General features: G+C 34.1%; 2 protein-coding genes across 2 annotated transcripts in view; both read right to left on the reverse strand.

Annotated features, from left to right (window-relative positions):
* Positions 1–18,824: 18,824 nt before the first annotated feature.
* Ugt50B3 (UDP-glycosyltransferase family 50 member B3) lies at positions 18,825–52,669 on the reverse strand. The gene is made up of 13 exons (XM_070651642.1): positions 52,121–52,669; positions 31,642–31,768; positions 31,466–31,533; positions 30,083–30,204; positions 29,744–29,805; positions 29,596–29,683; positions 29,318–29,526; positions 22,373–22,567; positions 21,675–21,978; positions 21,366–21,428; positions 21,200–21,293; positions 19,282–19,404; positions 18,825–19,219 (listed from the first exon to the last, which is right to left on the reverse strand). The coding sequence occupies exons 2-13, from the start codon at positions 31,732–31,734 to the stop codon at positions 19,090–19,092; spliced, it is 1,551 nt and encodes a 516-aa protein (XP_070507743.1). The 5' UTR covers positions 31,735–31,768; positions 52,121–52,669; the 3' UTR covers positions 18,825–19,089.
* Positions 52,670–65,972: 13,303 nt separating this feature from the next.
* Positions 65,973–67,983, reverse strand: part of LOC139099191 (sensory neuron membrane protein 1-like) — an 11,060-nt gene continuing 9,049 nt past the window's right edge. The window contains 3 exon segments of the mRNA XM_070651588.1: positions 65,973–66,213; positions 67,010–67,061; positions 67,187–67,313. Coding sequence (XP_070507689.1) covers positions 65,973–66,213; positions 67,010–67,061; positions 67,187–67,313 — 420 coding nt within the window.

Below are 67,983 nucleotides of genomic sequence, written 5' to 3' on the forward strand. Positions count from 1 at the left end.
ACCAAAACGCAATCGCTATTCCCCTCCGCACCTCTTCTAAGAAGGCTACCTAATAAATGCTTTTTAAGACCCTTTCTCCACCATTGCACCCAAAATTTGTACTCCATGTTCCCATCTCTCTTCCTCTAAGCGTTCCCTTCTGCCACTAAGCGTTCTCTTCTACCATTAAGCGTAACCCTTTCACTCTAACCGGTCTCCTCTCCTTCTAAGCATTCCCATCACCCTTTAAGATATCCTATCTCCCCCTAAGCGTTCCCCTCTCTCCTCAAGCGTTCCTCTCTTCGTAAACGTTACCCTCTTTCTCTAGCCGTTACCCTATTCCTCAAAGCGTGTTCTTCTCCCCCTAAGCGATCCTCTCTCCTCCTAAGCATTCCCCTCACTTACTAATTGTTCACCTTTCCGTCTATGCGTTCTCCTTTCTCACTATGCGTTCCTATTCCGCCTAAGGTGCTCCCCTCTCCCCTTATACGTTCCACTTTCCCTCTAAGCATCACTTAACTTCCGAACGTCCCTTTTCCCCATATGCGTTCCTTTTTCGCCCTTAGCATTCTTCTCACCTCTTAAGCGTTGATCTTTTCCCCCAGGCGTTCCCCTTTCTTCTTAATCATCCCTCTCTCTCTCTGAACGTTCCCTTATCCTCCTACTTGGTCCCTTCTTCATCTAAGCGTTACCCTCACCCCCCTAAGCATTTTTCTCACCTCCTAAGCGTTCTCCTCTCCGTCTAAGAGTTCCCCTCTACCCTCAGGCATTCCCCTTCCTTTTAACATTCCACTTTCCCCATAATTATTCCCCTCACCCCTTAAGCATTTTCTTTTCCTCTTAACCATCACACAACTTCCGAACGACCCCTTATGCCTTATGAATTTTTATGAATGTACCACAATGGACTACTTGTTGTGAAACTTTTAATTCAACTTAAAAATTAATTTTTACTATAAACTTCTCAACTTTAAGTAATGTTTATTATGAAGATATGATTCAAGTTCAAGTTCAAGTCCTTAAGAAGATTCCTGCAAGTTTTTCAATTTATTACGCATTTATGAACTGGAATGTTGATATCCATTACAGAATGTATCCTTTTAAATAAGAATGTTAGGATATGCCAATGGCATATCATTTTATGAATGATATATCCATGCGATGTATGATCGATAGCCGCCCCATAAATAGAACTACGCAATTTCTGTTGGGCATGAAAGGTCTCACAGCATCCAATTTTTTTATAATTTGAAATGTGAATTCTAGAAAGCCATACGCAGTTGCTATAATAAAAGTTCTAAATATAATTTTCTTGAAACAAAAGCAACATCGACAGCACATCGTGAGCTGAGAGAAGCTGCTGTTGCTCTTTACGTGCTTAAGAATTTTCGATTTAATTTTCTTGCAATCTTGTATAGACCGCAAGAAAGTCTTAGAACATTGAATAAAAGAGGTAGGGGAAGGGGAAGGTTGACACCGATAGCACCCCCCCCCCCCCTCCCCTACCTCCTTGATGCCAACCCTGATCTTCAATTTAAGGACGTTTACTGGTCTATACTGTGAAATGTTAATGTCATGCAATACCCGAGCGATACTTTTGCCATTAAATGTTAATGTTAAGCTCTATTAAACACTTTGTTTTGTTTATTGCTACATCCGCGGTTAAGCTAAATTAAGCTTAATATTCAATTATAATAAATTATATCAGGTCAACGCTTGAATTTGCCTTAAGTGTTGTTCTTTTTTTACATTAAGAATTTTAAATTTTTTCGAGATTCTCACGTACAACAAAGGAGTCGTTCATTAATTATGTAACATTCTTAGGGAAAGGCATTAGAGAAAGGCTTAGAGATTTTGGTACGGAGGGGAGTCAAAAAGCAGGTTTTTTAGTTTGCACCAGTGGTGGGTAACCTATGTGGATGTGCACTCACACCAATCTGTGTTGAGGTTGAGTAGGATTTACCAAAACAGCTCTATTTGGACATTGCTGGTTTTATCAAGGACGTAGGCATTCTGTAAAGAATTTGGGATAGTACAACAGATCATCGGTCTCAGTGTCGTTGCTATAAGCAAACCCAACATTATATTCTTTTCTATTCTGTACCAATCTGCTGTCAAAAATTTGGAAATCATCATGAACAAAATCCCGAGCGACACAAATGAAAAAAGCTCAGCCACGGAGCTTTTAAGACCTCAACAAACTTCTTTTATTATAGTATTGCAGCTGGAGGAGAGACACAAGCTTGCTATACTGTCATTAGTTGGAATTCACAAAGAAAAAGCCGTCCTGGTGCTTCAAGGGCAACATGGCGTAGGACGGTAATGAAGGACTGTCAGTAGATGAAAAGTCGGGTATGTCGCATGCGATTTCGGTTAAAGCTTACCACCATTGTGTGCCTCGAAAAACATAAGGTTGCCCACCACTGCTTTACACAACAAAAAAAGTCCTTAACTTTCATCCACTTAAAGACGCAAAACAGCATTTAATTTTTGTCATAGCTACACATTTTGTTTTTGGAATCCTTAATATATTGTATCAAATTATCATGCAAGAGCTCTACATTTTTCTAAATGACATGCACGTGTATTCACAATCCTTAATTATTTGGATATTAATATTTTACAATGCACATGGGTAATTATTACATGACGCACTCAATTTAATAAACAGAAAAGCAGGAACAATTTTTAGAAAATGTTTTTTTTTGGGTACGGAACGTAAAAATTTACGTAAGTTTTCATGAAAATTGACGACTTTTCCTTCTAACTGCTCCTCACTAAACTCTGTTTTAAAGTACTTTAAATTGAATCAAAAACTCATTTTTATGTGCTGAACAAATAAAAAAATTCTCAATATAATTTTCAGGCTTATATCACGTTTTTCATAAGTTGTGATGCATGCAGATGATACCTCAACTTTTTTTATCATTTCCAATATTAAGGAACAAAAAATGATTTTCTAATTCAATTTTTTAATTTTCTCATCTGCTTGTTTTTAAGTGTGTTAATAAAACCTAAAGTATGTCGAAAGACTTGACTTCCTACATGGAAGACAAAAATCAGTGTTGATATAGCAATGAATTTATGTGTTTTATTCCGTTGCGATTTCTTTATTGTCACATGTCACTTATTATGCTACGCAAAAACATGAATTTTCAAACTTCTCCTACTCTTCCTCCTTGATTCATCCACAATGTTTTCCATTGCTTAAGCTTTGTATAGAAGAGGCCAGATCCCTCCTGAGATAAGTGATCAACTCATAGTCACTAATCTACAAATCAACAAGGGCATCCTAAGCGACACAAATGATGACAGCACCGCCATTAAAATTTTAAGGCTCCACTCTTTTGTTAATGCCAGAGCTTGAAGTCGATTAAGATTCTGTATGGAAAATTCGACTCAAGTCGATTCGACTCTACATTCAAGTCCACTTCAAGCTCTGCTTAATACCAAATGAAAGTTACTTCGATATGGATGCCAAATGTCACAAAGCTGTCATACATGTGTCATAAGGCAGTCATACACACGTCACATATTAGCCACACATATGCCACATATCAGACACACTTATGTCACAAGAAATCGGGTTCCATTTTGTCTTAGTAAAAGAACTTTAAGAAAAGAGCCTAAAAGCTTCAGGACAGAACCTTCTTCGATTGTGTCGCTCGGGGATATAGCAGCCAAGCATGACTCATCCTGTGGCATTTAGATCTGTTGTATGCAACTTATGTGCTGCGACACGCTACTGTGACGCCAAAATATTTTGGAAATGCCATGAACTATATGCCATGTGCGGTTTTGGTCGAGGCTTATCACCATGAAGTACCACGAAAAATAAAAAATTGCCCGCCACTGATTCAGATGTTCACTTTCAAATTAAATTTCCATGAAAATTGTCACATAACATCCAGCTTTCATAATTTCCACTCTAAAAAGTTACTTAAGTCTTTAAAATTCCAAACTGGCAGAAGTTCTCGAAGGATAGAATAGTTCTAGACGATCTCTCCGCGTGACAATGGACCCACGTGCATTTCAGTAAAGGAAGTAAGCAACTTCCAACTCTGTAAAAAAGACTTTTTCTGTCGCATTTCCCACATGAAAATCATTTGAGCGTTAAAATCAAGACATCCTTAATATTCATGAATTTACGTCAAACTTGAACATCATTTTCGCTTTTTTTCCGTTTTGCTCATCTTTATTTATGTTTGGAATTACAAGCACAAAATATTCAAATTTAAAGGTGTAGGAAATTGTTTCTTTCCTTTTTTGACTGCAAAACGGTACCTGACCCCATTGACAATTTTTGGATGATTTATTTGGACGTTAATCAGGCTCTAAATTTATCCACAAGGCATTTTTCCAGTAACTTTTTCTCTTCCTTCACTGCACGTTGCAGAATTACTTTTAAAGCAATAAACATTCATTAAATAATAACAGAAATTAACTCTACAGGAACTTTATACTTTTTTTATTTTACAGCCATGAATTTTTTTCCTTCCTTTTTTCATTTCATCCACACTTCCATTTAAATACTTTCTTTATTCTTATTTTAAATTGTAAATTTATTCGCACTGAATTTTTCATCTTCAATCCGCTTACATCCTCTTAAAGCTCATTCAGGGGTGTTAGGGTGGATTTTGAGATTCTTTTTCCATGGAACGCGACTTTGAGAATTTTTCAAAGGAAATCCTAGCAAATGAAAGAGGATTTTATAATAGGGAGGAAGGATGAGGTGGTTGATGCCATAAATCCCCACCTCTGGATACATCTCTGAGCACAATTTAACAGAAGCTTATGTGCTAAATTAATAATTCATTTTTTATTTCTGTCATTTTGAAATGTGACAAATTTTTGAGTTGATATGTAAATCAATTCAGTCAGATTGTTGCGATTTAAAGGATTGTTGTGTAGATATGAAGCTTTTTATGGTTTGAAACAGAGGTGGGCAACTTATGAGAAGCTATGAGAAATTTTTGGAATTTGTATGAATATGCAGTCTATCATAACAGGCGAATATTTAGGCTTTTAGGTACTTTTGTGGTTTTTTTGTGCCATTAAAGTATGCTCTTTGCCTGGGCTATCGACACAAATTATTAAAGGCTGTCATCAAAATTGACACTTAGATGCTATGTGGCCACCGTTCAGCGGCCATAAAAAACATATACTGATCGGGATACCGTGTTCCAATCAGGATGCCGTTTGCCGATCAAAATACCGCGTGCAGTTTTGTTCGAGACTTATAACCCAAGTGTCCGGCACAGTATGGCCAGATTTTCTAGTGATTTATAAACAATTAATTAATTAACTCTAGTTATCATGGCATGGGCACCCCAAAACATCCCAGCATTTTGGATTTTTAGGACCTTTCGGGAGTCACAATAGCTATAGAGGGGAAGGGCTGTTTTTTAATTTTGGAATTCACTGAAATTCTTCCAAATGAGACCGAAACCCGAGCAACACAAATGAAGAAGGGTCCGTCATGGAACTCTATATACCCCGTATTCGAGTGACACAAAAACACTAATTCACTGTCTAAATTTAACAGCCATATGGCTATTAATTAAAAAGATTTAACAGAGCCTGTAAAGTTCCTTGCCACAGCCTTCTTCATTTTTGTCGCACTAAAAACCATGTGCATCTATATGCACAATACCAATTTCCACAACTGTCAAGCTACAAAATGAAGATCTTCACTTAACTGATTAGATACTTGACATTCCTCCAAATATAAAGCCGCTCTAATGAAAAATAACAGAATGACGAGACATACTGTCGACTATTCTCCGCCTGTTCAAATTGAGATACGGCTTCGAATGATAAATAAAACCTTAGCTACGCCACTAAAAATAGCATCTTTTAGAGTTCAAGTGCAAGTCGACACGAATTTCATTTTGTTCAACATAATTTAAGCTGACAACTAGCTCTTGTTTCGGTTTTAAACTTTATAATACGACACGTGATATTCAACTTGCTATTTTTTGAATAAACTTTAATCTTGGATTTACTCTGGTTTGTTTTGGATGCAGTGGTACTTTAATGCAGTGGTGGGCAAGCTTTTAATTTTTGTGGAATAGTTTGGTTGTCAGCCTAGAACGAAACGGTAAACTGCACACGGTTCATAGAATTTCCATAATTTTTGGATGACACACTGGTGTGTCGTAACACACAGGTTGCGTACGTGTGACACAACTTGGAGGTGAACGAAACCGACATACGGTTCATGACATTTCTACAATTTTTATATGTCACACTGGTGTGCCATCACACACAGGTTGCCCACCACTGCTTTAAAGAGATTAATGTAATTTTTTGTAAGATTTGAAAATGTAATTTTTCAAATTAAAGATCAAAGAATATCTTGGTAGATCTGATATGTAATTTTTGAAAATAACAGAACTGGAAGTTAATTCAGAATTATGTAAGGAATAGTCAACAACTCGACTTCGTTTGAGATGAGTTGTTCCAGGTGTGTAACCAGAAAATTTTACAAGGGGGGTTTCTGATTCTCAGAGGGAGGCCTGTGTCCCCAATAACCTCTCTAGTTACGACCTTGGTCTGGACATGTATACAGACTGGGCCACAAGATGCACCAGTATATAGGATGACAACAGGGGCAAAGCCTAGGCCACCCCATGTCCTAATGCGCCCTCTATCGCTGGCTACGCCCCTGGGTTGCAGTATAGGACTTTGTGGATTGTAAGAGATCTCGAGGATGACCGAAGAATTCCTGGATTGGATTTATAGAAAAGGATGTTAAATTCCTGAAAATTATAAACAGGCAGAAGTTCTCGAAGGTATAGAGCCGGCTTGAAACGTTTTCTAAACGCGACAGTCAGCCCCAGTTCGCCCTAGCGCTAGGCTTGGCTATTCAAGGAAGTTCAGTAGTACGTCACGTTTCTATATTAAGGAACTTACGTTGAAGTAAGTAAGTAAGTTATTCAACTCGACTCCTAACTCTGCAAAATCACAAAATTGTAGGGTAAAATTCCCATTGAATCATCAGAAAATCTTTCAGGATGTTCAAATATCAAGAGTAAACATGACACAAAAATTACATTAAATTTCCTTAGTAATTTAAAAATATTCTCCCTAGTGACTATAATAATAGCAAAAAAAATAATATGCTGGGCGGATTTTACTGCTCGCGGGATTTTATCTTGAAAAAATGAATTCAATTAAATTAGAAAAAAAAAAGCTTTATTTTGTGAAAAAGTTAAGGTCATACTGTATAGATTTCATTGGAAATGAAAATTATTTCTGATGAATTTATTTGAGGCAAATCTCAAGCATGTAGAATCTCTACATGCTTTTGTTGATATTTGTAAATTGGATTTAAAGCCTTTAAATCCCTAAATCAATAATTCTTGATTCTTTGTTTTCTTTTGCTTTTTATGCGAATCCACGCAGTACATTGAGCTAAAATCTCTTTAATTTTCAATGTCGATTATTCCCTAGTGACACAAATTAGGAAGGCTTCGTCCTGGAGCTTTTAAGGATTCGATATGAACGGATTTAAAGTTCATTGGTAGCTATGGTTAGTTCTTGGAGCATTTAAAGGTTGAATTATAGCGAAATTTATGCTTTTTTTGATTTCGTCGAGATTTTTGTGTCGTTCAGGATTTGTGCTGCTCGGGTTTTTGTCTAGATTTGTTTAGCTTTAGATTCTAATTCCAAAGCTGTTTATTCTAAGATTATGTAAATTACTTTGATTTAAATTTTGGTGCACTTGAACTGATTGGTATCAAACAAATTTTAGGCTCTAATTTCGATAGCCCGAACAGCACAGCACAACGTGTTCAAAAGGACCAAAACCATCCCGATCGGCACACATTATTCATGACAGCCAAATCACTGCTGTATGGCATTTAAGTGACAATTTTCATGTTTGCAGCCATAAAAATTGTCACTTGGAAGATATGTGACCACAACCTTACAGTCATAAAAAGTTTGTGACGATCGGGTATGATGCCATATTAACAAAAATATCGGAACTTGCTCTGACGACACCGTGATGAACAATTTTAAAGGCGAAAAACAAGGTTTGCATTGTGCCGCTCGGACAGGATAATATGCAGATTCTGATAATATGTAGATATGTATCGATGGCTAGCTCTTAACCCACAATTTATTCTTTTGGAATTCCTCGAGCGATATAAATGAAGAAATCTCCTCCGTGAAGCTTTTAAGACTGCTTTAAATACCAAATTGAAGCCGAATTCGTTTAGCGTTCATATGACTGCCAAAAATAAGCAGCTTCCATTTGGAATAAAACAAGTTTAGCGGAGGCTTAAAAGCTACGGGGTGGATTCATTTTTATTTGTGTCGCTCGTGAATGAATTGTCTAGATAAGATAAGCACGCTCATATTAGTGAGTATGCTACTTGTCTATTCAAGTTTGAGTAAAATTTTGTGTCTTGTGACAAGAAAGTGATTCCTTCCTAATTTAATTTATCTCATAAATCCACAAATATTTTTTGTTAATTTTTTCTACACAACTCTCAATTAAAATGCGCTTTAAACGTTCACTACCGATGACTTTCTTACTTGACTTACAAAGGTCTCAAAAAAAATTTCATTCACTGCTTAAACCATTTTTTAGCTTAATCAACATCAGAACATCATTTCACGGTAATTTTCACTATTTTCTTAACAGCAATAAAAAGAAATGCTTAACTCTGCACACGTGTTCACGAATGACTGAGCACATAAGCACTACACTTACAAATATTTTCACAGCTACTCAAATATGAAGATAATATATCCTTAGTATTATAGTGAACTATACTGATAGTAAAAGATTAAACACAAAAGTAAGCACAAAGCTTAAAATTCAAACACAGCAAAAAAAAATCATTTTTTTTCATACTTTTTTTGGATTAATTGCCACAAAATAGAAGTTCTTCTTTTTTTTATAATAATTGCCACAAAGTATCTCTCTCTTTATCCCATGATTAATATCCTCTTATGGAACAAAATAACGATTTGATCAATTCACGGTCCGAGCAATAACTGAGAAAAGTTCGACGAGTTCTGCTGCTTTTATTCATTTTTCTCATAAAATATCATGTTGTGTCGACGAGTTCAAAATCGTCGAAATTGGCGAGAGAGAAATAAAGCTCTCGTTGCCAATAACAACAGATGTTGAGCAGCTCTCTGCACGTGATAACATTTATTTTTTTTTGTGTTTATTTTTCTTTTTTAGTTGAAAAAATTCGGAAGAAATATGAAGAATGAAAAAATACTTCCTGTTGCTTTTGTACTCCTTTCACTGAACAAGATGTATTTGTGGTGTGGGAACTCAGATTTGGTGGAATTTTATTTTTTCTTGTATCTGAGCAATTATTTTTCCTCTTCTTACAGCTTCTTACCGCATATTTTTAAAACTCGAGCGTCACAAATGAAGGAGGCTCTGACACGGAGTTTTAATTACTTGCGTACAAACTGTAGTCATGTTCTTATATGGAGGTTAGGTTACAACAAACGGTTTTACATCTGAATCTGTTGATGTAGCTGTAACAGGAAAAAAACATGCTTTGAAAATACAGAAATACCTCTACGGTGCTTAAAAGCCTTGTCTGTTGAGGTCTGTTACCTAGTTTGTACTTCACACGTTAAGCTGACATTCTTTCATTACTATTTTTCATCAAGGAGCTTTTGAAGCTCCTGATAGTCGTTTTCCTTGCGGATTCCAACAAAGGGCTGTGCTCTTTGTTTTTGTACTTATTTACTTAATTTGCCGTACAAATCAATTTTATTCCTATTGTTGACTTCCGCTTGCTAATTTTCAATACCAAATACAATACTATATTTGTCAACAGCTTCCTTCCGTAAACCAATGGCACACAATTGGCACACATTGAAATGTTGACATCATGACGATGAGGCGTATACTTAAAAATAACTAAATTTGCCAGGTGACTGTCACTTGGTACCAATTATAATTCCACCTTGTCGTCATAACGGCAACACAGACTGTGGAAATCTGAGAGTCGAAATCCTTCGACAAAAAGCGTCAAAGGGAGTCAAAATTTCAAATTAATTTTGACCGTTATAAAAATCGATGTAAAAATTTTATTACCGCATTTTTATATTCAAAAATAAACGGTCATTCTACGGCAACATTTCAAAATTTGATCGGGACATGGTGTTAATAAAAGTGTTTTAGTAGAGCCTTTAATGTTTCGTCGCTTTCTTAATTTGTGCTGCTCGGGAATAACTTTCATAATTCTACATGATTGATGTCGTCATATCTTCAAAAAAAAGATGAATTCAGTAAATAAAGAATATATAAATAGTTTTCCATTTGATTATCAATTAAATTGAGGAATATTTACTTTATGTTTGGGTATTTTTAGCCATGATGTCCATTCATTGAGTGAATTGAAAAGAGATGAATTTAGAAAATTAAATTTCCTTTTGTGTGCTTTATGGAAAAGATTTTTTTTTTTGGAACAAAAATAAGGATCTAATATTGGAGTTTGTTCAATTATTACGTACCAATTTTCCATACAAAAATTTTTCTTTTGTTTAAGCTATTACAAAATCTTAGACATAATGTCTAGTGTGGCTTTCTCAAAAACGACTGTTAATTTTTTTCAAAAAAAATATTTTTGTTGCTAAAATTCAATTTTTTTTAGACCGTTACTTATACTTTTCTTCGTAACGTAAATTTTGATTTTAAAATAAGTGGAGTTCGAAATGTTCGATTTCTTCGACAATCAAAAGTCGAAGAATTCGAAATTGAGACGCCCACACTCTGATAATGCCAAACATCAATTTCTTGTGCCTTACACCATCCCCCAACTCTAAGCCTGGGGATTTGAGCCGTAATAAAACCTCAACCTCGGCGCTCCCTAATAACTTTTCGTAACAAACTGAGGATTCTGGCGAAATTGCCAGAATTTTTTAATTTCCCGCAGTAATTGGTAGATTGGGGGGTTGGTTTTGAAATGGTTTGTCAGAGTGTGGCCGTCTCAAATTCGAATTCTTCGACATTTGACTGTCGAAGAAATTCAAACTATTCGAACTCTAATTATTTTAAAATGAAAATTTACGTTACGAAGAAAAGTATAAGTAACGGTCAAAAAAAATTTGAATTTTATCGACAAAAATATTTTTTTTGAAAAAATCTAACAGTCGTTTTTGAGAAATCCACACTCTGTGTTTTGTATGGATAGGATGGCCAGAAGATTATCGCAAAATATCGGGACATTTTGAGGCTTTGCCGAGACAAAGGGGCACAGCAGCGTCCCGGCAAAAATACAGCAGATGGCCGTCCTACTTATGTATGCATCGAAAAATATTTGTGGGATTTTGAGTATTCTTTATCCTAGCAAATTAAAGAATTTATTCCAAAAAGGGAAGGGGGTTGACCTTGAGTTGACCCACAAATCAACCACCTTCCTTCCCCTGAACATTCCCATAGTAATTATTGAACGAGCCCTTCTTCATAAAATTATTTTGTGAAATTTCTAATTTGATTCAAATTTGCTTATTCCAAAAAAAAAGTAAAGAAAATTTATTCATTTATTACGTTACGCAGAAATACGACTTATTAGAAGACTCTCGTTTCCATGCACAGAAAATTCTTTTTATCTATTTTCTTTATTCCCACGTTTTTTTACTTCAATATTAAGCTAACAATCAAAAAATTTCCCTAAAATGGAGGCGTAGCCAGACGTAGAATCAAGAGATCGAAGGAAGGTTAACTCAAACTCCTCAACCGGATATGCTGCTTCACTGATGAATCGTTCACTTAATACACAATCGAAAAAGTTCTAAGAAATTGATCAAGTTCGTGTAACGTAACGTAATAAATGAAGGTTTACTGATTCACAATACATTAAATTGAATGCCGAACTTAATCAGGAATACTTCCACCCTCATGTATATTTAGAATAATTTTCTGAGAATCTGTAGCACACGTGTGTTCTTAAAGGATAAATAAGAATACCAAATTCATCATATCTTGAGAGCCTGAAGCTTGAATTAGACTATTTTATGCAGCATCAGAATGGTCAACATATGGATTGCAAGTTCTATTTTAAAGCTTTTTTTAAATTTTTCAAGACAAATAAAAAGCGATATTTAATAATAAAATATGAATGAGAAAATTTATAAATCGTTCCTTCTTGAATTGAATTTATAAAGAGGGATTTAGAGAAAAAAAATGGAAAGTTCTCTTTTGTTTCATGTAAAATATCTATTTTTAAGCTAGTATCCCGAGCAATACAAATGATGAAAGCTTCGCTACGGAATTTTAAAGACTCCGATAAACCTCTTTTACTAAATTTGGCAGCCATATAAACGCCAAAAGAAGGTGACTTCCATTTAGTATAGGGTACTCCGAGAGATACAAAGCCAAATTTGACGTATGTTGTGAGCAAGCTGAGATCTTGTTTCAAGAGAATATGAAGCTGAAAGCAGGTTTAAGAGCATGTTTAACTAAAATATTTAAGTAGAATAAGCTCTTGAAAGCATGCTCTTTGTCTGTTAGGGTTTCCACATTTTAATTGAAAGTTTAACAGGGAGTCGAAGTGTCTCGGTGGCGGAATGCCATAGTACTTCGGTTCCTAATCATCGCCAAAACCCTGCGACCGTGGGTTCGATATTCGGCAGTATAAATATTCCACTTGTTGTTTTTTGAATCATATTTAATGAAAACACGGCTCAAAGTAGTTGAAACTTAACTTTAGTACTTAATAATTGAAGTCTTGAATGTATAGCCGATAAAATAACACTATTCCCAACAATTTGTTTCGGACGAGGATCAAATTCACGTTTTACAAATTTCCAGTAGTGTGATTTTACCACTAAGCTATCCTGGTTGTTTTCAGTCCTTGGCAGAATGCCACCTTTACCTATTTTCTGATTTTGAAAGTTTCTAGAAAATATATATTTAGATCTTGTAAATTTAGATCTTTGTCGTTGATGCGTGGCTTTACTTGGAAACTCTAATATCTATTTTTGGCGGCTAAAAGCTGTAATACCATCAAAGAAATGTGCTGATCCTACCATTATGAACTACAGATTTAAAAGCTCTAAATGTTCACAAAACCAAATATTCAATTTATCTGATCGGCACACGTTATTAATGGCAGCTACATGTCGGTAGCATTAGGCAAAATCGTATTCGAATATATTCGAATATTTGCCCAACCCTACATGTCAGTTACATGATATCGAGCACGAGTAGACCAAAATACATTAGAATTGGTCATCAACTGAACAATAACTTACCATCAACGAGCTATAACGTATTTTTGTCCACTTGAGAAAATGGCAATTACCATGAAAATTGACACTTGGACGTCAAATGGGAGCCACTTGACTGCCATGAATAATATGTATTAATCGGGCTATCTTTTGGGTTTGTAGCAACACAAGATATATCTCTAGGTTATACAGAACGCAAATATATAAGAAACTTACAAGTTCTCTGTCTATTTCTTATAAATTTTTTAAGAAATTTTTTTTATGTAATAAATCGGATTTAAAGCTCCGATTCATGATTCCTTCTTCTTTCTTTAGATTCTCAGATTTTAAAACAATAGCTTTATATTCATTTTTCATTGAATAATTTTATAAATTATATAAAAAATATTCAAAGGAATTTCAGAAGAGAATTGAATGATATAAAGGCTCTCATATATTATTCAGCATATCTAAGAGATACTCAATTTAATTTGATTCGAAGCTTCTTTAATATAGATAATATAAAAGTCTAATGTTAATTTACATAAGTGCGTGTAAGCATGTGGGCACTGTAAAGCTTGTGTAGACCTAAATTTGCATATTTTTAATTCAATAGCCTTTATTGAATCTTCTTTAGGTACATATCATGATCATGAAAAAGATTCAACAAGTTTGTTTAACTTTGGAACTTGAAACTTTTTTAAATTAAGGTCGAAGTCTACTTGAGCTTGCTTTGGCCCATTAAAAAATGATTAGAATTTTGCATAGCAATTTTTCTGCTTGTGCTTGTGAAGTATAACATTGTAAAAATATTTGAAATGATTCTTAGTGAACTGTGATGAATTCAATTTGGATTCGATCAAGAATTTGTACTGTATTTGCCTATCTCAGGCAAACTTTTGCAACTCTGGTTTCGACTTTTGTTTTAATTTGAAAAAATATTTTTAAAATTTTTGAATTTTTAAAATCCGTTACAAAAATTAGAAAATTGCCAAAAAATTTGCTCATATTAAGATTTGACAAGTATTCTATCAACTAAGCCAGTGTTGTCTAAACTTTTTTGCCCCAATGCACACCTTGGTGAGAATCCTCGACTAAAACCACATAAGGAATATAGGGCCGTTCACTTATTACGTTCGCTTTTTAGGAGGGAGGAGGGAGGTCTGAAATTTTATGACAGACTATGATTCGTGGCAAAATTCGGCGGCACACTAGCGCCACACCAGTGTGCCACGACACACAGTACAATTAACAACACTGTAATAGACTTTTACTAGACATTAATTTTTCCACAAATGTGGTTTTAATTGAAAAATTGTTGCTGTATGTATGAATCACATAAAATATTTCAAATGCTTCTGTTTCTTGAATATATTTTTAATTTCAAAGTAAATTTACCAAAGAGTTTTCTTGGAATTTTTGAGCAATATTACCCGAGCAACATAAGATCCGAGCAGAAATCGAAGTTCATTTAGAATCCATATGCCCAATCAATAAAATACGTTAGAATTAGTCATTGCAGCTCGGACAGCAAACAATCTTTAAGTTGCATAAGGAAGCTTTCATCTACTTCAGTGGTGAGCAACATGTGTGACGCGACACACTAGTGTATTCCCAAAAAATTCCATGAAACGTATGACGTATGCAGTTTCAATTGAGGCTTACAAAGGTGTCCCACAAAAAATTAAAGGTTGTCCACCACTGCATTATCCAGTCTTTAACATATTTTTGTCCACTAGAGATTGTACACAGAATCCCTCATCAAATTTGTGTCACTCGGCACAGCAACATCAGCAAACATTTTTGAATCAATGTGGGATTCTAACAAGTTTATTGACTACAAAGTCTACGTATGTAGACATAAGTATTCACATCGTTACATATGAGAGTCCAAAATATATTCCAAGCTTTATTACACTGTAATTCCAAGTTAAGAAATCTTGCAGATAAATCGACTATTTCATTGTGACAAATTAAAGATGAGGAAATTCTAATTTTCAATTTTGTGTTGCTCAATGATTATTTGAAACAAAATAGCAATGCCTTAATAATACATCACTTTGATATATGAACATCAATGACAATATGAAGTCATATGTTAAAATCAGGCCATATTTCAAATCAATGATGACATAATGAATGAATAGAAAAAAATGTTGAAAAGTGCTTGTTCCTAAAGCGCATTTTTAACTCTTACTTACTCACTTCGTTGGTCGTACAGATCAACTGTGATCCATGACCTCCCTCAGATGTTTCCTAATGCTGGTTTTATCGCCGGCTTCCGCCTGCCAATTGTCAATACCAAATGCAATACTGTCTCTCTCGACAGCTTCTTTCCAGGAGTTCTTCGGTCTACCACGAGCTCTCTTGCCATCCACAAAGTCTGATTTAAAGACCTTATTTAGAATAAATTGATTAATATTTTGAAAAAGCATGATTATGTTCAGACTGTGAAAATGTCGAAATTGTACGTTATTTTTATTTTCAAAAAAATAAATGACCGTTTATTTTTGAATTTAGAAGGATTTCGACACTCAGATTTCCACAGTCTGATATAATCAGACGGAGAATTAAGAATTAGATAAATTCACAAAGAAAATAAAACTTGAAACGGCTATTCAAAATTCAAATTTCATAGTTCAAATCTTTCATTCGTAGCTAACTTCAGGTATGTTTACAAATGAAATATGAAGGAAATTGAAATCATTAACTTTCGAATTTAGGAATGATTACAAGATTAAAAGCTTGTAAAGCTCCACAATGAGAGTTCAACGGCGACTGACAGGTCAAACTGAATTATCGAGCTGCCTTTTTTCAAAAATGCACTAAAAAGTCGATCTTTTTGATCTAGGAAACTTTGAAATAAGAAGTTTTTAATGAAAAACTGTGTGTTTGTGTATCCCGAACGACACAATTGAAGAAGGCTTTGCCACAGAGCTTATGCGGTTCCGCCAAAAATCCCTATTAACACCAAATGAAAGCCGCCTTTGATAAGCGTCCATACGGCTGCCCAAAATCGACGGCTTACATTTGATGCCCGATCGACATACGTTTTTTATGGCAGTTAGTTGGCATCTTAGTGCAAGTTTTTTTTTGGCAGTTAAAATCAAAAATGCCACTTGGAACCCTTATGGCAGTCAGTATATTGCTATGAAGAATTTGTGCTGATCGGGTGATGTTATTAAAAAATTTGGCAGAACCTTAAAAGCTCCATAACAGAGCCTTCTTCATCTGTGTCACTCGGGCATGCATTTTTTAGTCATGATAGTCATTTTATTGCGTTTTGAATTTTCATATCAATATTTTTCCTGATTGTTATGCTGTCAATCGAATATTGAGAACAATGAAAGTATTAATTCATCATAACCTTTTTCTACATATATGAAAAAGTATCTCAAAAAAAAACATTTTCAGGTTTCTATCGACAACCTTTGTTGATGACAAAAAATAAAATAACATCCATGCGACAATATCATATACTTCTTCCCACATCTTTTCATATTCAATTACTCATGTTGAGCGATTAAAGGCGCATTTGCTGGATGACAGCATATCAATCAATTTTGTTGTGCTTTAATTACCTAGAATGCTTGAATTTCTAACTCTACTAATTAGCAAATTCTAGTAATTTTCATATTTCTTGGGAGGAACCTTGAATCGAGATGAAATCAAAAGTATTCGAGATTCGGAGAAAGACAAATGATGGGCGGAAAGTCAAATGCTACGCAAAATAACAGAATGTTGTTGTGGTTTCTATTATTCTTCAATTTTGTACATAATTCAGCACACGTTTCCGTTATTATATTACGTTAGGAATGACATCTTGGATCCCGTTGGATCTATCCCCATTGTTACAAATTTTCTGGGAAAAAAGTTACCTGTTAAATATACAAAGAAGCCGATAGATTCTCAATTTTCTTCAATTGCATGGGCCAAGATATATTGATGCGATGCATGAAACACAATTTGTGTGTCGCGAGCACACAACTGCGTTGATGTAACTAGAAACAACGAAAAAGTTCTCAAATCCCAGAAGTCAAAGTCTACTCTGAATTTGGATGAAAAAATCGATCCTATCCTGATCGGCATATATTGAAATGTTACATCCACGATGATGTGGTGGCAGCATACTTAGAAGCAAGTGGTAATCACTTGGCAAATTTGGCGCCAATCGAGTATGCTTTTGCAACGTTGGAGCCGACATCGAACTTAGCGAAATCCAACTAGATCTTCGCAGAATCAAACCGGGGTCGTTAACATATTATGGCGACATTCTGCTACTCGACCAACGCTTTTAGTTGACTACCTAAAACATTTCATAAACCACTCCTGAAATATGAAGCTTATAAATATGCTTTCTCGCTATCGGGATCGGGATCGGGATATCCCGGGAAATCCCGAAAATTTCAATCCCGATCCCGATCCCGATCCCGAAAATTTATCGGGACCGGGATTTCGAGAAAGCATACTTATAAACAAATGACATAATTCTCGAACAACAGATAAATGAGAAATCCCTATTGAGTTTTAGTTAACTCCAAACTCCGATTGGATTGCAAGTGGGTGTCAAATTTATCCTTGTATAGCCCAAGATAGACAATCAATTAAAGCAAGCCATAAAAATTCTGTTTTGAGCCAAAAGACAATGATGAATTCAATCGAATTGTAGTAATCAATGTCGTACTGACGCTTAATAACAATAAAGATATGACGACAAAGTTGTATAAGAGTTCATCACGACGTATTGGCGATGGTCAAATAATCATATGACAATTTTCGGATCTATCGTATAATAATAATAATCATCATATGAAGGTCAAAGATGTTTTTATGGATGCTTTTGCAACGTCATCGTCATGATGTATCACTCTAATAAGTTAGGTATTCTTTGTAGATCTGAAAATTCTAATAATGGTACATAATTTTTATGTATCCTGAAAATGCAAGACAGAAGCAATTTTAGCATTCACGGCTTAAGGGCTCAAGCCAGAGTTGTGAAACGGCCTGATTTAATCGGTCGGCCAAAAACGACGGCCGATAAAAAACAATGGCCGATAAAATCGATGAACGACTGGTCGATTCTCTCGGCCGCCGACATTAGCCTTCACAACTCTGGTTCAAGCAATACAATAAAGTGTATGAGAAAGCTGACCAGGTATCGTTCACTTATTACATAACATCACTCTCCCCTAAAAGTATTAAGTAACAAGTGAACACCCGTCTAAATTCTCAATTCAATTACTTTTTGGCATTTCCTGTCATGTTGATAAGTCGACAAGACAACGGACTTTATTCGGCATCATGCCAGTATCATGCTGGCATTTTTCCCACATGTAGCGACTAGGTAGGACTAATACAAAGAATGTTTTAGATCAGTGTTGAGCAACCTATGTTGCGCGACATATTAGTGTGGTGTCAACATTTTTTGAATATGTCATGAACCGCATGTCGTGTCAGGTTTCGGTTGAGGCTTACTACAAAGGTGTGCCGCGAAAAATAAAAGGTTGTCCATCACTGTTATAGATGAAAAGCTCCAGTTCAACTGCGACCTTGATCAATGATAGCACATCTCTTGTTCCACACAACATCATTAAAACATTACATTTTTTCCACTTAAAATTTTAAATTTTTATTGATATTTGTTAATTGACATGAAAGCTTTCTGTCCAAGGAATTTATGTAGGAATTCCAATTCTCATTTATATAAAAAAAAAAATAATAATAAATAAATATTTCATGATTGGAAATGTCATGTTGAGAGAGTCCACAATGTCTTCTTTCTTATCATCATTGTCATCACTGACAGCTTTCAAATTCACATGAAATTAGCCCCATCCCCCAGATTGCTTGTTTATGCGACCGAAAAGAAAACAAAAATGTGTACAAAAAAAAAGAGAGAGGATATGGAGAAGGAATCTATTGCATCTTTAGTTTTGTGGGTTGTATTTTGGTTGTTTTCATTATGTATCTACGGACCAATAATGTAATCAATACAATCAGTCCGATGAAGAAGCATATAACATCAAATGAATAGAATTGCATAAATCTGAAATAAACAATAGAATGAGGAATAAGAAAAATATTTGATACAATATGCCATAACTTTACCCCATATCTCTCCCTGGTGTCTGAAGATGATATGCTCCATTGTGACGTAGAACATATTCTGTCCAATATATTGCTGTTTCAAGTGGTGAAGTTTTTTGATCACGTAGTAATGATTTTCTGTATCTGTGAATATAATACAAAATTATTAAATTATTAGGAATGGCCGAAAAAATGCCCCGAGTGACACAAATATTTGAAGTAACGCCAATAAGCTTCTAAGGATTGGCAAAAGTTCTTTTATTAACACCACATGCTGCGATGTGTCATCTCCATGTGACATAAATGTGACGATGTGCTATCTCAATGTGTCATCTCCATGTGACATTAATGTGGCGATGTGCCATCTCCATGTGACATTAATGAGACCATGTGGCATCTTCATGGGGAATTCATGTGGCAATGTGTCATCTCCATGTGACATTAATGTGGCGATGTGCTATCTCAATGTGTCATCTCCATGTGACATTAATGTGGCGATGTGCCACCTCCATGTGACATTCATGAGACCATGTGACATCTCCATGTGGCAACTATGTGACGATGTGTCTTCTCCATGTCACAAACATGAGGCATTTTCTTGTGGCAGTCATGTGACCATCTGTTATCTCCTTGTGGCATTCACGTGGCGATGTGGTATCTTCATGTGGCAACAATGTGGCTATGTGGTATCTCCATGTGCCAATCAAATGACGGCCTTATGGCTAAATGAATGTATTATCGCATTCACATGATTTCAATATGTCATTAATAAAAGAGCTTTTGGCAGCCTTAAAAGTTCTCTTCCGAAGCCTTCTTCATTTGTGTCGCTCGGAATGTTCAATTGATGAAGGACGCATGTGGTCTTGAAATTCATCATTCATTTATTTAATCGTAATCGATAATTTGGAGGTTATTTTAATCAAAAATTCATCACTATGGTAAGAATAGATCCTCAAGAATAGACCATGATAAATTTCGTGTGGGAAAAATTTATTAAATAAGAATTTTTTTCCGGAAAACCCACAGCAAATCGAAGAATTTTCTAACAACAAATTGAAAATAAAGTCCCCCGGGGCACATTTGGCTCTACGCCTTTTCTCAAATAACATAGTGAATTTCAACCATACAGCACATGATAAAATACTGTCAACACAGCAGTCAAGCGAAAAGTTCAATTTGTAGTGACTGTGGATTGTTGAATTGGGACTGTTTTTTGCACGCATGATCTTGAGGATTCTATCTATCGTTTGGGATACAGATAAGGCCTGTGATGGGCAATGTGTGTGATAAGGGGCACTATGATGTTAAGTCATTACTGAAATTGCACACGATATGCCGTTCATGGAATTTCAAAAACTTTCGGCAAGGATTTTATCCTTTAGGACAACATGTGTGCTGCGGTCTACTCTGGTGTTAAGCTACTATCGAAACCGTACGCGACATGCGGCTCATGACAGTAAAAAAACCTTTGGCAAGGATGCTATCCTTTAGGTCACCGTTTGGAACAGTGGTGGACAACCTGTGTGCTGTGGTACACGCTGGTGTTAAGTCACTCTCGAAACCGTTCGGGACATACGGTTCATGGCAGTTCAAAAACTTTCAACAAGCATTCTATTCATTGAGCAACCATTTAGGCCAGTGGTGGACAAACTATATGCCGCGACACACTTTGGTGTTATTTCACTATCAAAGCCGCACAAGATATGCCGTTGATGGCATTTTCAAATTGGCACATTACTGGACCACGTCACACAGTTTGGACAACACTGCATAAGAACACGAAATTATGATCTGTGCCGGTTGGGATTTAAAATTGAAATTAGGGGGATGCATTTGAAGATTTTGACCGCAAGGTACACCTCTTCTACTCTTGTATACATCCCTGAATTCAATTCCCATTTTGTCACCACGAATACCAAATAAACGCTGCAATACTTACAATGCTTCCTTCCTATAGCTAGGATCATGTATCACAGTATGAATTGCTTTTAACAGTTTTTCTGTTGTGAGAGTTTCCAAATACAATTTGTATGCTGTATATTTTGTAAAATAGAATTAAAATACAATAAAGATCAATTTCCATCAAATGTATGAATTGAGCTTACCGTAGCCATCAATTTTGGCTTTTTCCGAATTGGCATCATGATCACAAAAGACAGGCGCAACAACTAGTCATTAAATTAATCAATTTATTAAGGTATTGTTGTTATTTTAATCAGAGTGTGGCCGTCTCAAATTCGACATTAGATTTTCGAAAAATTCGAACAATTCGAACTCAACTTATTTTAAAATAAAACTTTACGTTAGAAATATAACGGTCAAAAAAAATTTGAATTTTAAATCATATTTTTTTGAAAAAAAAAAATTAACGGTCGTTTTTGAGAAAGTCACACTCTGATTTTAATAAGCTTTACCTCCAGGTGCTCCATGGAAGACCATTTCGTACATTGACAGCAATCCACCATGCGTAATGAATGCTTTAAGCTTTTTATGTCCTAAAATATCCTGTTGTGGATACCATCTCGATATTCTGACATTTGATGGTAGATCATTATGTATTGTTGTGGATTCATATTTCCATAAAATTCGATACGGTAGCTTTGAGAATGTGTGAACTAACAATTTTTGTAAATTATCTGGTGCTGTTTTTACTGATGTACCCATAGATACGTATATAAATCCTGCGTCATTTCCACCACTTATAAAATCTTCCAAATCCTATTAGCATATAAAGAGAAATTTTTCATCAATTTTATTGGATTCAACGGTCAATTGCGTATCTGTTGCATGTGACATGTGACAATTTCCAAGGAAATGCAGCATGTCAATTAAAGGTACAATCCTTACAGCAATCCATGACTTTAAATGACTTTATAAATTATCAAGCAATAGCAGAGTGTGGCTGTCTCAAAAACGAACGTTAATTTTTTTGTAAAAAAATTTTTTGTCGTTAAAATTCAAATATTTTTTGACCGTTACTCTAAATTTTCTTCGTAACGTAAATTTTTATTTTAAAATAAGTTGAGTTCGCAATGTTCGAATATTTCGACAATCTAATGTCGAAAAACTCGAATTGGAGACGGCCACACTCTGAGTAATACAAAATACTCACTTTTGGCAATGGCTGTGCTGGTCGACAATGAATGCATGCAACTTCTGCAACATTAGGCATGAATGCACGCGGATATGATACGGTAAAATGTGAATTTTGTAGTATAAAGCTGACATTCTTTGATATATCATACGGGTGTGGAATTTCATCATCAAGATTCTTACGTAAGCCTGCATGCAGCACGTTGATTACAATCTACAAAAAAAAGAGAGTCATTTGATATTAATACAATTGTGTTACTGTCTATCTATGCGTATGTAAACATTCCTAAACATTAATTTATTTTTAAAGTATGTTTATTGATATACATGCAAGCATGTCGTGCGGACGGACGGAATGTCATGCTGTGACAGTATAAAATTGAGACATTAAATTGTCTTTGGAATCGACTAATTATATTTGAATTAAGCTATTAGCTGTGGATTGATATTTTTAACTGCCTGTGTTATTAGCAATGTTGTGATTTGGACTGACTTTTATTGCCATTATTAGACCAATTGATTTTTTTGGAAAGTCTCAAAATTTAGCCTTGAATGGAATTTAATTTCTGCTATTTTGGATAATGATTAGTGGATCAATAAACAGTTTAAGTAGTTGCAAAACATGTCATAATGTTTAGATGTTGTCCGTGATCATGAGTGTCTGAAATGGCTTGAGGATCAAGACTTTCGAGCGACATAAATGACATCAAGAGGTTGAGTAGAGCCATAAAAGCTCCTTGTTGGAGCCTTCTTCATTCCTGTCACTCTAGTGTGTCTAAGTGAGATGAATAAATCTTAAAAAGCAGGGTACGGGCAGGAACTGCAGTTCTACATTTCCTGCTGTTTTAGATTCGCAGACCTAAAGTTTTCAGTAGTAGCTTGCCGTTCATCTAAGGTTGCAGGACTACGTTTATTGTCTGCAGCCTGTAATCTGCAGTTTTGGAAAAAAATCTATTGAAAAGTCAATTTGAAGATCCAGCCTGACTAAGCATCAGGACATGAATGTTTCTATAGACTCTAGATACAATTTGATACGTTGTAACCTCGAGCGACACAGATGAAGAATGCTTCAGCATGAAGCTTTTAAAGTTTCTTTAAGTTTAACAGCCTTATGGATGCCAAACGGAAGCAACTTCCATTTTCTACTAAGAAAAGAGAATATGCAGAGTCTTTAAAGCTCCATTCCGAATCCTTCTTCATTTGTGCTACTCGGGTATCCCTTCCTTATTGTACTACAATAATCCATCTTTATGTCCTTGATAAAACCAATTCTTCAGATGCTCAAATTGTTCTCCTCACCTTCTCAATATCAACAAAGTCGTTTCAAATGTGTTTGAATTGCTCTACACACAATGACTTACATTTGGAAATGATATCGAAAGATTGTTGTTTTTTCGTACCAGGTATGTGTTACATAGATATTGCGTGTTATAATCTTATTATTTTTATTGTCTGAAGGAAATGTTTTATTTTTGTTTTGTTTGTAAACAAACATGTAGTATTTTTGAACTTTAAATTTTTGAATTTTGAACTTCCGTTAAATTTTGAAAAGTTGAATTTCCGTTATAACTTTTATAGGATTTTCTAATATTTTTTTAGTAACTTTTGGAATTTATACCTTCATGTCTTTGTAACTAGCTTCTCTAGTTTAAAGAGCAAGTTATTTGTGTTACTGACTCGTAAAGCACACGCCGCAGAAATGTTCCAAAATCAGGACCCAAAAGAACTTGACTCTGACCTGAAGCCGAATATCAACGTATCTGGTTTTGGTCTAGAGTCAAGTCAGCCATCCCTGTGTCATGTGGCTTTTGAATGTTCCTGTTTCTGAGTAGATGCTTCACTGATTATAAGGAATCTAATCCCCTTGACCTACTATTGATCAATTACTAGAAATATTCAATCAACATTTCTCAAAATCACTTCCCAAAGCCCAATATTTTCCTAAAAACACTCTTATCCTTCAATGAGTACAACAACAAATTATGATAACAACTTACTTACCACATTTCTATTACTGTCATGATCAATTCTCACTCGAGTCATAACAGAAAAATATTGAAATATCTACCATCGGTGCCCATTATTTCTATTAAACAAATAAAATGTCCCCCCTCATCTCATTCAAGAATGTCAAGTGCTCAAAACAGCATGTCTAGTAAAGGGAACTTTTCATGCTCAAGATTACCGAGTAGCACTATTGGGAGTTTGAGGCAGGGGTGGGTAAGCTGTGTGGCACGGCATTTTGAGAAAGAAATGTCTGGAACCGTATGCCGTGTACGGTTTTGGTCGAGACTTGACACCAAGGTGTGACGTGACACCAAGGTGTGACGTGACATCAAGGTGAGACGTGACACCAAGGTGTGACGTGACACCAAGACACAACACTGGACAACAGTGTTGCGTTGCGTAGCGTTGCGTTGCTGATGGCAAGATGTGAAGGTGCCTGATGCCGCAAACTGATCTTTGCAGCTCGGGGCAGTTCCGTTACATACTTTTAACAACTTTACTTCTTCATGACAACGGCGAAGGAGGAAACTACTCATAATTTTATTTTATCACGTTTGATTCTCTAACCAATGGCATTGAAAGTTTCTGGCATGAAGAAAAACTGTGGATAAATTTTCCTTGTCGTTTCCGAGAACTTTGCTTTCTTACTGACTGCAGTTGCAAAGAAAAATAACAATTCAAGTTTCAGCACTATTGATTTTCTTCGCTGTGGCTTTTGTTTTTGTGGCTTAACGAAGCATGTGACTTGGTGGAGATAAATGTCTATAAATATATACATGAATTCACTTCAAAGGCGAACTTTTTTGTAGCAATATTAACTTTCAGATGAGAATGTTATTTTTTTGAAGATACATAATACTTATGATATTAAAATTTTTTTTGCTGTGGATCTTTGAAATGCTACATTCGCCCACTGATGTTGCTGTAGATTTTGTAAGACTGAGGGGATGTTCGTACATTAATTTTACTAAAACATTGGACTTTAAGATCCATTTTGATCCCATTTTTGTCACAAAATTTATACTACATTTAAAACAATGTTGTTCCTTGAAACAGGTTAATAGCCAAAGGGAGACAATTCTATCCTACGACCAAATAATTACCTAGTAGCATGTTGTGGCAAATTATGTCAAAACCGTAAAATTGGCAGAAATCAATTGGAACGCAGCCGTCAGGTTAACTTTACGTCTTCCTGTTAACGCGTTGCCCAAGCGACGACCTTACAACTGAAGTCCGGATCATCTGGAACATTCCACAAATTCCATAGGATCAACAAATTCTATAAATTTATCTATAGATTCTATGGATTTTTTCATGGATTCCACGAATCAATCCATAATTTCCATGGATTCTATTGATTCTACCAAAAAATCTATAAATTCCATGATTTCTATAAATTTTTCCATGGATTCCAAAAATTCCACAAAATCCATTAAATCCATAGTTTCTGCCAGATGATCCACTCCCTCACAACTGCATTGTGCTGCTCGGAATTCTGTTCAAGATGATAGGGTTGTTAACAAGGAATCTCAAAAAAAATCTCATCACTTCAATGTTCTTTATCCATAAAACATTTGAAAAATTCCACAAAAAATTGCTAGCTACAATATAGACTTGAAAGCACAAAGACGCAGATCAATTTTAGCCGAATATCTGAAACATAACTAAAATCAAATGGCAAACGGAAGCCAGCGTTAGAGTCAGCTTTAGTCGTCATCTGAGGGAGGTCATGGATCACAGTTTTCTGTACGGCCAGCGAGGTAGGTAAGTAAAATCAGGTCAAATCATACTCGGATAATTAAGGTTTCATTATTATCTCATGTATGTTGAAAGAGTTAAATGCAATTGATTGCCTCGATGAAGTAATCGGTAAGGTAATTGACTCAATTTTGATGTGGTAGTTCGAAGGTTGTCGGTTCGAATCCCATTAATTTCCAAATTTGTTGGACAACTTTATAATATACGTTAAATGACAACTTTGATTACTTAATGAACGAGTTCAAGACGAACAAGGAGCTCTGGGTAAAATTAGATTAGGAAACTTGAAGTTTGACACGAAAATTTGGAACAAGAGATACAAAAGATTATCTTTCGAATGAAATATTGATAGAACGGACCTGAAAGTTTCACAATATAGCAGTAGAACAACAATACAAAAGCTGAAAATTGATAAACATTGTTAATCGAAAGCATTGTTAGAGATCCACACAGAGAGTTCAATAAACATATATACTTTGTATGCCAAAAATCGATCCGATAGACCAAAGAGTTCATGGGATTGCTGTGTGAACAACGATGCAAAAGTGTTGGGAATTAGAAACTGGCAGAAGCTATCTAAAGACAGATCCAGCTTCCTGTCATTGCGGAAATGAGCCCCCCCGTGCGCTTTCACCAAGAAATAGGTATGTATGCCAAAAATCAGACATTCAACACCAAATATTGAAAAATTTACCTAAAAACCATCTTCAACATTCTTCATCATCCTAACAACTCTGCCTCTCTTTTCTACCCTCGAAATATTCAAAGTCCCTAAGTGAACGGTCTTTCAAGAAGTATCATTATTTATGCTTCGATTGACATTATATTCTTCAAATAAAGAAATATGTATTTATTTTAATAATAAGAAAAATAATCTCCAAAAATGAATCCCATGAGCTTTTGACCATGAAGCACATTTTGAGTTCATGACCCTTCAAAAGATACATAACATAAACTTAGCTACATCATAAATTGCCAAGATCGAAAGTTTATTGATTGATTGTTGTCATGTAAATAATGTGTAAACTTAAGATATTCGTAAGATAAAGTCATACAGCTTCTAGTGAAATTCAATCAAAAAGTTTAAATCTGTTTGATTTCTTATGAATTTACCAAATTGGAAATAAAATCATACATCACTTGGAAACAATCATTAGATTTGCATCAGCAATCGTAATCAAACCCGAGCGACACATTGTGGCAATGGAGGTCATATGGCAGTGTCATGTGGCAGATGACATGTGTCGTGTGACAGCCATGCGACTTGAAGTATCGATCTTACGTCAACATCATGGCAAAACATTTCCACGTCGGCACCAAACGACATTGTCACATGGCAATAACACGACATTGCCATCTAGTAACCACACGGCATAGCCATATGGCAACCACACGACATTTCCAAACGACAACCACACGACATTGTCATATGGCAACCACACGACATTGGCACATGGCAACAACACGACATTGCCATATAGTAACCACACGGCAAAGCCATATGGCAACCACACGACATTTCCAAACGACAACCACACGACATTGTCATATGGCAACCACACGACATTGTCATATGGCAACCACACGACATTGCCATATGGCAACCATACTAAATTGCCATATGGCAACCATACTAAATTGCCATATGGCAACCATACGACATTGCCATATGACAACCACACGACATTGCCATATGACAACCACACGACATTGCCATATGACAACCACACGACATTGCCATATGGCAACCACACGACATTGTCATATGGTAACCACATGAAAACTACGCGACATTGTTACATGGAAACGACGCGACTGCCAAATTCCACTGATACGTGTCGCTCGGGAAAGTTTGAAAATTTAACCAGTTAAACTGAACGTCATATGCGGATATTCATCATCCATCCAAAAATGTACTTAGAAGCTATTTTTTTCTCGCAAATAAAAATTGACTCAATTCCTTTCCGTCATAAAAAACAAACTTTATAGTTCCAATAGAAATTTGTTCAAGTTCACGGTTGAGTAAACTGGTATTGAAAACGTCATCCACAAGGACGTATCTATAGTGCAAATGAATACTGCATTGATGTGTGTAAAATATATTCTGTGCATAAAATTTACGATCATTCATGCAGTGTAATTGACAAATTGATATTCACTGAATAATTTATTGTTTTTTTTTTTCGGGAATTAAAATCCCAATGGGTGTTTTCATAGCTGAATTGATTCACATGAATTTTTTGGTATGAAACATGAGATACAGATTTTTGAATTTATTGCTTAAAATTTAAAAATAATTCAAATTTATAATAAATATCTTGACTTTGAGCTTAAAACAGGCAATTCTAATAAGATAACACAGGGGGCGTATTTGGGGAGAGGGTAGTGAGCATAGTGATGCTCAAACCTTTTTAGATTATATGGCACTTTGCTATAAAGTCGAATATCTCCCGATAGCTAAGTAATAAAAGCATTCGACCAAAAATTCAAAAACCTGGGTTCGAGTCCCTTCTGACTTTCTGGAAGGTAAAAGAGCTCGTGGACGAACAAAGAACTTATTGGAAGGAAGCGGTTGATGGGAGATAGTGCTGCACTTTGTATTGGAAATTGGCAAGTGGAAGCCAGCGGTAAAGCCAATTTCAGGGGACACCTATGGGATGTCAGGAATCTCAAATGATCTTCAAGATCAGCGAAGTAAGCAAAGGTTTGAGTACCACTCAGTTCAGTATTTATCAAGCAGGGATTGTAATCCCTTGCCCTTCCTTATCATAGCTGTCCACCGAACATCAAATCGTGTTTACTTGAACAACCAGTATACAGAGTAGGCAAGATTTTGAGAACCCGGACTTCAATGGAGGCGTCTCCGCATTGTAGTCCTACTAACTTTGCCGGTATTTCACCATATCAGCGGAAGAGTTGGCAAGATTTTGGGATTCCGGACTGAAACGGATGCGTCTCCACGTGTGTACTGCCAACTCTGCCAGGATGTCACCACATCAAACGGAGCAAAACGCGAAGCATCCCCGATTGATTTCGACCTATATTTTGTGACAAAAATGCAGTTCACCGCATTGTGCTGCTTACGTCTATGATTCTACATTACGTCAGTCAAAACACAAATACCCCCACCCTTGATGAGAACTAAAATCTCCCATTTGAATCATAAACAACAAAACTTTTTTAAGAGTAACAAACTTACCGCATGAGCAAAGTCAAGGAATGTATGAATGACTGAATTTGCAACACGTTGTATAAAACTCATATTGTCAGTAAATGCAAGTGCAAAGTTTGGTGTGATGCTATATGGAGCTGGAGAACCGGAACGTGATATTGATGATGTATAAAATCCGACAGTATTAAGATACATAAATGGTATATTGTAGACGTATTGAAGTCCTAAAGCACATTCTGTAAAAATTGACATTTGTATTTATTTTTGGAAGGATATTGAGATTGTATGACAAATTGAATATATACCTGGATAAGCACCATCAATGATCATCAAATCAAATGTTGAATTAAGTAAATCTTTGGTTTCATGGTCGTTCAGCATTGCATCGCATGCCTATTGGATGTAACATGCTTTACATCAATTATTTTTAAACTTAAATCGAATTTTACAAACCTCAACAGGATATCGAAAAATGTCAAATAATGGAATTGGTTGTAAGTTCTTCATTCTTCTGCCTGTGGATGTAAAAATATTCATAGGACATATGATTCTTTCCCAATCAATTTTTAATAACATTAAGCTACAATATTTTTTCAAGAGTGTGGCTTTCTCAAAAACGACCGTTAAATTTTTTTTCAAAAAAAAAATATTAATATTCAAATTTTTTTTGACCGTTACTTTAGTTTTTCTTCGTAACGGAAATTTATAATTTAAAATGAGTTGAGTTCGAAATGTTCGAATTTTTCGACAAAAAAAGACGGCCACACCTGATTTTTTTTCCATTTTACTTACCAAGTAAATCCCAATTTGTATAATTTTGAATATATCCGACAAGATTTCTCGGTGTTATTTCCACTAAGCCATCCAAATGAAAATCAGGTGGAAATCCATTGAGGAACGTGATATTATGACCGCTGTGATGTTTGAGATATAAAAATTAATGATTTTAATTGGATTAAGAAGAGAAGAAAAAAACCGGGCAGGAAAAACTCAATTGAATTGAATAACAAGCTTCTGAATTTAACAACGTAATAAATTTTTGGAATAAGATGTTCAAATATTGACATTTTGACTTGATGAGTGAACAGTTGATGAGCAGATTGTGTTTTTCATTGGAGATATTATATGGAATGATGTAAGTAAATATTAATGGGAATATGATGTAAGTTGTTGAATTGTAAACTAGAAAATCCAAAGCAAGCGTAAGGGTCGGTTTTTACGGTCTTGAAAGCACACGGAATTATGGCAAGTCATTTCTTCGTCGTGTATCTTATGAATACTCTACCATAGGCTAGTTTCCCAGACAGTCTACCCTAGGGCACTCTACCCTTGGGTAATCGACCCTAGGGCAGTTTATCCTAAGGCAGTATATTCTAGCAATTTTATTTAGATTTTACAATGGTGCGCAGCCTTTGATTTTTAGGCTTTTCCAAAAAAATTTTTAGCGGCACATAGGTTGTCCACCAGAGGTTCTTAATGCTCTGCATCGATTTTCAGGTCGTGTTTATAGTGCTCTACGATATGAGCCCCAGGATCGAAGTACCAACATGGAGTGTGTTCAAGGTTGATTAATTCCCTGGATACGCCTGGTTACCTCTATTTCTCTTGATCTGAGGTACGTCTGGTTGACTCCAATCCCCTTTACCTTAGGTATGCATGATTGACTCTAATACCCTTCACCTTGGATACGCAAGATTGTCTCCAATCCCCTTCACCTTAGATACGATGATGGTTTACCCGAATGCCCCCTACCGTGGATATGCTCCTGGTATACATCATATCAACTATCAGATGTCAATTAGTGCAGACATCCATTTAGCGCTTTTTAGTGTTCTTAAAAATGGGATTATAAAGTATATGGATGGTCAGAAAGTGACTAATGGTCCTCACATCATCATGACAAGCTCCTAAGTAAGCCTTTAAACCCCCTGACTCGGAAAATGATCCAGATTCCACGTTGATGTTCAAAATCAGATGAATTAAGTCTAATAATTAAATCTTACCTGACTGTACCTACAAAATTCCCAAAACAAACCCCAAAATGCGCTTAAAAACCACTTCCACAACCTAACTTCCATCCAACCGTATCACTCATCCTTGTCCAATGTCAATATTACAGCAGTTTTAATTGATATATAAAAAAAAATTGTTTGTAATCTGTTACGCTTTACTTACCGATTAATTAATCCTTTTGCTAATTCCCAAAAGGGAATTTTGTGTGATTTTGTTCCACCCATCGTGACCTATATGACATGCGAAAGAGCAAGGCATACAAAAAATCATTAAAAAAGCTGCTTTTTCGAGTTCAAGGTTGTAAAAAAAAAAATAAATCTCATGTAACTGCATAATACCATTAAAATATTTTCACTCAGACATGATGTGCTGCACAGTGTGAAAAAGAGTATGATGGAGAGATTAAAGTTGACTTGTTTTTGTCGTCTCATCGTTGCATTTGCACTTGACTGCCGGATTTTAAAACTGAAATATAGCAGAAGCAGAAGGAAAGACATTAAAATATAAATACTAATTCTTATTGTCAATGACATTTTATGTTATTTAATGTTCAGTTATTGATTGAGTCAAAAAGTATATGACAAAACAATTTTCAAAACATGATAAAAATGACATTTTTTATGTGATGTAAATAATGGATTGACAAGGATTGACTTGAGGGAATATTGACAATCCCGAGCGGCAGGGTAGATGCATTGATTCTGTGTTGATGTCTCTGTCAAATTGTTGAGTTGTCTTCATGTTTGACATAAAAGCTTCAACAGATTTAGCAGAACTTCCATGTGTGAAGGCGCCTACACTAGTGTCTACTGAGATCTGGAAACCAGTGGAGAAGCCTTTTTAGACTTTTCGAGTCCAAAGTCAGCTAAGCAACAGTGCTGTAGTAATTAGGATGTCGGCCTAACACTCTAACGACCCAGGTTCGATCCTAGTCGAATTTGGGATCTTTTTACCCTGGACTGTGAGTCGAAGTGGCTCGGTGGCGGAATGGTTTAGTACTTCGGTACCTAATTATTGCAACACCGATCTAGTGATCATGGGTTTGAGACTGGGCATGGGAAATTTTTCACATGTCCTTTTTTGAATCATATGTAGTGGAAACGCGGCTCACAGCCTTCCTTTGAAGGCTACAGGCAAAAAGGCCTTCAAAGGAGTGGTTCTGATCCCACTATAAACTGTAGGTCTATTGAGTGCTTTAGTCTGGCGCACCCTCACTCGTTAAACAATCATTAGCCGCGTATCGCCCTAGCGCAGCTCTGGATCTTAAAGATCTGAATAGCTAAAAGGTTTTTTTTTACCCTGGTCTATGCAATTGTTCATGAAATGACGAAATGAAATTTAACGGTTTTTTTTTTTTAAATCAAAAATTTAGAGTCCAGATTGTAGTTTACATGACTATGGGGTCGCTTCTATTGTAAGTAATGGGTTCGATTCCCATCAGAGACCAATCACTCAATCACTATTATAGAGTATTATAGATGTTAGAGTGTTGAAGACATAACAAAGATTTCCACAACACTCACAACATTACAATGTCTCCAGAGAGAATCAACAATTACAGCTCGGATACATAAGGGTATACTATGATGGATATTGTAGATTGAGGGAAGTTATACATTGCAAAATATTGTTTGTGTATACAGGATCTTTAACAAATATAAAATGTAGACATAATTTTAGACATTTTCATTATATTGTAGCTGCTTCCACGCATAACATTTTTAATAAAAGTCTTCAAGGACTTGGATAATTTGATTGTTACTATGTTGGAAGCTCCACGAGCGCAAATTCAAATCCTTTTGAAGATTTTTTTGACTTCCAAGATAAGTATGTAATTTAAATAAGAATCCACGTGAATTTTCGTTCTTAATTCCACTCACAATCCACTCCATATTGTTTATTCTAAACTCATCGTCAAATCATCTTGTCCCTGAATTTGAAGATGGGATAATAAAAATGGGAATTGTCTTGAAAACGTGAAATTTCAATGCTGTGTTTATGTGAATTTGTAAAATACAAATGATAAGATGAAAATAGTTGCACTAGCTGATGCAAAAATGTGAATGAAGATTGACGTTCTAATTCATTCATGTTGATTATTTATATAACAGATGGTTCTAGCATTAGATAAGGGGAGCGTTTACTTATTATGTAATGTAAAAATTGAGTTTCTGACTAAATCCTGTTCCTCTTCAGGGCTGGAACATTGGACTAGGGTTTCCAAAATCGGGAATTCGGGAATGGGAATTGCCGATATCAGACGGGAACGAGAATTCTGGAAACTCTACAGTGGACTCCAGTAAGGTGGGACAAAAGTACTTAGGGGAAAACAATTTATGGGGAAATAACCAGTAAGCAATTGAACCAAATCCAATCTCAATCGCCTCCCCACTTGGGCAGTGCACTAATGTATGAGTGGCTAAACGTACTAGTGGGAAAATAATCATTGGGATATAATACCAGTGATCAAACGTACCAGTGGATGATCAAACCAAATCCGATCTACACCGTCCCCCAGCTCCCACCCCCTAGTTGGGTAGAGGGCTTATATATGAGTAGCAAAAAGTAGCAGCAGCATAAAAATAATGGATGGGAAAAAGAATAAGTAGGCTATCGAATCAAACCCAATCTAAATCATCGCCCCACTTCTACCAATGGGGCAGTTGGCTATGTATGGGTGGCAAGAGTCAGTGGGTAGAGCTCGAATTCGACTTCAAGTCGACTTGAAAAAAAACACTCGACGACTGAGCCGGTTCAAAAAAAATCGTGTCGACTCGAGTCGACTTGAAGTCGGTTACATTTGAGTCAAGTCGAGTCGACTTTAACCAAATCGACTTCGAGCTCTGCCAGTGGGCAAGCGTACTATTGAACCAAAAACCTATGAGGATCCAAACCCAATCTCAACCGCCGTTCCCTCACTATAAGAGCAATCCTGTTTTAATGAATGACTCCTAAGGGAACCTTCGAAGATTCAGTAACATTAATGGGAAGGGAATGGGAAGTTTACACTTTTACATAGCATTACAGTGGTGAGTAGATCCAAAACTTTATTTTTAGCGTTACGTAATTTGCGAACGTTGCCGAAGATCTTCAACAGACTTGATTCACAGAATTTCATTGTCAGTCAAACCAAGCTCTTGAATTATGTATTGCATTGTCTAAAAAAGATGCCTAAACAGCCAAAGAGCATGCTTTTATTGCACAGATATACCACTTCGGTGCCTAATAGTCCCTCCGCCTGTTAAGGGATGTTTGTTATTGAAGAAAACTACGACTTAAAGCAAATGAAAAAACTTAAAGAAACTTAAAGCAAAAGAAGAAGCAGTAACGTATTCTAAATCCATAAAATCTTCTCAGAAATTAGTCCCCCGAGTTTCCTCCATTCTTCTATAAAGCAAAATTGAATAGGATAATAATGAATTGAATGCAATAATCTCCTGATTAAAAATATATTATTATGTAGATTAAAATAAAGTTCCGAGAGATTTTCAAGACGACATGCTTGAATGTTGGCTCTAATGAATTTTAAAATTCATAAAAGAAATTAACACAGCATAAAATGCACAAAATATTTCAACATGAAAATTCCCCAATTTCCCCATAGCTGTCGCATATGCTATGAATAGCACTTGATTCAGTATAAATATTTTGTATCATAAGCCCATGAGAGAAGCAATAAACATTGTAGATAAACAAAAAATTCGCGACATGACCCAGACAAGACGATAATAATATTATATTCATGAGTAGCAAGGTGAGCAAGGCATCATGCGTATTTTCCAATGCTTACACAATAAGAACACGAGTGAAAATAAACCCAGAGATATAAAAAAAAAGTTTAAAAGCATAATGCAACAGTAAATTGCCATAAGTGGCATGTATCCCCTTTTACACTTAGCAGAAAGCATTGAATTTATGTACAGCAACAGTTTTAAAAGTAATTTATCATGTTGAAATAATGACGATCGATTAACGTCATTTAACGTATTTTTTGTACAGAGTTGGGAATTGCTACTATTTGGCTTCGGTCGGTTGGTAGTCAAGCTGGTTGCCGATTGGCATCTACCATCGACAGTCGGTCGCCGATGGCATATAGCATCGACAGCCGGTCCTTGATGACATCTACAATTGGCACCCGGTACCCGATGACATCTACGATCGGCACCCAATACCCGATGACATTTACCATAGGCACTCGGTACCCGAAGACATCTACAATTGGCACCAGATACCCGATGGCATCTACCATAGACACCCGGAACCCGATGACATTTACCATTGCCACCCGGTACCAGAAGACATCTACAATTGGTACCCGATACCCGATGACATGTACTATTGGGAGCCGATCGGCGATGACATCTGATATTGGCACCCGGTCGTCGATGACATCTACACACCATATGCACCCGGTACCCGATTGAATCTAACATTGGCAGCCGGTCGCCGATGACATCTGATACTGGCACCCGATCGCCAATTACACCTGCCATCGATCAACATTGACTGCCATTGTCAGATGATATTCAAAAGGCTTTCTCCGATTGCCAACTCTGATTTTGTATCCAAAAAGATAACAACAACAACAACAACCGATGGATACGCAGATGGGAAAATTTTAAGCATGTGCAATAATGTGATATTAAGAACAATAAATGTTTCGCAATATTTATTCATTACATGTCAATAAACCGAAAAAAAAAAATAATAAAAGAGATGAAATTATGGTAAGAAAATTTCTCCTTCGTCGGTATTACCTCACATAAATTGATATCTCATCGTTGCCATAAAGAAATGAGAATTAATCAGCGTGAATCACGTGGTTTTTTGGTTGTTAAAACGCATTTCTTGGAATTTGTTTTTTAACGGATTTTTGGAACTTGAATTTTAAAATGGTGGGTTTTTCTCACTTCGAAAAGTATTTTTGAGTTTTGATCAAATTAAAGCATTGTAAAACATATTTAATGATGCAAAATTGATCAAAAAAGTGGCAATGATCTTAAAAGCTATAAACTTTACACTAAAGTTCAAGAAAACTACAAATTTTCAGTCAAAATACCAACATAACTTCCAAAAATGAACTCAAAAGCCTCTTCATTTAAGCAACAATCTTGCCATGAAGAATTGGTCTCGCTATTAATATAATAAATTCACCAGCCCATAAATGTAAAAATAAGCAATAAGATGGCAGCAAGCACAACAAACACATATCTCTGTTGAGTTATCGACAAAAATTTCTCAAAAAAATAATAAACAATTGTTGTTGTTTAGTAAAACGTGCAATTTTCATCTTATTCAGACACTGATTTCTTTTTTAGCGGCTTTCTGTTTACAATTCGTTGGGTTCGTCTACTTAATTTTTTCGATCATTGCTGTTGGGGCCTTACGAAAGAGACGAAGAAAGAATTGGAAATTACAAGCAGAACAAAATTACAGCATAATTGAAAATTAGTTAAATTACATGAAAAAAGAAGAAGAAATGATTATGCAATTTATTGTCTTAATTATTTGCTTAACATGCTGTTTATTGTTGTTGTACATAATAGTACGTATCGAGTGTTGAAGACCTTATTTAGTCTGTTTTTGTTGACGTGTACACAGACTGATTTAGTTTTCATTTTTTATTTTTTTAATGTCAATAAAGTTTTTTGAACTTGCGTCGTGAGATGATGACGAGATTGAGTTTGAAATGTTTGTTTTGTTGAGTAAAAGCTGATAAAAATTTATTTAGAAATTGAAGAGTGATAAAAAAAAGTTTTGAAAATATTGAGATGGTGAAATTTCTTTGAAATGAAAAATCAGAATTTCGTAAATCTTAGTTAAAATTCAAAAATTTGTTAATTTGTTTAAAATTCAAAAATTTGTAAATGCTTTTAAAATTCAACAATTTGTAAATTTCTTTAAAGTTCAACAATTTGTAAAATTCTTTAAAATTCAAAATTTTTTAAATTTCTTTCAAATCCAAAACTTTATAAATTCTTTTAAAATTCAAAAATTTGTAAATTTCTTTATAATTCAAAAATTTGTAATTTCATTAAAATTCAAAAATTTGTAAATCTTTTTAAAATTCAAAAGTTTGTAAATTTTTTTAAAATTAAAAAATTTGTAAAATTTCTTCAAAATTCAAAAATTTGCAAATTTCTTTAAAATTCAAAAATTTGTAAATTTCTTTAAAATTCAAAAATTTGCAAATTTCTTTAAAATTCAAAAATTTATAAATTTGAAAATTTCTTCAAGATTCAAAAATTTGTAAACTCCTTTAAAATTCAGAAATTAGTAAATTTCTTTATAATTTAAAAATTTTAAATTCTTTTAAAATTCAAAAAATTGTAAATTTTTAAAAAATTCAAAAAATTGTAAATTTTTAAAAAATTCAAAAAATTTTAAATTTCTTTAAAACTTAAAAATTCATAAATTTTTTTAATTCAAAATTTGTCAATTTTCAAATCTTTAGAATATGTCAAAAAACTGAGTTTGACGAAAAATGCAATTCCGAACCCAAAACAAGCCAATTAAATAATCAACAGCAAGCAACAAGAAACAAAACAAAAGCATAAAGAAAGATAATGGAAATTTAAACAATTTATTTCGTGCCTTTATACCCAAATTATAATAATTTTCACTTGTTGACGGTTGCCACATTTTCGAGTTTTGCCTTTTGTTTTTAAATTTCGGCGTAAATAAATCGCATTTCTTTATCATTTTTAAACTACAAAATGAATTCATTTCTTCATAGCTTCATGTTATTATGTTGGCATTAGTGCTAAAATTAAAATGAGATTTCAGCTCGCACATATGATTTGTTGGGTAGTATAATTAGAGTCTAAAGCATATTGAGCAAAAATTTAATTATCATAGCTGAAATTACTGTAGAAAAAAAAATTAATCGATTCAATTTTATGCTTTCATTGCTCATATGTGAAGCATTATAAATGTTAAATAGCTATGGCAATTGACTTGTAATGCGTGAAATAAATTCATGTGGAAAATTCATTAATATTATTGAAAATTCTCCTAAAATTAGCAATCAATTTCTGTTATTTATGGAAAATATTCAAAAATCATTCAAGGTCGAATTTTTATTCTGTAGCCCACTTTTCTAAGCCTTATCACGAAATTCAACTTCAAATCTCATAATTGTTCAATCAACTTCAAAATATACGTCAATTAAACGAGCAATTTTAAAGAATTTACACTGATGAAAATAAAATTAAAATTTTTTTTAAAAATCTAAAAAAATAAAAAACATTTATTAAAAATTCACTGATTTCAAAAATTGAGATTTAAAAAGTTAAAAAAATTTCAAATATTTAAAAAATTAAAATGAATTTAAAATTTAAAAAAAGTTATGAATATTTTATTAAAAATTTAAAGAATTTTTTTAAACCATTTAAATTTAAAAGATTAAAATTATTTTTAGAAAAATTCATAAATTTTAAAAAATCTTTGAAATTTGAACACATTTAAATTTTGTTTTTTAATTCAGAAGATATTTTCAGAAAAGTTCATATATTTTAAAAAATCTTTGAAAATTAAAACTTTTTTTTACAAAATTCAAGAATCTTAAAAAGACTCATGAAACAGTTTAAAAATTTAGAAATTTTTCAAATTTAAAAAAACATTTTTAAAAAGGTATATTTTATCTTTTTTCAAATTTTTTATAATTTTTTTTTAAATTTTTCCATTCAATTTAAAAAAGATTTAAAATTCTTTTTCCATGAGTGTACTTCAATAATCATTACCTATTTATTCATATTTTTAGATTGGAATTAAAAAATTAAATTTTCGTCGGATACAAGTAAAAAAAAATATTTTTAACCATTTTTTAATTACTTTTTACAAAAAAAAATCCTAAGTGAATGTCGATTAAGCTTCCAACGTTGATGAAAATTGAAGGCAAAAAATCAGATAAATTATTATTATTGCCAAGCTATAAACTTTTATTATTTCTCCTTGATTTGAACTAATTTTCGAGGGTGCCAATTCCGCTTAAATATTTGAATACAGACAACGAGGCGTGCTGATTGAAAATATATCTGAGCTTTTTATCAACTTTTTTTTCCATTTCCAGACTAATTATTTAAAATTATTGTAGGCGTGCATCATTAAAAGTTAATTTTGTTGGCATCTAGATTAATCAGAGGATGGCAGTCTCAAATTCGAACATTAGATTGTCGAAAAATTCGAACATTTTGAAATACAAATTTCCGTTATAAAGAAAAATAAAAGTAACGGTCAAAAAAAATTTGAATATTTTTTTGAAAAATTAACGGTTGAAAGCCACACTCTGATATTTATGTTAAAAAATAATTAATGGTTAAAAAATATTAAATAAACTTCCCCAAAAATACTCAATTACTCATTTCGCATTCATCACAGCGTATCCCAAAATGCACCAAAATTTTAAATGGAAGTCCACTGTAAGTTGTCCTTTATGTTTTAATTAATTTGGATGTTGATAATAATGAAAATACCAAAATTAACCAGATCAGCAAACAGCAGACCACATGAATCTGATTTATCACAATTTAGGTCACTGACTGTTGACAGTTTGTGAATGAACAATCAGCAAACTGATTAGACAGTTGAGTTAATGAATATATTACTTGATGTATAATTTAAATACTCAACTGATAGACTAATGATGTCGTTGATTAACTACTTAATTTATGTGCTTGTCGATCAATCATGATTTGCAAAAAAAAACTACGAATTTGCAAAATGTAAGGAGTCACTTAAAAACAAACAAACTGATATGGCAGTTGTTACAATGAATACAATTCCACGTTGATTGTCGTTAGGTCGTTCAAGTGGCTCAATGGTCAAGTGGATTCGTACTTGGAGAATCAATTATTGCACACAAATTCAGCGGTCATGGGTTCAAGTCTTGGCTGGAGCATCTTTTCACTTTTTCGAATCATATTCGAACCACTTAAAAGAAATGCAACTTAAAGTCTTTCATTTGAAGATTAAAAGCAGAGATGCACAACAGGCACCTTTGAGAAGCAAAAACTGTACAAACTCTTGATAATTTATATGGTTTTTCTTGCAAAACGATACAAATTATCAATAATTTGACTGATTTTTGCCGGTCGAATGTGCGTTTGTTTTGCAACTATGGTTACAGGACAGTAGAGACTCCAAAAGAAAGTCAAAGAAGTGGTTCGAATCCCACAATAAACTGGTTTAAGTGCGTTGGTTTGACGAGTACTCGCTAATTAAACTTTTAGAAGCCCTGAAACGCATATAATGCGGAGCTCTGGATCTGTCAGGTTTGAATCAACTAAATACTATTTTTTTCGGTTCCATCTAAGTTCCTTGTTAGAGTCACGCTGTCCCAATTATACAATTTGTTGCAATTTTTGAAGTATTAGACACGTTTTTAGAGCGATGAATCCTAACTGGCAATGAAACCGCAATTAGTGATATTTCTGCATCATGGAAGCATGCTCTATGACTGTTGTGGGAAAAGGGGGTTGTACCGTTAAGGATGTCGATGAATTTCATCAATTTACTCTAAGAATAACACAACAAAGTTGAAATTTCGTAATCCTGACATTCAAAAATATGGCACAAGATACAGAACTTATCAATAACATTGCTTCATCTCAATACACATTCGCAATTAACCTTTCCATCCTAATCTCTAACTCAATTTCGAGAAACACAAATTGACATTGAATATTTCAATCAATGTCACCTAATCTAGTCAGTCAGCTGTAATAAGATTAATCATAAATCCATGCATTTTTTTTTTTTTTTAAATTAATTTCTAATCAATTGACATTCAATCATACATGAAGGAAGCCTTAGCATGCATAAATGTTAAACAAAAAAAAAGTTTCGGTGTCATTTCCTAGTCCAAACAACCTGCTTCATACACATTCAATTACTAAGGCACAAAAAACACTAAGTAAGAGATAAATTATTAGAGATATGAGTTCCTGCAGCAAGTCTAAACAATATTGAATTTGTTACACTGACCAAATATTTATTGAACGTCACAAAATAAAGCTTGAATTTAAATATCATTAATGTGTGAATGGCCTTCAGCCTGACTCTGAATGTATCACTTATTAATAGCGCCATGCGTTAAAAGAACTGCTGTATACTTGTTAAATATAAATCACTATACGATAGCCATCAATTGAAAATAGCTAGACGATATCATATGTAGAATATTGCAATTTATGTCACGTGCATGCAGCATGTCAAGTGTCACTTGCGGAACACATGAAACAAAAAAACTCTTGGGCCGTCAAAATGTGCGACTCGTAATGACAATCAATGTGTGTAGCAACAGCATTCGACAGTGAACGACAAAAATCATCAGGAAGTCTGAATGTCTAACTAAAAAAGTGATTTGAAGCCTTGAGACACCTTGTGAGTTGAGAAACTAATCTTTCTAATTTTTTTAAGATAACCATGATACTCATTAAATGTTTTATAATAAATGGCAATGCAAGAACAGAAGTATTCGGAAGTAAATGATAATCTTGTTGCATACCTGAATCCTAATGGTGCTTTTGTAAGCTTCATGTTTGTTAGATCACATGATGAATATAAATTGCTTATTTTCTGTTAATTTTTAAGTAAAAACTTAATGGTTTTGCCAAGATATATAGATGTGTTCATATAAAAATTCGGTCGTTTTTAACGGCCAAAAATTTGAATTTATTGTAAACACTAACACTACGAAAGAAAATTGCTAAAATTTATAAAAATTTGATTTGCAAAATTTTCTACTTTTAGACGAGTTTAGTTAGTACAGAAGCATTGTAAATGCTTTATTATATGCTAATCTAACTGACTAAAGCTCAAAAATAAGGTATCTTTTTAAATTTGTTTGAAAATTTTTGAATGTAATTTTACAATATTTTTCAAATGTTATTGTTTACATTAGTATACGAAATTCCGTATGGTCGAGTATGGTCGAGTATACTTTGTATGTACACATCTATATATCTTGGGTTTTGCAACACCGAGTGATACAAGTGAATGTAGATTTGCCACAGATTTATTTATTAATGTCAGAGGTCAAAGTCGGCTCGAATTCTAAACGAGCAGTGCAGCATATTCGCTAGAGCATCTATAGGTTGCCGAACTAACGGAAAGACCAGAAATTGCATAGTGATGCTCTGGTTTTAAAAAGCCGAAATGAGATTTCTATACAAAATCCTGGAGCTCTGATCAGTTTTGTATACATTAGTGAACAACTGAGCAACAAATTGAGCAACATCCATGCAAATTGAGCTACTGTCGTCACAAGATCGTTGCTTAGTTTTGCATGACTGAAACATTCACGGAATGCGTAAGTGAGCAACTGGGCATCAGTCATAGCCAAGCAAACCAAATGCAAACTGAGCTAGTGTTGTCGCATGACTGTTGCTATGTTGTACATGGAAGCCATACGAATTTGGAATTTTTGACATTGTTTTGACAGATAATTTTTCAGAATATGTTAGTGAACAACAGAGCAATAGCCAGAGTCCAACAAACTGAGCTATAATCGTCGCATGGGTGTTGCTTAGTTGGTCATGGAATCACTACGAATTCGGCGTTTTTGACAGAACTATTCCAAGAATGTGTTAGTGTGTAATTGATAAAAAGGCATGCCACAGTAGTAGCTCAGTTTATATCGCTATGACTGTTGCTCAGTTGCCAAAGTGGATCAGTTTACATGACTATGACTATTGCTCAGTTCTCAAATTCATGCAAACTGAGCTACTGCTCAAAGCCATGCAACGGCAGTAGCTCAATTTACACGGCTTTGGCAACAGAGCAATAGTCATCGCTAAGTATACTGAGCTACTGTCGTTGCATGGCTGTTGCTCAATTTTATATGAAAATGACACGAAGAGTCAATGTTTGTAAAAGTGTCTTGACCCTGAAATCTTCCACTTTTTGTGTCGCTCGGGACTCCAAGCAATCAAATTCATTCAAACAAAATAATCCAACAGCACATCATAAATAATGATTCATTTATTTACTCACTGAATTTACAAAAAAAAAATCAGAAATTCAATTGTAGAAACTTTATACATCTTCATCATTTCCATTTGAATCCGTACGAGCAATTTTAGATCATTTCAAAATGAACTTTTTAGATCCTTTGATATATAAAATTGAAGAAATGAAATAACAATTTTATGGCTCATAAACTAAAGTTCTCAAAGAAAATTTTGCTGAGTTCTTCAAATATCTTATCAGATAATAACTTCTTATGCTTGTTATGCTTATTGCTAACGATTGAATGAGCAAAAATGTCATTTGATATTGAAGCATGAATTCCAGATATATTAGAAATCCTGTTTGTGGGCGACATATACAGTAAAGAAGTTTTCAATCATGTGCTTTACAGCAACAAGCTTTAGAGCAGGAAAAATTATATGATTTAAAAGATTAACTCATTTGAAACTTGTATGCCGTGACACAAATGAAGGACATTAAATCATAAACATTTCATTATGTCTATTAGTTGTAAAGTCAATTAGCATACATACATATAGTAAGGAGGTAAAGAACCTCTGTAATTAATTCATTGCTCATTTTGCGCAGACTGTGGAAATCTCGAAATTTCAAATAAATTTTGACCGTTATAAAAATCAGTAAATTTTTGACTTAAAATTTCGCACGAACCTTGATTTGCTGTTACATAGCCCAAATATGATTCAAAGTTTAAGAAATAATAAATTTCGTAATAAAATTTGAATTTTCTTTATAATAAAAATTTTGGAAATTTTATAACGGTTTTTATAAATTCAAAAATTAACGGTCATTTATTTTTTTGAAAATAAAATTAACGGATAATTTCGACATTTCCACAGTCTGATTTTGCGGTTTACCTATTCACTCGTCTAAGCTGAATATTAATCATATATTTAATAGATTAGCCGCAAAATTTGATTTATGTAGACACGAGGCATCACTTATCATCTCATGTGTGTAAATTATACAGGTCTAGAGAGTTTAGATTATGCAATTAATTGTGCATAGATGCGAATATGAAGCAATCATTTATAGTTTGCTATTTTTGTAGGTCACAAACCAGCCTTTCGTTTTCAAATGATGCAGAAATGAAAAAATTGTTTCATTCGATTATATTTTTGTTGCGTCATGTGGTCAGTAGGAAGGAAAGATATCAATTTAATATCGATGACATAGACCATCATTGATTATTTTACGCATTTTCTTTCTATTATATAGTATAAATTGGTTTTTATTGATGAAAAAACCAGTAGGCGGTCAGATATTTTTGAAAAAATTAATTTTTTCGGATGGATGGAATTAAATAAATTAACGAAAGTTTATTGGTGCTATTTTTGCCATGTTGTAGAATTATTTTAGTGATAAAGTATCAAAAATTAACAAGTATCCTGAGAATAAATCGAGAAAAACTTTTCGAAGTGAGGAACAAAACCGCTATCTTTGTTTTTTTTAGAAAATGCGAATTTTTCAACTCAAAATCCTTCGAAATTAGAGTTTTTGGATTTTTGTGTTATTCTTGCCATGTTTTAGAATCATTTTAAAGATAAAGCATCAACAATTAACAAGCATTCAGAGAATAAATTGAAAAACACTTTTCGAAGTGAGAAAAATCCGCCATCTTTGTTTTTTATTTAGAAAATTCGAAATTTTTAGCTTAAAATTCATCAAAATTAAAGTTTTCAGTCCATCGAAAGCATGACTAAAGCCAAATTCATCAAAAAATCCATTCCATCACTATAGCATTGATTAAATAATTAACGGAAAGAGAGAAATCCGTAGAAAAAAAAACTTTTTCAATCTTTCAAGTTCAAGTTGAGCCGCAATATGATTTTTTGTGGTAACAAAAAAAAACTTTTACACTCTCCGCGGTGCCTTGAGACATGACAGAAATAAAGATGAAATAATATAAAACTTTTTTGTCACATTTTTATTCCAAATTTCAATTTCCTTTCCTTATCGCAATTTGTTCCACAGACAATGCTGTTCTATAAGACGACGAAATATAAAAAAAATCAATAATCAGTTGAATTAAAGTCGTAAGTGCAATGGCAATAAAAAATTTCTTTACGTACAACTTTAATGGACATTATTTCTTTATTGGAAGCAAAAAAAGAGTCGCTGAGACGTAACAAGCATGTGACATGAGGGGGCAATAAACGATATAATGTCTGAAGTTATATCTACTAGGTGTAAATATCATCTAATTGTGTAATGTCTGTAACGTGTGCATAAAGTAGTTAATGCAATTGAGACGTAAACAATAACAATTTTTATTGAGCATGGTGAAAGCATTTTTTTTCGGGCATGAAGAGTTAAGGATTAAGACATAATGTGTTTAATGAATTTTAAAATTATGCAGTTGACTAATTCACGAATTATGGAATTATCCATAAATGACGTCAATTTTAAAAGCTTTTTTATGTCTCATGAGAGGAAGCTATTAAGTATGAGGCACAAAACTTTAAATACAGCCGGCTTCAGACGACATTTAAACTGGTCCAGCGAATCGAGAAAGTAAATGTCAGACGCATTAGCATTATTGACCCCAATTCTGTGATATATTTGGAATTGAAGTGATGGATGCTATGCACCATTACTTAGCCATTATCCAAGCATAGCTAATAATCTACCAAATTTGTAGATGTTTAATATTTTTGTTTATTCATTGGAATTTTGTTATTATTTTGATGGGTCGTTCATAAATGATGTATAATATTTTGAAGAAAGCAGATTAACGCTATTTGAAGCAAGAGAAGATTTCGATATTACGACGGACAACGTTCGGATTCAGACAACGTTGGAATCTTAACAGACAAAGAGCATGCATTCAAGAGTTTGCGTTACTTAAATATGCTAATTAATCATGCTCGCTCACGTGATCTAAGCCATCCCATCTTCCCGAAACATCACGTAATTTTAGATTGTTCCCTAAGACTAAAACTCGAAGTCGTGTCGATTGAAGTCGACTTTTCGATACAAAATCCGAGTCCACATTGAGCCCTGTCTAAGACTACAGATATTTCGAAAAATAACCAACATTCTGTTATTTATTTACATCTTTGTCAACGGTCATTTTAATTTCAAATTTTCGGATCAAATATCGAAAAAATCTTATTTCAAACGAGTCTTGTCCTGTCATGAGTAGACTTTATTGTGGCGAACCTTGGTGGTAAACCACATTCGGCACATTGGTGTAGCGCGGCACACAGGTTGTCCACCACCAATGTAGTACAGAGCTCGAAGTCGAGTCGATTCGACTTGATACGACACAAAAAAAAACCGAGCCGACTCGAAGTCGACTTCGAGCTTTGGTCTGGTCTGGTCTGGGTTGCATCATTCAAAACAAATCATGTGACATAAGAATGGAACTGAGTTCAAAATCCCCAAATGTCAATCGACATCATTTCTGAACAAATAAGTCAATTACCTCAAAATTAAATTCAAGATCAACAAAAAAATTCCACTAAAACAAAACAAAGTAAAAAAATTAATTGCATTTCACGAGACACGCTCCAGGCGAACCTCTAGAGTCTCTAAATTCCAAGCACATGGCTGAACTTAATATTTTATTTTTTTTCCACTCACAACATGACCATTAAATTTTGCTCGTAATTTCTTTCCTTCGTATATACATAAATAATTTTTTTCATCATTGCCGCTAGCCAGTCGTAGGTATTTTTATATCTATCTAATGCTGCAATGAGGTTATTTGAAAGCAAAAGTGAGATTTTATTAAAGAAATGAGGAAATATTATTGAATTTAAAAGTCTTACTTTTAAGTCAAATGTGTAAATTTTAAAGGCAAACATGCACGAGGCTTAAAGAAAGAGTCAACAAAGATCGCAAAAATATGTAAATTTGAATCATTTGTTTAAGGACCGGATGAAACAATGCTTGCTTGATTTTTGAGTCATTCAAAAATATGTCCGAAATATTAAATTATGCAATAAAAATTGACACTGAGACACATTTGGCATCTTTCTTCTATTCCAATAATATTCCAATGTGTCATACATGCATGTACATGTTTACGTAGAGAAAGAAAAACAAGCTAGTGGACCGATAGACTTATATAAAAAAATATTGTATATAAAACTGATGTGGAGACAACATGTGAGCTTTTTATCGGTCTACAACAGTTGTGCGCAACATGTGTGACGCGACACACTGATGTGACATCAAAAATTCTTGAAAATGCCATGAACCGTACGGTTTTGATCGACGCATACTCTGTAACAGGTTGCCCACCCCTGGTCTGCACATTAAATTGTATTTTTAGACCACTCTCATTGGTTTTTTGAAGGAGATGCTCATGTTACTGATTTGTCAGATTATTTGTTTTTGTGGGTATTGTTAATTATTCGAACTTAATCACATTTGACTGTTGTACAGTTATTAAATTATTCTGGATCATGTTGTTTATTCATTGATTTACTAATTAATTCAATATTGATGAGGTGCATCTTCATTTAATTGTGACTCTATGTGACATAGAATAAAGTAATTTTAAGAATTTAGCCATTTGATGCTTCAATTGTTAAATGATACTTAAGAGCTTATTTGACATAGTACTGGAATCAATTGCATGTTTAGTTAATAATCCCTTCAGTAAATCTCATTGAAATGCAAACTGAACTTTTAACTAGATACTTTGACTTCGATAACTCTTAAGACAAAGTCGATAACTAGTTACAACTAAGCTCTTTTTTCGATATTTTATTATCTGTAGCTCTGGATATGTAGTGATTTTTCTTAATCTATTGATTATATCCAATATTTAAAAAATATTAGAAAAAAAAGTACTTTCTGGACATTTTACAAGCTTGTGACATATTCAGTGCATATATTTGAGTTACATACTAACAAAAGATCAATAATATGGCAAGGAATTATGTTCAGAAAGTCTCAATTTTGAAGAACAAACAAAAATTCAAAATGTAAACAAAGATTTGAACTTTTTGAACTGAAGAGCAATTTTGGCCGTACAAAATTCAAATTTTTTTGAACTGAAAAGCAATTTTGTCCGTTAAAAACCTTTTCAAAAAAGTTTAAAGTTCAAATTTTTGTTTACATTTTGAAAATTTTCTAATTTTACAAAATTTAGCCTTCCTGGACGTAATTGCTTATCATATTATCGATCTTTTATTAGTATACAGCTCAAAATTATGCATTTAATATGTTGTAACCTTGTGAAATGTCCAGAACGTACTTAAATTTGCGATTTTCTAGTTATTAAGTAATTTGATTTGTTATTAAGTACAAAGCATTGAAGCAAGCTCTTAGAGCTATAGCAAATGCGCATTGAAGGAACAACCAACAGCACCAGCTACACAACTCCACAACATTTATCTTTCCACGCGCTCAGTTGATTACGAAAAAAATAAAATTAATATGAATAAATTATGCACATATGCCTTAATTAGTATTTTAACGAATCTCTCAATTTGTTTCTTTTACTACTTATTTCTATTTCTATCTTTCAAAAAAAAAACTTTACTACAAATGAAAGTGAGAGTCGAACGAGGTAAAATGTATAAAATAAAAAAATCGCCTTTGCATAATGTCTATAAAGTAAATGAACAACAACTTTTATGCAATTTCAGTTTGTGCAGCAATGATTTTTTATAAGGGATTATTGTACTGTATATCCAATGGAAGTGAAATTCTATAGACAAAAAAAAAAAATAATCAAAAAGAGAAATCAGAACCTTATGTAATTTTCATCCTTGAACTTTCGGCACCAATGTTGAAGTCATCAAGTTCATAATTGACTTTCTTACATGAATGAGTCGAGTAAAATTGGATATCGAACATCCAGAGATTTTAATTAAAGGACTCAATGTGTCCTCAATGTGTGAATAGTAATCGAAATACTGAGTTCGGTCGACGAGAATCGAGAAAATTGAAAAAATTTATGCAATTTTGATTGAAATTAAGGTGCAGAAACACATGATTAATACCAAATTAATTTTGATTAAGTTTCGATGTATGCAACAATCTAATGACGGAGTTTTAATTAAAATTAGTTCCAGAACAACTTTAGTCCCCCTTTTCTTTTAAGACAAAGAATCAAATGCAAATTGCTAGTTAGGTTAAAGGTAAATTGAGCTAAATTGAATATATTTTAGTTCTTAGAGTTTCAGACCATAATCCAGTGGTGAGCAACATTTTTTGTGTCGCGGCAACACATTTATGGTAAGCCATGTGACATGCGATTCGTGGTATTTCCGAAAAATCGGTGTCACACTAGTGTGCCGCGTTACAAAAGTTGCTCACTACTGATATATTTTAATCAAAGTTTCCAAAAATACATATAATCAGATGTGGGAACGTTCGGAAATTACGTAGATTGCCCCGCCCATCCTTACTCCATAACGCGTTGTGTCAAGATCATTATTATCTTCTAAGAAAGTGGTGAACAACATGTGTGACATGTCACACTAGTGTGTCGCCAACAAATTTTTGAAAATGACATCCTGAGCGACATAAATGAAGAAAGCTCCGCTACGTAGCTTCAGGGCTATGCTAACCTCTATTATTAATACCAAACGGAAGCAACCTTCATGAGGAAGCCAAATGGCATCCATTTGGCTGCCAAACGAAGGCGACTTCCGTTTGGTATTAGTAAAAGAGATTTGAGAGTAGCCCTAAGTGCTCCGTGGCGGAGCTTCTTCATTTGTATCGCTCGGGCATAAATCGCATGTCGTTTTGTCGACCTCTACCACCAAGCAGTGCTGCGAAGAGTATGAGGATGCCCATCACTGCTCAAATTGTTACATAATTTCCAAACATTCCCCAACTTACATCATAATGTAATAATCTCTCTGGATAAGCTTATTCATACTTAAACGTTTCAACACTTCATAAATGACAAAAATAAAAAGTTATTAAATCTTTTCATAACACATTGATGTTCATGAGCATAAAATCACCTATTGAAATTATGAAAATTACAAAATTATGCATCACAAAAGAAGCACAAGTCCGTAATAAAATTGTTTTATAATAATTCATGTGAAATTTGCCAAACTTTTTCTGATTCATAGATGACTTTGGCATGCGCTGTCCAAGCACCTTCTAATGACTTTTTACCGTAATTTTAAAATTTAAAAAAATCACGAAACCGTAACCGAAAAACTTTTTACTTTATAATTTCTTCTCCGCACTTGTTTATTCATACTTCTGTAGCTTATGATTTACTTTTATGTTCGGTCAGTTGCGGCAATTCCAAAAAAAGTAAAGAAAATATAAAAAAAATTAGAAATTTGTTGTTGTTGTTTTGAGAAGTGTAAATAAAAGTGAAGTAATGCAATGTAACATAAATAACAATAATCCTCTGCGAATATATAGATCCATATTACTTTCACTACATGAAATGCAAAAGCCCGAAGACGAGTAATGGGCAATTATCGGCAGAATAAGTGAAATTAATGATTATTTTAAACAATTTTCGATTTGTTGGATGGAAATTTGTTGGATTTGACAGGCAATTTATTGGAAAATTGATTTAGATCTTGGAGAAACTTTTAAATTTGAAGCTATTATTGATTATTTTATGGATTATTGGCAAAATTTGAATTTAAGTTATTAATAAATACCTGAATTTTAAATCACTGGATTTACTGAATCTTTGTTTAAGTTGAAGACATGACAGCAATGTTTAAACAATGTAAATAATTAATATTTGACTATTAAAGTCACACGAATCATGTTTACTTTGTTAAATTCTTGAAAAATATTGTAAATTACAGAAAAACAACAAGTTTGACAAGGGGTCAATTACTATGAAAGGGTAAAATCAACTTATTACATTTTCTGAGTAGATGTTTCAAATCAAAAATGATCGTTAAGATATATTCAAAGCATTTTGAACGCTTTTGAACAGGGGTCAATAACCATGAAAGGGGAAAATCAACTAATTGATTATTTTCAGTAGATAATTCAAATATAAAAAGACCGTTAATGTGAATTTTATGATTTTTTTTAGTTTTCTCAGGAGTTAACAACTTTGAAAGGGGAAAATCAACTTATTACATTTTTTCCAGTATACATTTCAAATACAAAATGACCGTTAAAGCATATTTGATGAATTTGTTTAAATTTTCATAAAATTTGCATAATTTTAGCATATAAACAGCCAGTAGGTCACGCCAGATCAACAAAAAAATTATCTAAGTCAACATACAGCTTGAATTTATGTCACAGATTTTACAAAAAAAAGCTGTTATTTAACAACCGATAAAATAAAATCAGCAAGCATATGAGGATTAAAGATGGAAAGTGACATAAGATATTAAAATTAATAAAATTATTTATTCAAAAATTTCACTAGACATTCCGCAAAAAAAAGCAAAATTTAACCTAAATATTATGTCTATCCGAAAGAAGCTCCACGGCACAAATCAATGTCAATAAAAAAATTTACATCACATATTCATAGACAGTCCAGAGTTGCAAAACAGGTGCTTGTGACAGGCAAAAACCTTACAAATTCTTGGTATTTTACATGGTTTTCTAACAAAACCATACAAATTTTCAAGAATTTGAACGGTTTTAGCCTTTTTCTTACAAAACCATTCAAATTATCAAGAATTTGTATATTTTTTGCCTGTTTCCTACAAGTCCATCCAAATTACCAAGAATTTGTACGGTTTTTGTCTGTCACAGACATTTTCTTAAAAACCATACAAATTTCCAAGAATTTGTATGGTTTTTGTCTGTCACAGACGTTTTTTTCTTGCAAAACCACACAAATTATCAAGAATTTGTACTGTTTTTACATGTCACAGGCACGCTTTGCAACTCTGTTTCATACAGATGATCACTTACTGTTACTAAACTCGATCAATTTCACTGGATATTCAACACTTGTATTGATTCAATTGTAATTTTCTTTTTTTTATTGTTTTTCTATCGAAAAGTAATAAAAAAAATTGTAAGTATTAAGCTCTGCGTCTCTTATATTTCTCTTCTCGTGTTTTAAAACTTTCTCAACTAACAAGCACTAAAAAACTGAATCCAGTCAATTGAAAACTAGGCACAAAAACTGAGATGTGTAAAAATAAACACCAAAACTTGCTTTTTTAAAGCCGTAATTTTATGGTTCAAAAATCGCCAACAATTTCCGTTGAACTGATCATTGAATAGATTATCACTTAAGTGCTTTGGTAGTCACTAAATGAGAGTAATTAGATGAGTTATCACAATACACAGCTATTATGTCTTCTATTACAATTCACATGTCCAATGTACTTTCTTTCGCTGTTCTATATGTCTCTTCTGGTTTTTTTTTTTATTTTTTATGGTAATAAATAAATATTTTTTTTTTTTTTAAATAAAAACTCGCTTTCAGCTACTCGCTTTTTTTTGGACTTTCTTGTAGAGCGGTTCAAATTAAACTGTGCGCGCTTGATAGCTTTAAAAACTGAAGAAAAAAAAATATTATTATATGTGTATATAATATTGAGATTTATTCATGAGTCAGGCTTTAATTTGAAAAAAAGAGATGTGGAAAATGTGCAGTCGGTGAGAAACTACGTCTCACGTGCGCTTGAATTGTCAGTTTAAGTACTTCATAAAAAAATTTGGTTTATTACCTAGAGGTCAGGAATGGAGTGAATTTTATGTGCTTCTGTTGACATAGGAATGAATAGAAATGTGGTTATGGATTGGATCTACTCATGTTGAGGTAGCATGTGTCAGTTCAGGTAGCTTGTGGATTTTAGATATTTTAAGATGGTCATAGCTGTCTTTTGGATGGATTCGTAAATTGGGAATTTTTCAATGATTTGATATTTTCATTTGAAAATTAACGGATTATTTGAATTTAAATTATTAACGGTTTTTTGAAATTTAAAGGTTAAAGATTTTTGAAATTTAATCGTGTTTTAATCTGATTTTAAAATTCAAATAGTTTTTTGAATTTTTCAAAAATTTTAAACAGTTTTCAAAAACTCAAAAATTCTTTAACGGTTTTCAAAAATTCAAATGACTTTTGACTTTCTTTTAAAATTTAAATTTTTGTGAAAGTGCAAAATTTAAATCATTTTTCAAGAAAGCAAATCTTTAACGGGTTTTTTAATTTAATATTTTTGAAAAATTCAAACAGTCTTAATAATTTTCAAAATTATTTTAAAAATTGAAAATAATTTTAAAATTCAAAGGATTCATTTTGTATATGCAAATTAATTTTTTTAATTTTCAAAATTCAATTAATTTTAAAAATTCAATTGCTTTTTTTCGATTTTTAAATTTTAAAATCATATTCACACCAAATTTGTTAAATTAATTTTTAGATTCAAATTTATCGACTTTTATTGATTTTTTGAATATTTATAAGTTTTTAAAAACTCAACTGGTTTTTAACGGTTTTTGAAAGTTCAAAAGGTTTTTACCGAATTTCAAAATTTGAAATAATTTTCAACGGTTTTTAAAATTTAAATATTTTTAACTGATTTCAAAATTCTAGTAGTTTTTTTTTTTTTGAATTTTTCAAAAAAATTCAAACGGCTTTCAAAAATTTGAATCAGTATTAACGCTTTTCAACAATTCAAGTGATTTTTAACGGTTTTTACAAATTCAAAGTTCTTAATCTTAATCAAAGCACTCAATCCTTAGTACTTGAACAACCGATAACCCAAACAAAACTCCTCAAAGTCCAACCAAAGCTAAATAAAAGCGCAGAGAATATAAACATAAGCAACTACAACTGCTACCACGAGTATATACCACATACTTCATTGATCAACATGCCTTATCTCCTCTCTCAGCTTGTTTCGCTTTCTTTAGCTTTACTCACTCATAACATTTTCTTCTCTGCTGTATATGTGATTATTTCATAACAGCACATTGCATCTCATGAATGAAATGGACAAAATAGGAGAACTGCTCAGAGATCGAGACAAACTGCAACTTATAGAGATGCTGAATATGAGATAAAGAGACTATAACTGAGAGTTATGCTGCATATTTTTTTGCTATTGAGAAAGTTTTTATTTTATTTTTTTTTTTTGTTTTTGTCCAGCAGCAAAAATTATTCAACATTTATCATTTATAGCTTTTTTTTGATATGGACAGCATCCTTTTAATGGAAGAATGACGATGGGAAATTTTTATTTTCTTCTTTTTCAATTTCCGGGTCAGTGAACATTTTTTTTATTATTCATTGATTGATTCTGAATGCTACAAATTCCTGGTATGAAGTCACTGAAAAAAATCATTGACAAAGGAATGTAAATAAATGTTAACAACAGATGTAAAAAACCGGTGGGACTTCTTCTTCTTATAATAAATACATTATTGATTTAGAAGTTAATTAACTAAAAAGGTTCACACGTGCGGTATTTGTGTGCGCATTATCTGATGGAAATATAAATATGACTTTTTATAGACATGACAGCATCGGATAATACATGGAAAATTATTTTTAATCGGTAATCTGTTACGTATTAAGGGGCTGTTCACTTAGTACGGTACACAAAAAACAAAGTTTTATAACCTCATCTTCCTACATCCCAACCACCTTTTCTCCTTCTCTCCTTCTGTGTTTCTTTCGCTTAAAGCAACTGTTTTCCAAACTGTTTTGTGCACACCTTGCTAGTAAACAACAACCGGAGCCACACTTGGCACGTGGTTCATGACATAAGGCAGTGGTGGGTAATCTTTGTTCCACGACACATTTGTATACCGCCAAAATATATTCAAAATACCATGAACCGTATAACGTGTGCAATTTTAGTGGTGGCTTACCACGAAGATGTGCCGCGAACAATTAAATGTTGCCCACAACTGACATAAAGTGTAACAAAATTGTAGACCCTCTCTCCCCTCGTTGCCCCTAAAATGGCGAATCTTGAAATGGATCAACCTCTAATGTCAGTGGCGAGCAACCTTTCAATTTTCATAGCACACCATGGTAGTAAGCCTCGATCACAACTGTATCGCAACACCAGAAGCGTATTCAAGTGGATCTTTTGGGATTTTTGGGGTTTTTTTTTGAAAAGTTTTCCAATTTGCTATGGTTTTTCGTATAATTTTTCTCCAAATTCAAGCTCGACCCTGCACAGTACACATCTTCCCCATCACTGTACTTAGTGAACGGTTCCAAAATATTTCTTTATTATAGTTTTTAACTAATTATCTCCAAAAAAAATTTTTTTACACAATTTTAAGACTGTATAATGTTTATTAATAATCTCAAGTTGTTGTTGATTTAAAACTTTAGCAATTGTTTTTCTTTCTGTTGGCGATAGCTTTTTAATAATATGCGCATAAATTCTCCGCCTAAAGGAATCTTCAAAAAAAATTAAAAAATAAGCAATGTCTTAACAAAAATTATCAGCATTAGTTTTTGGCTGAAGAAGAGATAAAACTTTTTTCTGCTAATTTAGCATCTTTGGTGTTTCAAGGGATGGGTTTTGCGATATGGTGGAGTCTAGGGGAATTTTTCGGTGTGCAACCAGCCTCTCTGCTGCAATTTTTAATCAAAATTGTTCAATATTCTACAAGCAGCTAAAAAGCGGCAATGGTCAAGTGGATAGAGCGTCGGACTACCGTTCTAACGACCCGGGTTCAATCCCAGGGAAAGTCTAGTTAGATTCGGATACTTTTTCGCTGTTCTAGTCACACCAACTCGGTTTGTGTGATTCGCGACACACAAATTGTGGCTAAGTACGTTGCATCGATATACCCTGGGTCATGCAGCGTGCATAGTTAGGGAAAGCAAAACGTCCATTGGACAAAAAAACCGCCATGTTCAATATTCTAGAGATTATTGAGACTTTAATACAATAAATCACAAAATCCATCTACAAAAATTTGTGACTACACCCTGCACCTTTACTTATGATTTTAACAAAACCAGCACCTACCCTTGTTGCTCTAGAGTATTAGAAAGATACGTGGAGATGAAATAACCCCATATTGTGGTTCAAGAATCAGATTTGCAGGTATGAAGAAAATGTCAAATTACCAAAAGTTAAATCCTTACCTATCCCTGGGTGCATTGCCTCTCCCAACCCCCTCTGGGTACATAGCTTCTCTAAATCCTCCCCTGGGAACGAAGACCTCTCCTGTACCATCCGCATAGCTAGAAATTTGTCATAAGTGAGGATTTCTAACTTTTTTCGTGTAGTTTTGAATATTTGCCTCAAAAATCTGATTGAGGGTATTTGACCCCAAATCCCTCTAAAATCCCCTCCTTACCAACCCCTGCTTAAACATAAGAATAAGAAAATTCTTCTTGTTTATTTGTAAAAACACAGCTTTTATTAAATAAAAAGTATCTCTTCTCTAATTCTCCCTTCCAACAACTGTTTATTAATTTCCATCATCATTTTACAAGACTCATTAAAATTTCAAATTTATTTTCTGATGCTCATGAAGAAGTTTTAGCATAAATATAAGTTAGTCCTAAAATCAAGTCATCATGGTCGTTAAAAAAGTATAGACTCAATTTCAAGATTCCTTTTGTGCTGAATTTGAACATTTCTCCAGACAAAGTGAAATTCAAGATATTGATGGATCCACTGAATGGACATCCCTTACGGAAAATTGGTAGAGCATAGAAAAATACATTTGTGACGCCCATTAAAAAGGGATTTGTCTTTGTTGCTGCATTTATAAAGCCACAAATTTCAATTTTGGGAAATTTTCCAATTTGTTTGTAGTAAGATCCATCACGTTTGTATAGGGCAAACTTTACCTGTGGAAAATGGACAATCCCCGAGTGGACAAAAATACGTCAGAGCTAGTCATCAACTGGACATTAACTTGTCATCAACTGGACATTAACTTGTCATCAACTATTTGTAACGTATTTTTGTCCACTCGGGATCAGAGAACTTAAAACTACTTGAAGACACTTCAGGCTTCTTCGATGTAATTTGGGTCATTCTCCAAATATGGTGTAGATTTTTATAGATCTGCTCAATAGTCACGCATTGATATGCTGTCCACAAAATAGCCAACCCGACCGCTAATCCACCAAGTCACCATATGACACCCGATCGGTGTTTTCGCCAAGTGGCTGCCACTTGACTCCAAGTATACTGCTATCTCGTCGCCGTGATGGCAACATTTCAAAGAGTGCCGATCGGGACAGCTGATTTCGACCCATTACACTGCGATGGGATTTGTAGCATTGTGCTGCTCGGTCTAGTAAGATCCGCTTGTCAATAAAAGCTAGCTGATAGCTATTTTGAAGCCATTGCCAACAGTATGCTGCTTACCCCTTAATATATCGTCTGATTAGCTGTTGTGAGAATGACATTTCAGCGTGTGTCAGTCGGGCTGATGTTGTGTCTTCAGAATCGCTTCTTCTAATGCTTCGCAACATTCAGGCCGACAAAAACTTCAAGTGTAGCAATTCTGAATAACGAGGATCCCGAAAAGGATTTGAACCCACGTCCTACGATTTCTGATAGCATGATAGTCTCCACTACCACTGAGCTATCGGGGGTTATTCGACTGTATGGCAAAGTGCACTTTACATCTTCTGTTTCATTCTTACTACTGTACTTCCAATCGATAATCTATTCCAGGAAACCCATTCCAGCATTCATACTTACAAACAATTGGTCAACAGGCTTATAAACATCCAAAACAACATTTAACGTCCCATTAGCTACATCACAACGTTCAACATGTAAAGTCTCATTTGATGTTGTACAATTTTCAATTTTTAAAAACTTTATGACAACACTTGATTCCGACTTTGATATGACAATAAAAAATACAGCAAAATACATCATCATTTCGTAGCCAAATGTTGACAATAATCAATTTTGAAGACTTTATTATTTTGAACTAAAATGTTTAGGTATTTACAAAAAATTAATGAATTGGATAAAAATAGAACCAAAATGATTTGATAGAGGAAGCTTTTAATTTGGAGTTATTAAGCATATAGTCTTTTATGGATGTTATTAAAATGTTAAAAATAGTCACTTCCGAATTCTATATATTTACTGTAATTATATTTCCCGAGCGACACAAAGGCATAAGACTTCCAGGCAGAGGGGTAGTTGATTTGGGGGAAGGAGGTGGAGTTGGTTGCGTTTGAATCTCGGGATCAAGCTAAACCATCAAGTCAAAAAAAGCAAAACGTTCTTCAATTTTCCAGGGTTTACCCCTAACCAGACTTACAAAATAGGCACCTGTAATAGGCAAAACCGTACAAATTCTTGATAATTTATACGGATTTTGTAAAAAAAAAAAAACATACAAATTACCACAAATTTGTATGGTTTTAGCCTGTTACAAGTGCTTTTTTTGCAACTATGGCCCTAACATGTAAAGAGACTACTGTTAGATACCGTAGTGGTCTAATCTGTACTATGAAATTATACCCTTTGCCTGTTAGGTACCCTGATAGGGGATAACCCCACCCCTATCCAAAAAACTCCCCTGACTAAAGAACTAAAGAAACTCTTGTGCTAATTGGATCTACGGCCTCAATTCCATTCATTTCAATCAACCAGTCTTAGCATAAACATAGTCCATCCATAAGATTATGTCATCAACATCATTAAAGAATAAAAGGTTAGCTTTGAAGATTCCTTTGTTAGCAAACTTAAACATCTCATTTTTTAGCGTAAAGTTCAAAATTTCCACATGTCCAGTGAATGGGCAGCCTTTACGAAATGCCGGTAAGGCATGGAAAAATACATTTGAAATAGCGAAAGCAACAGGATTCAATTTAAGTCCACTGCTTATCATATCACATATTTCGACGACTGGAAATTTGCCAATTGAACGGAAGTAAGATCCTTCGCGACGAAATAAGGCGAATTTTATCTGGGAATTAGAAGAATAAAGGATTAATGCATCCCAGAATGGACAGGGCTTAAGTTGATTTGTTGTGCGTCTAGTTCTAGGGACGAGTGTCACATCCAGATGACATTCTCGAACGGCACTTCATGTCCAACTAACGGCAAGACGTTATGTTGCTCTGACTGTAGCGTGACGGTTGGCAACGCATTCCGCCGCTTGGGATTGATCGTATCCAGAACTTGACCGTCAAACAAAACCCTGTCCACTCGGGATCCTGAAACATTCAAAATCAAACAACTTACAGTCACTTGATGAATTCGCTTAATAATATCAATAACAACATTCAGCGTTCCATTAGATGCTTCACAACGTTCAATTTGCAGATATTTTCCAGATGTTGTACAGTTTGCAACCTTGATAAACTTTATGATAGCATTTGAATCGTAAATTGTCAGAAAAATTAAAAGTACTACAAGGTATATCCTCATGTCTAGCTTATACACTGTTTATACTGAAACTTTGGGATACTTTATGGCTTTTGGATATTTAAGTGCTTTAAAATTGTGCCTTAATTAAGCTTAATTAATGAGTTTGGGAGCAATTAAATGGAATGATGAAAACTTTTGGAATTTATTTTTATTTTTTTCTCTTTGCACATATTTAAGGCATAAAGCAGTGCTTCTCAAACTTTTTAGAGCTTGATACACTCAACTGAAATTTCATTTTTAGGTATACTAGCTGAAGCTTTTGGCAACAGAGTAGTATGTCACGGACACAGTAGTCTGACACAGATACAGTAGTCTGACACAGACACAGTAGTCTGACACAGATACAGTAGTCTGATACAGATACAGCAGTCTGACACAGATACAGTAGTGTGACACAGAAACAGTAGTGTGTCACAGACATAGTAGTGTGACACAGACACAGTAGTGTGACATAGACACAGAAGTGCAAAAAAGACACAGTAGTGTGACACAGACACAGTAGTGTGACACATACACGGTAGTGTGACACAGACAAAGTAGTGTGTCGCGCAACTTAGTTTGAGAAGCACTGCCTTTAACGTCTATTATCAAATCTTAATATGACGGACACCTATAATGCTCTTGATGACGTTTTCGCATAATAGTAATTCATCCACAAAATCATTTCATCATATTTGCTGTAAAAATGCAGATTAACCTTTAAAATTCCTTTAGCAACAAACTTGAACATGTCACCAGAAATTGTAAAATTTAATATTTTAAAACTTCCACTGACTGGACAACTTCTACGGAGACTTGGCAATGCAAAGAAAAATATATTGGTAATTGCCATAACAAAAGGATTTTGCTTTGTTGCACCGTCCATTAAGTCACAAACATCGAGTATTGGAAATTTTCCAAGTGGTTTGTAGTAAGCACCTTCGCGTCTGTATAGGGAAAATTTTACCTGAAAAAGATTATAGTTATAGTCTGGGGTAATAAAGCTTCTTGAGTTAATTGAAGATGGAATTCAGTTGATGGGATCGATTTCCTCGGTGATCGTACAACGTGGTGCGGTACGACATGACACGGTAAGGCACGATGTGACACTGTACGACCCGGTGTGGAACGATTTAGGTCCAGTGGCGGTATGGTAAGGTACAAAGGTATTTTTGGCATGACAAAATGCTACTTAAAATCAATGCTGTACCGGTGTTACGGTATAATGGCACGTTGGCTCGATGTTACGACACAGTTATACCACAATGTCATAAGAGGTGTACTTCTATACCGTACGGGTATTCTGCCTATATCATACTTTACCATGGACGAACATATACCATACCGGACCATACCATATCACCGCCCTAGAAAAATGGACCCCAAAATGCAGCTTGCACCTAATCACTTACAAAAACTTCACTAAGTGGCCTAAATATATCCACAACTACATTAAGTGCGCCATTAGTTGCATCACATTTCTCAATATGCAGTGATTTATTAGTTGTTGTGCAGTTCTCAACTTTGATAAACTTTCCAATAGCAAAAGTTCCAGATATTGACAGAACAATACAAAATAATACAGAGTATGTGATCATAACTGGATGGAATGTTAATGATAATTAATTTTTGGTTTGGTAATTTTTGGATATTTTTATTTGGCGTGCATGATTAAGTCATTTATGATTTCCTCAAAGTAATAGACATATTAAAAGTCAAAATTGATAATTTTAAGCTTCCTTCTTGGGGATCGTTCAGATATTATGTAACGCTATTGTGCAGTGATGGGCAACCTATGTGTCATGAACCGTGTGCGGTTTCGGTCGAGACCTACCACCGAAATTCGAACTTCATCAAGAGCGCTATAAGGTTCGTTCAGACCCAGAATTGATAGTAGATGTCATAAGCCAGTGCTTCTCAAACTATGCTTTGCGACACACACTTTTGTGTCGGTGAAATATCGAGATGTGTCGCGGAAAATTAAGGTTGCCCACCACTGCTCTAGAGGTAAGAGTTGAAGTCCAGTTACGTAATAAGTGAACGACCCCTTATACCAATCAATCAATTTAGGAAGGAGGTCCTCCTGATGTCTTTGCAAAAATATAGCTGACCAGCAATATGACGTTATCAAAGTCATTGTATAGATGAAAATTTATCTTGTAAACTCCTTTGGATACAAATCGAAACATTTCGCCATTACCCGTAAAGTTCATGAGCTCAAAATGTCCAGTTATTGGACAATTTTTAAATAGATTAGGAACAGCGGTGAAGACTATATTTGCAATTCCAGCCATAAAGGGATTCATTTTTAAGCCTTTTTCTACCAAATCACATCCCTCAAATACTGGAAATTTTCCAACAGCTCGAAAGTATGAATTTTCTCGTTTGAAGAATCCAATTTTTACCTGCAAGAAAACATTGTGAAATTATCCTCGTGTGACATCCAGGGCCGAGCAACACAAATGAGACAAAATTGCGTTACAGACACATTTTTAACACTACTTTAAGTGGGTTTTCGAAACCCCGATCTAAAGTCTTCTCGAATTTCACATGGAGTCAAATGGTTCCATACAAAATTTGAGTCGACTTCTAGCTCTGCTTCGAACTTTGGACCAACGAACCACATTAACTCATATGACATGGTCATGTGACAGGGTAATGTGCCAGGGTCATGTAACATGGTCATGTGACATGTTCATGTAACAGGGTCATGTGACATGGTCATGTAACAGGGTAGTGTGACATGGTCATATGACATGGTCATGTGAAAGGGTCATGTGGCAGTTGATTCAGCGACAACATCAAAAAAAACATCCGCATCTGGCTAAATTAGTACCTGGGTCATTACTTTGCAAGACCGACATACAGCCAATGTTGCATCACGGTTGATTCGCTGTACATGTGACTACCATACAGAGTTAATAAATGTATCCATGGAAAAAGCTCGACGAAGCTCATTTGTGTCACTCAGGAGAGCCCTTATTCAAGTTACTTACAAATATCTTGTCAATAGGCTTGAACACATCAACACTAATAGATATTGCCCCATCAATAATATCACATCTTCCAATAGTCAGTGACTTATTTGAAGATGTACAATTTTCAACTTTTAAAAACCTTCCAGCAGCAGAAGATTCAGAAATTGATAGAAAAATTAGAAATGCTATAAAGTACATCCTCATCTGTATACTGAATGTGCACTGAACATATATACTGATTTGATGAACATATATACTGAACATATTTTAAAACTGAAAAGAACATTTTCAGCAACAATTAAAACATTTTCAGTTAATAGCTATGAAATTTTAATAAAAAAGCTATTTTAAGGCTTAATGGACATTTTTATTTGATGGTTTAAAATTGGTTGATGAGATATTGTGCAACAATTTGGAATTCTAGGCCCGATCGGCATACACATTAATGTTGTCTACACTGCAGCTAGGTGTATAGTATCATTGGAATCATCGGCTTGGCTACTGTAAACCAGAGTTGGCATGACTCCAATGTGAAGGCGCCTCCATAAAAAAGTGGAGTTCGACTCCATGGAGTCCGGACTTTTTGGACTTTTGGAGTACGAACTCCAAAGTCCTGACATCTCTGCTGCAAACTTGGTTCTTGTTTCACGGACTACTTAACTGCCATGATTCCTGAAGATTGTGTACGTGCAATATATGTGACTTTTAGTACCAAGGTTAACTCGACCAAGCTCCAACCTCACCTTCTCAAGATGTCAACCGTCAATCCAAGCCACATAGTGAGGCGGAGTCAAATGAGACTCAGTCATCAAAGGGTGCGTTGACTTAGCATGCCGTTCTCCTTAACTACAAACTACAAAGTCTAATGGGATGTCATGGATCACCATTGATCTTGTGTAAATTGAATAATGTATTAAAGGCAGACTTTGTAGATCGCAAAATGTCGCGTGAAAAGAACTCAAAAGAACTCATGGAAAGAATCTGTCGATCGAGATTGTATCGCAATTAGGAATCAGGAATTGACAAGTGGTAGCCGGTGATAGAGCTAGTTTTAGGTGGCATCTAGGGGAGGTTAGGATCACAATTGATATGTACGGCCAGCGAAAGTGCTCAACTCCAATATATTTACTTACTGGAACCATGCTCTGACTTAGAGCCTTGATTCCAGTCACAAAGCTTGGTTAAATTCTCAATTTTGACATCTAACTGGCAACTCCAGTATGGACAACATTTAAATGTGTTCTGATCGGGAGTTATTGACCTCTACTCGATATCCAACAGACAAAGAGCATGCTTTCAAGGTATCATGATGACATTGAGGAACCATGAAAGGATGCTCTTTATCTGTTACATACCTTGTAAGGAACGCGCCATCAATGATTTGGAAAAAGTGTCCCCAAGCCTTAAAGTTCTATATTATCTAGAATAATAGTGCCTCGAGTTTACAAAAATGCGTTAGAACTAGTCATCAACTGGACATTGCCTTGCCATCAACCAGTTATAACGTATTTTTGTCCACTCGAGTTCTTAATTCTCTCAAAATCATTAAGAAGTCTTTGCATAAATCATCTCAATCAACAGAATTGGATTTTCATTGTCATTATAAAATCTAAGATCTGCCTTAAATATTCCTTTGGATATAAACTTGAACATGTCACTTGGAGGATTAAAATTCGACAGTTCAACACGTCCACTAAATGGACATGGTTTTCCAAGTTTTGGTAAAGCATGTAGTATAATGTAGACAGCAGCCATAACAAAAGGATTTTGTCTAGTTCCAGACTTAATAGCTCCGCAGGCTTCAAATACTGGAAACTTTCCAATCGGTTTAAAGTATGAACCTTCACGACGGAATGCATTCAGCTTGATCTATAGGAAGTAAAGCTTTTAATATAGTTTTATGGACTATGAAATCAATTGACATACATAGACTTGCTCAAGTGGCTTAAATACATCAATTTTGGCGTTAAAGGATCCATTAATGATTTCACATCGATCAATTTTAAGTGATTTATTTGTTGATGTACAGCTTTCAATCTTCATGAACTTTCCATCAGAATTTAATTGCCAAATTACTTGAAAAATCAATAAAGTTACAAAATAGTATGCCCACATGCCAACAAAGTGTCCTTTCTGCTTTAAAATTAATAAAATTTTGTGTCATCTTTAAAATTTTTTGTGGAATGTTTGCTGAAAATTAATTCATCAGATAAGGTTGTTGTGAATTTTTAATGGTAATTTCCTATTTCATTAGTGATCGTTCGTAAGTGATGTCTAATGTTTGAATAGAATTGGGCAATCGAAGCTGTATGGCAGTGATGGCGAACCTTATATTTTAGGCGACACACCATTGTGGATAGCGTCAACTAAAATCGCACAAATCATACGGTTCTTGGCATTTTTAGAAAACCTTTGGCAACACACTTCTATGCTGCGTCACACAGGTTGCCCACCACAGCAAAATGACATGCCATAGGGATTTTTTGTGCAGAAATTACCTTCATTTCGGTTCAAACAACAAAAAAGCAGCAGTGGCGTTGTTAGTAAGAGAATGTCTAGTCACATGTGTCGTGACAGACAAGTGTGCAACAAAAAATTATTGAAATACCATGAATCGTATGACGTGCGCGGTTTTGATGGAGGCTTACTACTAAGATGTGCCGCAAAAAATAAAAGGTTGCTCATCACTGGTCTAATTAAATTCGAATGCTTTTTCGCTGTTCTAGACACAACAGCTCGGTATGTGTGATTCGCGACTGCACTATTGTAATTAGGTCCATTGCATTGATATACCCTGAGTCATGCAATGTTTAGAATTAGGAATCTATCGTCTTCTAACGGTTTAGACACATGAGACCGACTGATTTTTCAGCAGTTTACTTCGGAAGTTTTGTTTTTTCTGTCGACTTTTCGAACAGTTACCGCTGACTCTAAGGCGATCTGATACAATTGATCTGTTTGGCCAGCGAAGTAAGTAATTAATTGTCGACAATCTTCCGATATGTTAGGAATGTGACTCGAAGATTGGCCTCTACGTTTTGCAATACGGACTACCTTTTGTAAGTGGACAAAACATCGATCAGTTTCCTAAGTTACGCAATGAATTGATATTTACATCAGATAGACGATTGATTTTATTTCAAAACATTTTTTATATACAGCATACCATTTAATGACATCCTTGCAAAAAGAAAGGTCTGACAAAAATAACACAACCCACTTGATACAGTCCATTTTTCGTAAAGAAATTTTAATTGCCTTAAGTGAATTCAAAAAGAAAGCTACAAAAAGCTTATTTCACATTTTTTGCTGCATCCCCTAATTAAAAAATCATTCCTTTCGTGAATCTACATCAAATGAGACTAAATTACATTTATATAAATTATTTAAATAAATGACAATACATAAAACAAGCAGTAACACAACAAGCAGCTGAACATGTATAAGAAGCCATCCTCATTGAAATTAATTTCCAGCATTTCTTGAATTCTGTACTTCTTCAACTCTGTTTTTGAGATAAATTAGATCATCTAATGTCTTTGTTGATGTTCCATCCGCTGATATAGGAATTGTCGTAGTCGTTGTGGTGGGTGTAACAGATAGTTTATTATTTTGCTCATTATAAAATACAAATCCTGATATTATTAATCCAATTGTGCTGCACACAATACCAATCCATTTAAGAATTGTATTGACTTTAAATGCTCTGTTTTGGGTTTTAATGGAAAGCATAGAATTAGTTGAATTGAAATGATGGGGATAATAATGGGATGTATTTATAAATGAATTGGATATTATTGATTAATGAGTTTATGTATAGGTTTAGCCAGGTTTGGTATATTATGCTTTAATTTATGATTTTCTTGGTGTTTCATGATAAATCGTTCAAATTTGGAATTTATGACATCAAGAACATCAAAAACAAGAATTTCCTATCTAGGTCCTGTCTACAGCCCTCAAATCATGCGTCAGTTTACGTAGCTTTCAAAAAAACATTGAAAGGAGTATTCCACAAGTTAACGGTTTTTTAAAATTCTAATTTTCAATGGTCAAAAACAATTTAAATTCAAAGTTCAAAATTTGAACTTGCAAATCACGTGTTTTTGTTTACAAAACAACAAATCATTAAATAACGTGTTTAAAACTATTTCTGCGTTACTGGATCAACTGTAGCTGGAAATAATCAATTGCACAAAGCTAAAGCTTTAAACCAGAACTCTCAAAAATACACTAAACACTAGAATTTAACTAAATTTTCATTATTCTCTCAATTTAAACAACCCAAACCTTTCCTCAACACGAAAATTAATGATATCCAGATCAATCTTTATTAAACCTTGATTAAAACCACCATATAAGCTTCTCGAATATCTGTCAATTCATTTAAAATGCCTCAAAAATGAATGTCAATCTATTAAACCTTCATGAATTTAAATATATCCAATATGAATTGATGAATGAATATCATATTAATTAAAAAACATGACGCAAACTTGACTCACAAGAATAATTGATATTTCAACAGGTTCGTATAGGTCTTATTCAATTCCAATCCTGACAATATTGATTGATATAGATTCAGATCCATAATTAATAGAGAGAGAAAGAGTAAAATAAAAGTCAATTAATTTGCATTTAATTAGTCAATTTGGTTTGCATATTGAATGCAATAAAATTACCTTCTTCAACCCAGATTAATGGCAATAGCGCTGTCGGTAATTTACTCATCATTTCATATTCATCAATTGGTTCCATTGCCAGTGAAAATTGCAAACGTTTCGCTCCCGATAATGGAGTGCCTGATATCTACGGAAACATAATATTTGTAGAAAAAAGTGGAAAAATTTTCGTGGAAATGAAATGAGGGGACGGACGACGCGCGCTTAATCAAAATCATAACTCTTTAGGTTACTGGATGACTGTATCCAACTGTGTGTATAACGATTATTTAATATTGACTTAAAGTCAACTGTCTCTTCATTTATGAAATTTATTTTCAGTAGTATTAATGTAAATTTGATAGAGCAATAATCAGGAACTTCATTTCAATTGAAAAAAGTCTGATATATACTGGGGAGGGTAAGTCTATCTGCGCAATTTTTGGTAATACTGTTCGAACACTTTCAACTGCTAATATTTCTGAGAATAAAGGACACTTCCTTTAGATATTCGTCTAGTGAGATTTGAACTCACGCACTTCTATTACATAACATGTGCTCTTAGCTACTGAGCTACCAGGGCTTGTTAGAGAGAGTCGCACAAAGCTTACTTAAATTTTCTGTAATAAACAGTGCTCATTGTACAATTCTTCTACTTGCATTGGACAAAAGCTGCAAATTCAGCAGAGATAGAAAGTCTTGCGTTTCTGTCAAAAGATAATTGCCAGTCTGGATATAACTTGAATTGTCATAATTTTTCTTAAACATCGGAACAAATTTAGGATTTTGGCATTAAACTGTGTCAAAATCAGTCATAA

This window comes from Chironomus tepperi, unplaced genomic scaffold, assembly GCF_022539635.2.
Source record: "Chironomus tepperi strain 1889 unplaced genomic scaffold, CSIRO-AGI_Ctep_v1 contig_465, whole genome shotgun sequence".
In the NCBI taxonomy this organism is placed as follows: domain Eukaryota; kingdom Metazoa; phylum Arthropoda; class Insecta; order Diptera; family Chironomidae; genus Chironomus; species Chironomus tepperi.

Bases quoted from the DNA above. Each gene is read 5' to 3' on its own strand.
- Ugt50B3 (XM_070651642.1), bottom strand. From the start codon at position 31,734: ATGAGACGACAAAAACAAGTCAACTTTAATCTCTCCATCATACTCTTT. The intron at 31,534-31,641 runs GTATTATGCAGT...CATGTCATATAG, and splicing joins TGAGTGAAAATATTTTAATG to GTCACGATGGGTGGAACAAA. The intron at 19,405-21,199 runs GTAAGTATTGCA...TTATATTCACAG, and splicing joins AGCTATAGGAAGGAAGCATT to ATACAGAAAATCATTACTAC.